The following is a 60,948-nucleotide window of genomic DNA, read 5'->3' on the forward strand; positions in this document are numbered from 1 at the left end:
TACGGTGGTCTTTTAACAAGGAACCAGAAGGCTGCTGGCTGAGGCAGTCCACCTTGACCTAGAAGATGAGAGGGTGTGCTTACAGGCAGGTCCCAGTGCTGTGGCGGATTGCTCTGTGCTGTATCCACCAGGTCGCGTGGCCCTGTATCATACTCTACACTCAGACTGGATTTTAAAGGGTATGCCCTGTGGGCGTGTGTATCCTACCATGTGTATATTGACACGTTGATTTTAAAAGTACTGACTCTTTCAACATAAACACTTCAGCTTGTTGAAAAGAAGGATCCCTGAGAGTAACTTGCTGCCATGATTGTCAGGTGCTGCGATGACGTTTGGTCTGTTTCATTCGTGTAGGTAGGTGCTCCTTTTCTGGAGGTCGTGGTGAGGACGTTTGATGACGTCTGTAAAAGGGGAAGCGAGGAAAACCAAGATGGCGACATAGGTAAACACCAGAGATTGCTGCCTCACACAACCACTTCAAGAATACAACTAAAAGACGGAACGGACATCATCCAGACCCACAGGAAGGCTGGCTGAGTGGAAACTGTACAACTAGAAGGAAAGGGAAAAGCATACCGAGACTCAGAGGAGGTGCAATGCGGAAGTAAATACAGAGGTACAGAGGCACAAGCGGAGAGGGCTGGCCACTGAGGACATGGTTCTCTTTTTCAATCTGGAGGGATTCTCAAGCTCTGAGCTCCAGTTCCGGGCGAGTCTCTGGGGACCCAGACTCATACGGGAGAAACTGGACTGTCTGGCATCAGTCGGAACTCGAGGGCAGCTTTCTCTTGGAGCTGCTTGCAAGGATTGCCGGGACTCTGAGAAGCGGGGCCTCTGAGGGGTGTCTCCAGCATAGAAGTTCTCCCACTGAAGACACAGCTGATTCTCACAGCCAATTGGCCTGGAGGTCAATCCCTCCCAGTATTACCTACAACAATCAAGGTTTAACTACAACAAGACTGCACACAAAGCCCACAAAGGGGTGGGCCAAAAGTGTCCACCTCAGGTAATTGGGGAGGGTGAGGCACTGGGCCCTATAGAACACCTAGCACAGAAAGCCACTCTATCAAACACAGGGAAGCAGCCAAAATGCAGAGACCAAGAAACAGGTCACAAATGACAGAAATGGAGGAAAGCAAACTACTGGATATATAGTTCAAAACCACGCTTTTAAGGTTTTTCAAGAACTTTCTAGAAACTGCTGATAAGTTTAGTAAGACCCTCAAAAAGTCGGGAAGCGAGGGCAAAGAGTATGACAACCTTGTTCACCATCATTGCCCATTTGTATGACTTTCATGTGGCACAGTCTCTCCTCATATTCCTCGTTTTGGAAAAAATTACTGGGAATTTCACTGAGAAAGATATGGAACTGATCCTGTTAATGCTGAGAAATGTGGGCTTTTCATTGAGAAAAAATGATGTTTTGTCCCTAGAAGTGATCAAAGAGACCCAGGCCAAAGCCATCGGGGCAGGCGGCAAGTTCCAGGGCAGGACCAGGTGCGATTGGTCACTCAATTTGCCTCCTAAAGTGCCTAAATCCGCAGAAGCTGACCAGCACATAGAAAGAAGTGATGTAAATGCTATGTTTCATTTGCTAGTAATCTGTTATCTTCTGCTTCTGTGATTTGATTTTTTAATCTTTAAAACTAGAGGCCTGGTGCACAGATTCGGCTCTACCGACCCCCCCGCCCCCGAGGGATCCCAGATTGTGAGAGGGACCCCACCGGTGCACGATCAGGGCCGGGGAGCGACCGTGGGAGGGCTCCAGAGCATGTTGGGCCTGTCTGCCCCAGCCCGGATCATCTGGACCCCAGCAGCTAGGTAACCTACCAGTCAGAGCTTCTGCCCTCTGGTGGGCAATGCGCGTCATAGCGACTGGAGGAACAGTTAGGGACAATTAGCATGTTAGGCTTTTTTTTTTTTCTTTTTCTGAAATTATAGTCTTCCTGAGGCATTTATTTATTTATTTTAATATATTTTTTTATTGATTAAGATATTACATATGTGTCCTTGTCCCCACATTACCCTCTCCCCCCCCCCCCCCCCCGTCATGCCCTCACCCCTCCGTTGTCTGTGTCCATTGGTTAGGCCTATATGCTTGCATATAAGTCCTTTGGTTGATCTTTCCCCCTTACCCCCACCCTCCCCTACCTTCCCTCCAAGGCCCGACAGTCCAATCAATGCCTCTCCGTCTCTGGATCAGTCTTTGTTCATCAGTTTATGTTGTTCATTATATTCCACAAATGAGTGAGATCATGTGGTATTTATCCGCTCTCCAGTTCCATCCTTGCTGTGCCAAATGGTAAGAGTTCCTTTTTCTTCTTCCTCTTCTTAAAGAATACCTTTTAGCATTTCATATAATGCTGGTTTGGTGGTGATGAACTCCTGTAGCGTTTTCTTATCTGTGAAGCCCTTTATCTGACCTTCAATTCTGAATGATAGCTTTGCTGGATAAAGTAATCTTGGTTGTAGGTTCTTGGCATTCATCACTTTGAATATTTCTTGCCACTCTCTTCTGGCTTGCATGGTTTCTGTTGAGCAATCAGCTGACAGTCGTATGGGTACTCCCTTGTAGGTAACTGACTGTCTTTCTCTTGCTGCTTTTAAGATTCTCTCTTTGTGTTTTGCTCTTGGCATTTTAATTATGATGTGTCTTGGTGTGGTCCTCTTTGGGTTCCTTTTGTTTGGGGTTCTCTGCGCTTCCTGGACTTGTAAGTCTATTTCTTTGACCAGGTAGGGGAAGTTTTCTGTCATTATTTCTTCAAATAGGTTTTCAATATCTTGCCCTCTCTCTTCTTCTGGTACCCCTATAATTCTGATGTTGGTTCGCTTGAAGTTGTCCCAGAGGCTCCTTACACTATCTTCATATTTTTGGAACCTTTTTCTTTTTGGGTTGGGTCTTTTTTGTTTCTTCTTATTTCAAATCTTTGACTTGATTCTTGGGATCCTCAAGTCTGCTGTTGGATCTCTGTATATTATTCTTTATTTCAGTCAGTGTATGCTTAATTTCTAGTTGATCCTTTTTCATATCCTCGAGAGTCTCACTAGATTTATCGAGGGCCTCACTAAATTTATCGGCGGCTTCCATAAAATTCTTGAAAAACCTTATAAACGTGGCCTTGAACTCTATATCCAGTCGTTTGCTTTCCTCCATTTCTGTCATTTGTGACCTGTTTTTTTGTCTCTGCATTTTTTATGCTTCCCTGTGTTGGTAGAGTGATTTTCTGTGCTAGGTGTCCTGTAGGGTCCAATGGCTCAGCCTCCCCAGTTACCTGAGGTGGACACTCTTGGTGCACCCCCTTGTGGGCTTTTTGCACAGTCTTATTGTAGTTATGCCTTGATTGTTGTAGGATCACTGGGAGGCATTGACCTCCAGGCCAATTGGCAGTGAGAATCAGCTGCGTCTGCAGTGGGAGAACTTCTGTGCTAAAGACACCCTTCTGGGGCAAGACTTGCTTCAGTGGGGCTTTGGTGCTCACTGAGTCTGCACCCTGAGTGGGTGTTTGGTGGTTCATGAATTATATCATTTAAAAGTCAACATTTGGAGAAATCTCAGAAAGGGGTATGTGGGAAGTCTCTGTACTATTCTTGCAACTTTTCTCTCAGTATGACATTATTTTAGATTAAAAGTTAAAGAAATGAAAAGGCCAGGAGTGGGGGAAGGAATGGCAACTGTCGTGGAGAGGAGGGGTGACTCAGAGCACAGGGTCAGGAGGGAGGAGCGCATGTGGGGGGATCAGTGGGAGGAGTTGGGGAGGGGGAGCAGGAGAGGGAACCAGAGATCTGTGGGTAGTGGTCAAGGCCCTGGTGGAGGTCCGATGCCAGATTGATGTTAAATCACTGCAGAGGCTGGAGTGGGGATGGTCTGCCCGCGACCATCAGGTTTACCAGCAGTGATGGCCACGGGCAGAGTTGGTTTATTTCTTCCCACATTGAAGGTCGGTTATATAGACAATTTGAAATGATGGCTTTCTCTTTCTTTTGTTTATATTTTTAGGATTCGCTTTATGCTGGAAATGATGTTGGTCCTGAAGAGCGATGACATGCAGAGGACTCTGGGCTTTGACCCTGAGCCTGTAGAGAAACTGAGGAAATTGCAAAGAGCTTTGGTGAGTCACTTTTACTCCTAGTGCTTTGAGTTCCCTGTGGACGTGAACCCACCGTGGAAGTCTGGGAGGTAGTTGGGGCTGTGAGTCAGGTGCCCAGCCTGGTCAGCAAGAGTTCCGAGGGATCGAATGGCGACTGCGTTTCTGTGGTGAGACCCTGTGAGTGGCCCGTGTGCAGGGGAGTCCCTGTGAGTTAAGCATCCCCCACGCTTAGCCTGTGGTGCTGGACTCGGCTGTGCAGCAGAATCATCAGAGAACTGTTTGATCACTTTGGAAGAAGGCCCACCAGGACCAGAGGCATTAGCCTAGGAGGAGAGGGGATTTGTCTCTTTAACCTCCACAGGTTTTCTACGTGGGGCCACAGCTGAGACCCACTGCCTCTCCAGTCAGGGCGAGGACTCTGTAACTTCCTTTTTATTTTTTAAGAGAATCATTTCATATATATATAAATTTAATTATTTATGTTTGTTTTTCAACATCATTTTTTTTTAAATCCTCATTCGAGGGTATTTTCCATTGAATTTTAGAGAGAGTGGAAGAGAGAGGGAAAGATAGAGAGAAATATCGATGTGAGAGAAACATCGATTGGTTGCCTCCTGCACTCGCCCTGGAGCCCGCCACGGAGGTATGTACCCTTGACCGGAATCGAACACAGACCCTTCAGTCTATAGCAGCGGTTCTCAACCTGTGGGTCTTGACCCCTTGGGTGGTCAAACGACCTTTTTACAGGGGTCGCCTAAGACCATCCTGCATATCAGATATTTACATTACGATTCATAACAGTAGCAACATTACAGTTGTGAAAATAATTTTATGGTTGAGTCACAGCATGAGGAACTGTATTTCAAGGGCCAGAGGTTGAGAACCACTGGTCTACAGGATGACGCTCTATCCACTGAGCCAAACCGGGTAGGGCTTTAATATATATTTTTATTGGTTTCAGAGAGGAAGGGAGAAGGGGCGGGGGAGAGAAACATCAATAAGAGAATCATTGATTGGCTGCCTCCTGCATACTCTACACTGGGGATTAAAGCCCACAACTGGGGCATGTGCCCTGACCTGGAATCAAACCATGACCACCTGGCTCATAGGTTGATGCTCAACCACTGAGCCAGGCCAACTAGGGTCAGGTGCCAGTAAAAATGCTTGTATAAATTAAAAAAAAAATGTATTGCTGGTTTAGTACTCTTCAAGGTATTCTTTGAATCTATTGGGAAATTTGGTAAGAATTTAGAAGTTAAAATTTGAAAATTACCTTCTAATATCTAATGGAACCCACTATTTCTTTAAATCCTATCCCAGGGATATGCTTACTGATTTGAGAGAGAGAGAGAATCGTTGATGTTAGAGAAAAGCATCAGTTGGTTGCCTCTCATATGCACCTCCACTGGGGGCTGAACGCCCAACCTAGGTGTGTGCCCTGACTGGGAATTGAACCCACAGCCTTTCCATGTACACAATGATGACCAAACCAACTGAGCCACCCCAGCCTGGTCATGGAACCAATTTTTAGAAAAGAAAACCTTGTATTACTCCTAGATTTCTGCATATCCAAGGTCCAAAATACAGCTAAGTCAATGGGTCTTCATGGAACACCTTGATGACTTTGAGTGGGTTAAATGAGATATAATGTATGCAACATGCTCATCTCTGTGCCAGGCGGGCACTCACTCTTTTGTAGTTTCAGTCGGCCTCATTCTGTTTTCTGTGTCATTGTTACGTATTTTCCTTAAAATAGCTCTGGGTTCATAAATTTTGCATCATTTCTCTGAAATGTTGGCCCTAAAAATTGGTAGCAGAGAGTTTAAAACTTTAGCATACACTTAATATCTCATCGGCCTAAGCTCTTAATTTCAACCATTATTGGAATCTTGATTTGCATAATGATGATAAAAGAAGTAATTTTTAATATATCAAGATTCTTTTTTTTTTTTTAATCCTACTGGAGGATATTTTTCCATTGATTTTTAGAGAGAGTGGAAGAGAGACAGAAAGACAGAGAGAAACATTGATGTCAGAGAAACATATCGATTGGTTGCCTCCAGCAGGTCCCGGGCTGGGGAGGAGTCTGCAACCAAAGTACATGCCCTTGACTGGAACTGAGTCCGCTGGTCAACACTCTATCAACTGTGCCAAACCTGCGAGGAGAAGATTCTTTAAATTTATCTGTTATTTGCTGTGTTCTCCGTTCCGCTAACTACATCCACAAATTAGTTTCCAGTTTAGATTACATTTTGTTTGACATCATTTTAAATCTCATTATGCTTCCCACAAATGAAGACTATTTTATGAGATAGGTTCTAGAAGAGAAATTGATGGAGGTAGTTATGAAATAATAACACCTTTAGGTGGGATTTTTTGCCCATTTTTCTTTTGTTAGGGGCAGGAATAGAATATTAGGGACTAGCTATAATTATAAGAAATATTACTAGGAATGGTGCTCTATTAACCATGATTGCTCTGTTTTGATTAGAGAAAGCACGTTCTCATCTGTTTGAGAGTTGTACACCCTGAGGCATGGGAGCTAACATGGGAATGCAGCTCCCAACGGCCTAGATTAACAACCTTGTTGCCTGTAAGCTGGTCACTGAGTCATGCAACCCCCAGCCCGAATTGCATGTAACCTGTAAGCACTGTACCTTGCCTACTTTCCCATGGGTGTAATTTCTACTTTCCCATGGAATCTGTGTCTTTCTACCCAAGAGAAGCAGCTGGCTTATGGAGAGAGTAGAGCAGATGTTTGTGGATGACCTGCTGCTCTCCCATTCTGCCCACATTAATGGAATAAACACCATATATGAGTCAACCCATGTTTCTGCTACATTGGCTCAAGTAGTAACCAGCAGCCTGGACCCATTGGTTGTCTGGTTTCACTTTACGTAATTTTATAACAGTTATTGGAACTGGATAATTAATAAAAATGCCAATCAGTACTTTTTTTCTTCTAACATACGTCCACATATTGCATTTACTTAAAATTTTTAAAATTTCTTTTAAATTAAGAATGAGTTTTTTATTTAACCCAAGTAAAACCATTACTAGTTTAGAAAATAATTAAAACACTCTTAGTGCATTGATTGACAGCCTAAACGTTTAAATTCTGTTTCGAGGACACCTGCATATTCGTTCTCTAAATGTCTTTCTTGATTGTGTTAATTTAATACTCCTTGCACAGAAAGTTATGTGCAATATCTTTGTGATAAAATCTTTTCCAGTCCGGCCGGCGTAGCTCAATGATTGAGCTTCAAACTATGAAGTAGGAGGTCATGGTTCCATACCCTGTCAGGGCACATATGTGGGTTGGGGGCTCGATTCCCATTATGGGGCATGCAGGAGGCAGCCGATTGATGATTCTCTCATCATTGGTGCTTCTATCTCTCCCTCCATCTCCTTTCCCTTCTGAACTCAATAAAGATATATTTTTAAAAGTAAGTAAATAAAGTATTTTCCAAATATACAACTTTACTTTCTTCATTTTTCTTATAAACTACACATTAGTGAATGGTCTGTCAAATTGTGTTTTAGGCAGTTGACTGGTGGAGTTCAGGTGTTCTAATGTATGAACTATTCACAGTCAATGGGGAGAAGAATTTCGGAGGTGAGCTCTCTAGGTAAGACTCCACAAAATAAAATGAATGTGTTGTTACCAAATTAGAATTAAGCGGTTAATTTGAATTGATATAGGATGTATATAGTTATACCTTTATGTTTCTTTATGTTTTATATGCCCAGATAGATGTTAAGGTTCATAGGGAGAGTGTCCTAATTTTTGTGTGTTCCAAAGCGGTTAGCATGGGGCATGAGCTGCTGGCAGAGCCATTTAGAATGCAGGCCATGGAGCTGTTTGGGATGGGTGGCATAGAAACAGTGGAATGTTTGGTGCAGAGTCGGTGGGCGTGGAGTCGGTGGGTGAGGAGTCGGTTGTGTGTGGAGTCGGTGGGTGCGGAGTCGGTGTGTGAAGAGTCGGTGGACGTAGAGTCGGTGAACTTAGAGTCGGTGAACTTACAGTCGGTGAACGTAGAGTCAGTGAGCGCGGAGTCGGTGAGTGCAGAGCCTTTTCATGTGTAGGAAGGGACTGTGCCTGCCTCCCCCTCGGGGCTGTTGTGAAGAGTGAATGTGCAAGGACAGAGGGCACCTAGTGCAGGGCTGGGGATGGGCAGAGAGACGGTGCCCAGGTGACTCCAGAGTCTGAGCAAACCCTTTCCGCTGCCAGACTTTGATCAGAACTGAGTCCACTGATGGGAGGTCCACGGCTTCCCTCCTACCAAGAACCTTGGGTTCTGGGCCCTGTGGGGAAAATGAACACGAGATGGAAAAGCAGCAGCTACCGCCCACTCCCAGTCGTTAGAACCCATGAGTGGGGCCAGGCTTGGGAAACTGCCCACCGAGAAAATCGGTCACATCCCGTTATGTGTGTTCCCAGACTGAAGGCACTTGGGGGAGACTCAGCCCCCTAATACACCGAGTGGTTCTGGGAGGCTCCTGGGACAGGAGCAGAGATGAGGGGAAAGAGCTGAACGGCTCCCCCGTGTGTGCTGGGCCCTGGGACAGGAGTAAGTCCAGCAGACTCCTCCCATGAGGGGGCCTTGAGGGCCCAGCCATGGCGTCTCACACCCAGATTGTGCCTGACACCCAGAGGGCCATAGTATTGTTTGTTGTGCCTTAGCCCTCATTTCCAGGAAACTGCCAAGAGCTGCCGAGAGCTGTTGGTTTTCCAAGAGGACGTGTGTAAACTGTTCAGATAGGAACTGTGTGTTGAACAAAAGCTCACCCACAGCCATTTATTTCCAGGACCCAGATCAGTGAAGTGACTGTGGAATTGAGAGGCCTGGACAGAGCCCTCTAACCTGGAATAGACTCTTAGCCTCACCCCTTCCTTGTTAAGGAAACAGCTCAGCGAAGTCCCATACCTGTCAGCCGGTGCATTCATCCTATAGACAAGGCTGTACATGTCAGACACTCTCGCACCACGTGTACAACGGATTGGGGCACTTTTAGGTTTCTGTTGTGCCCTTCTCTGACTTTGTGCTACTGGGTTGGGGCTGCTGCCCACGCAGTGACCTGCTGTTGGTGAAGAGTTGCTTGCTAAGCTCAGTGGCTTGAGTGGGCAACACTTAAGGTCCTCAAAACAGACAGGGCCTTCCTGGCCAGGGCCAATGCTCCGGTTGCGGGCTCCACGCCCAGGGGCGGCCTGTGGGAGGCAGCTGATCAGTGATTCTCTCTCATCATTGTTGTTTCTATCTTTCCCTCTTCCTTCCTCTCTGAGATCAGTCTATATATATATATATATATATAAAAGCCAAACGACCAGCTGACTGGCCAGTAGCTATGACACGCACTGACCCCCAGAGGGCAGATGCTCAACACAGGAGCTGCTGAGCTGCTGTCCCTTGGCAGTTGGGGTTCTTAGGTGATGCACCCAAAACCCGAGAGGAGGAAGCCCAATTCTGGGGTGTGTCACGCGTGAACCACCCTCTAGCAATCTGGGACCCCTCAGGGGATGTCGGAGAGCCGGTTTCAACCCGATCCCCACAGACCAGGCCAAGGGACCCCACCGGTGCATGAATGCGTGCACTCGGCCTCTAGTAAAAATATATTTATGTCCTATAAAATAAAAGCCTAATATGCTAAGTGTCCGGTCATCCCTTCAACCAGTCAAAGCAATATGCTAATGATATGCTAAAGCCGCTCAACTGCTCACAATGACGTGCACTGACCACGAGAGGGAAGACGCTCCAATTGGTAGGTGAGCTTGCTGCCGGGGTCTGGCCGATAGGGACTGAGCGAGATGGGCGGGACACATCCTGGAGCCCTCCCGCCGTCCGTCCCCAGTTGGCCAACCTCACACATCTCTCAACTGCCCTGATCATGCACCAGTGGGGTTCCTCAGTGTGGCCTATGCCCTCTCGAAATGCAGGACCCCTCAGGGGATATCGGAGAGCCGGTTTCGGCCCAATCCCACAGGCCAGGTCGAGGGACCCCACTGGTGTACAAATTCGGACCCCAGGCCTCTAATATATCTACACTAATAAAAGACAAACATGCAAATTGACCATACCTTCACTATGGCTTAAGCCATGCCCACCAGCCAATCAGAGCGCCTATATGCAAATTAACCCAACCAAGATGGCAGCCGGCAGCCACGGAGCTGGTGCAAGCAGGAGGCTTGGTTACCCCAGTGATAGAGGAAGCCAGGCTTCCCGCCCTCCCTGGCCAGCTTGAGCTCCACTCAAGGCAACACAGTTTCAATTATAGAAGATAAATAAACCCCAGATACCTGCTTTCAGCCAGCCATGGCCACAGAGCTGGAGTGAGCAGGAGGCTTGGGTTGCCCCTGGCGATGGAGGAAGCCAAGCTTCCCGCCCTCCCTGGCTGGCTCTGAGCTCCACTCAAGGTTACAAAGTTTCAATTATAGAAGGTAAATAAATCCCAGGAAAAAAAAGAAAAAAAGGAGAGGCTGGGAGCTTCCGTCGCCAGAGGCTTGGCCAGCCTTAAACGGCCCTCAGCCCCTCACCCAGACTGGCCAGGCACCCCAGTGGGGAACCCCCACCCTAAAGGGGGTGTGGCCAGCCTGAAAACAGCCATCAGCTCCTCACCCAGGCTGGCCAAACCTCCATGGGGTGAGGGTTCCCACGGGAGGGGGCTTGACCAGCCTGCAAACAGCCATCAGCCCCTCACCCAGGCTTGCCAGGCATCCCAGCGGGACCCCCACCCTGATCCAGGACACCCTTCATGGCAAACCAGCCGGCCTCCACCCGTGCACCAAGCCGCTATCCTATATAATAAAAGGGTAATATGCAAATTGACCCTAACAGCAGAACGACTGTGAATGACTGGTCACTATGACACACACTGACCACCAGGGGGCAGATTCTCAATGCAAGAGCTGTCCCCTGGTAGTCAGTGCGCTCCCACAGGGAGAGCTCTGCTCAGCCACAAGCCAGGCTGATGGCTGCCAGCACAGTGGTGGTGGCGGGAGCCTCTCCCGCCTCCTCAGCAGCACTAAGGATGTCTGACTTCAGCTTAGGTCTGCTCCCTGCTGGTAAGTGGACATCCCCTGAGGGCGGCCGGGCTGCCAGAGGGATGTCTGACTGACAGCTTGGGCCCAATCCCCCAGGGAGCGTGCCTAAGCCAGCAGGTCGTTATCTCCTGAGGGGTCCCAGACTGCGAGAGGGCACAGGCCGGGCTGAGAGACTCCCCCCCACCCCCCCGCCAAGTGCACAAATTTTTGTGCACCGGGCCTCTAGTGTGTGAGTGTGTGTGTGGGTATCTACACTAATAAAAGAGAAAAATGGTAATTGGCGTACGACGATACCCTTTTCATTGGCTAATCAGGGCTATATGCAAATTAACTGCCAACTAAGATTGGCAGTTAACTGCCAACTAAGATTGGCAGTTAACTTCCAACAAGATGGTGGTTAATTTGCATATGTAGGCACAATGCAGGGAGGCGAAAGAGAAAGCAGGAAGAAGCCCCCTGCCACTGACAGTGATTGGAAACCCTGGGGCCGCCATTGCCCTGCCCCCCAGCCATGATCGGAGAATCAGGTGCCTTTTCCGCCCTGGCCAGTGATAGCAGGAAGTGGGGGTGGAGCCAGCGATGGGAGCTGGGCACGGTCGAAGCTGGCAGTCCCAGGAGCTAGGGGACCCTTGCCTGGGCCTAAAGCGAAACCCACGATCGCAGGGCTGCTGCAGCTGTGGGTCCCCGCTGCCCGGGCCGAACGCCTAGGCCAGAGGCATCAGGCCTGGGCAAGGGGCAGATCCTGTGATTGGAGGGTGATGGGGGTCAACGCCTGAGGGCTCCCAGTATGTGAGAGTGGGCAGGCTGGGCTGAGGGACACTCCCCCCCCCCCCCCCCGCCCCACACCCAGTGCACGAATTTCGTGCACCGGGCCCCTAGTATATAAATAAAGGGTAGGGCCTGACTGCTCTGTTGCTTTTCTCTAATAATGGATGTATGTGAGTGACTGTTGCAAAAAGGGTCTCTACTGGTGTTTAGGATGTGGGTTGAGCTGTGATTTGGGAGTCCCTACGGCCTTTCAAGACATGTTAAATCTGCTAAGGGGCCGCAGAGCAGCCTGTCATCACATTACTTGCTTTAAAGCCTGTGTTGTACGCCACTTTGTTCAGACACCACTCGGAGACGTTAGGTGTCTTCATCACCTAGGCCACTGGGTCAGCATTTCTTTTAGTGGCTGTAGGTCTTCCATCCAGGCCCTGTGTTGGTGTCACTTCTGTGCAGCTGTGTTTTTGGAAGTGAGCAGGTGCATGGAGGCCCTTCATCCTGAGGGAATGAGGGAGGATGCATGGGGCCTGTCCAGAGGGTGGCATGGGGGCATCCTCACCACTCCCCTTTTCCTGCACTAGGATCGTGGACATATCCCCCAGCAGCTCCTCGAGGAGCTGTTGGGGGACAGCATGGCCCTCGAGGCTGAACAGGTCCAGAGGATGAACCAGCCCGCCCACCTGAGCTGGGAGATGGAGCAGCAGTCAGAAGGTGGGTAGCAGCCCCTGCTGCCTGGGAGCCAGGCTGCTGCGGTTTCTCCCTCATCCAGGGAGCTGAGCCCTTGGCTCTGAATCTCATGTGTCAGCCCATCCTCACCCCAAGTGAATAGGACTTTATTCAAGGGCCATTTGGAACTGTTTCATTGCAATTCTCCCCAAGAAGAACATGCAGGGTCTGGCAGCCTTGAAGTCAGGACATGAACTACAAAGTAAGTGTTGCTAGATTTCTCAGCCCCCATGCAGACAGTCCCAGGAGCTTCCAGATGACAGCACGCTGACGCCCAGAGGATGCCTTAGATCTGTCCGTGGGGGATTGAAAGCTCTGGATGGCAGGAGCCTTCCCCAGTGGTCACTAACCTGCATTAGAACAGGCCTGGGCTGATTTCCTCCGTCCATGTCATCATCGGGCAGATGGGTGCAGTCTGTCCTCTGTCTCCCTGGGCAGGGCCTGCTAAGTGTCTGCTTCTCAGGGGAGCCAGGCCTCTTCTCCTCTCTCTTGTGTTTGCCCCCTCACAGCCCCCAGAGGAGGTGTGGGGTTGGCCAGGGGCAGGCAGTGCACCCGGCAAACAAGTAGCCAGTCTCTGTGCTCAACAACATCACGTGCACCTGAGGGTGCAGGCGAAGGTGCGCTTAGATCTCTGCAGCGCACAGGAGGGCCTTGGGCTGGTTTGGGGGGTGGGGGAGGTGCTGCTTTTCCAATTCTGATCCACATTCCTAAGCATCATGGAGAGGCTGTTGAGAGCAGCTGGATAGTCCTTCTCTTCAAGGGTCCCCATCAGTTCCAAACTTAAAATCAGTTCATTCAACTCTGAATCTGTGTGAGGAGTCGGTTCTCTCTGTGGTTTGGAGTCTCAGCACTCCTGGGACCAAGGGCGGGCACAACAGGGATCTCTGCTCTGGGAGCTCAGGTTCATGGGGAGGACACTGCCCCCTGGTGGAACGCAGGAGTGGTGCCGGCTGGCAGGGACCTCTCAGACCTAATGCTTCTGTTAGAGACCAGGGCGGCTGGTGGGTTGGGAAGCCTCCCTGACTCAGGCCCTCTGTGTAGTGTGTGAGCCCTTTCAGGTCAGTGCCCATGACAACTTCTTGGTGTTCCCACTCCTGCTGCTTAGCTGCAGCTCATGAACAAAGCGTGAATGGACTTTTGCGTGGATGGTGTGGTGGCTTCTTGAGTCAGAAAGGCCTGGCTTCAAGTCTTGGCTCCTCCACCTGTTGGCCAGGTGACCTCTTTTAAACCTCTGTTTTCTTATCTGCAAAATGGGGGTAATGAAGCTGCCTCGCAGGATTGCTATGCGTGTCTCCTGAGAAGAGACGGTGAAGCCTCACGCTGTGCCTGGCCCCCGGGGCACCAACAAAGGATGGCTGTCCTCATCGCCCTTGTTGGATGAAAAGATCCCCATTGCTCTGGTTCTGGGGGTGCTCGTGAGCGCAGCACCCAATAGAGAACCATCGCTTGTTTTCCCAATAAACTGTTGTGTCCTCTCAAGAGACTTTGAGGCGCTGGCCTTTAGGGAAGAGGAAATGAGGCTGGTCGTCAGCTCCACTGCTGCACTTGGAGATCCTTCACCATCATTTCCCAGGAGCACAGAGCCGGGTGTGAGGCACTGAGAGAGACAGGAGGTGGGTGGGGTGAGTTGCAGGACAGTGGGGACGCATCTAATGCCACAGAACCATACACTGAAAAATAGTTAAAACGGTGAACCCAGTGTTGTAGATATTTCACCCCAATCTTCTTACCATATATTTTTTTTTTATTGATTTCAGAGAGAAAGGGAGAGGGAGAGAGAGATAGAAATATCGAAGATGAAAGAGAAGGGTTGATCGGCTGCTTCCTGCGCACCCAATACTACGCATGGAGCCTGTAACCTGGGCATATGTCCTGACCTGGAATTGAACCATGACCTCCTGGTTCATAGGTTGGCACTCTACCACTGAGCCACGCTGACTGGGCTCACCCCAATTTTTAAAACTGTTATTTTTAAAGCGAAATCTGAATGAGCACAGGTTGTGACTTAGTGGAGTTTTTTGGCTGTTAGTGTCATTGGTAGCCTTGGCAGGATGAAGCCCTTGGCGAGTTTCCATGTGTTGACAGCAGGCGTGTTTGTCTGTGGTGTGCGCTGAGCTGGAGTTGGACCACGAAGGTTCATTTGCTCCACTGCTGAGCTGCCTGCTGCTTCGCGTCTTCAGTCTGTTCTGGCTTCTTGGGTCTGTGCTGCTGTCCTTGGTGGGCGATGGGAACGTCCAGCTTCAGGTGCTGCGGTGACAACCGGCGTCCCCTCTAGGTCCTTCCAGCCCCGAGGGGGTGAACAGGAAGCGGGTGGGGTGCAGCCCTAGGAGCAGTGCAGTGTGATAAGGCTCCGGGTGAGGATGTGGCCCTGGAGGGCCTGGTGAGGGAGCACCCTGACCGCTCATACGTTCATTTACCTAAATTCACGCACCTGCTTGTGGCAGGAAGGGGCCGAGAACTCAGGTTCTTCTTGGGTCCGTGCTCCCTTTTCTGTTCTGCATTCAAGCTGTTTAAAAGCAAAGGAGGAAATCTGCCTTCGTCTGTCTTTACCTTATGTTGATCTCGCTTAGACTTTCTCAAGCAATTTAAATATACTGTCTCATTCCTTTTTCAATGCAATTGTGAAAACACAAAATGAAATCTCTGTCCAAAGGCCCTGTCCAGGGATGGTAAGTACTGGACATACTTGCCGCAGAGCCTCTACCACCTGCAGACACACTGGTCAATTTTCACCCCCCCCACACACACACCCTCAGCTGAGCCACCCAGACCCCCACCACTCTGAGGACTGGCACAGAAAACGCCATCTCTTTGCCATCTCTGTTAGTCGCTGAAATCCCTGACTTGGTGGCCAGGTTAGAACTTGGTAAAAAGTGGTTCCATCAGTTCTACTATCTTGAGGTTTTTCCATTGGCCTCTCCACCGTCACCTTCTTTCTTCTTAGCTCTGGGTTGCTTCCCTACCAGGCACCAGCTGAGGCAGCAGAGGGGCCGTCACCCCCTGAGGAGCCCTCAGGTACCGACAGCAATAGCACCCTGTGGACAACGGAGGGCACCCAGCCGACTACCCAAGGCCCCTGGTCCTAGGGCTCGGGGTGACGGTTGTCTCGGGGCCGGGGGCAGAGAGTGGAAGCCCAGGCCCTAGAGTCTGGGCTCTGACTCGACGTTGCTCTTCAGCCTCCAGCCGGATTCTAGAGGTGAGAAGAGAGAACAAGGGCGCGGCACAGGAGCTGCAGGGGGGCCCCATCGCCCTGCAGGAAAGCAGCACTAAGTACAGGGAGCTGAAAGAGGAGAACCAGCAGCTCCGGAAGGAGGTAATGGTGGGTGGTGTCCTGAACATCCAGGCCAGCAGGTGGCGCACCCAGGTGTCGGTGAGGATGCGCAGCTGGGAGAAATGCGGGGTGCAGGGCAGCCACAGTGATGGGAGCGGGACACGAGGCCTCATGCAGCAGAGTCCCGAGGCAGCATGACCTGTCCCTGCGGCAGAGTGAGCGGGCCCTGTGGGCGTCTCTGTGCCCCATGGCCTTCACCTTCCTCTGTGAGATGGGAGTGACGCTGTGCCCTGTAGGTGTTGTGAGGATCGTATGAGTTAGTGCAGGTCAAGGGTCCAAGCACACAGTGAGTGCTTCCTGAAAGGAGAGCAGCGCCCTGTTAGAAAGCGCAGGGCGGGCTGGGAGGGAAGCAGTCATGGAAGCCACGCTCGTGTGTGTGGGACCACGGCTGGGCCGCTTCACGGCCGGGGCTTTGGCTCTGCAGATGGAAGAGTTGCGGTTGCAGCTATTGCAGGAAAAGGACAACAACCGGGAGTGGGAGACCTTCGCTGAGGAGCTCGTGAAAGAACTAGAGCAGCTGTGCCGTGAAGTGGACACCCTGAAGGCAGACAGAGCCCTGCAGGTAGGCCCCCCAGAGCGCATGCCTCCCCTGGCAGCCCTGCCTGCAAGGGGGAGCATCCAGGGTCACAGCCGTGTCCTGGTCATTGATCAGTGATTCCTGGATGACCAGTTTCCTCACCCAGCTGTAGCTCAGACCAGCAATCCTCAGCTGCAGCAGAGGGATGGGGACAGGTATTGCCTCCCAGGGACACTGGCCATCTTGTTTTTGATTGACAAGACCTGGGGGAGGAGAGCGAAGCTGCCCCTGGCTGTGGTGCGGTGAGGCCAGGGATGCTGCTCAGTGTCCTGCAGCCCCTGGGACAGCCCCGCAGGACAAAGAACGATCCTGCTCCAAATGTCCAGCGTCACCCTGAGAACCCTGGGTGGATTCGCCTGGCACTACAACAAGTGCCAGGGAAGGCAGCCCAACGCTAGGGCAGCGGCTCAGTGATGCCATCCAGGGGCCAGGCTTCCCTCTTCCCGCTCTGCCAGCGTTGTCAGTGGCTGTTGTATCTACCCAGGAAGTGGGCAGTAAGGTTTTTCCTTGAGAAAAGGCCTGTCAAAGTGTCCCATGGGCTGACACGTTTGGGGGTTGCTTTAAAGTAAAGTTCACTCCGTGAAACGGACTTTCACACGGGCTGAGTCTTTGGCTCTGCAGATGTTGGAGTTGGAGAGGCAACTGCAAATAGAAAAGGACAACAGCCAGAAGTTAGAGAACATCAGTAAGGAGCTATTGAAAGACCTAAATCGGGTGCTCGACACAGTAGACACCCTACAGGCGAAGGCCCCACAGGTAGGCCCCCAGAGTGCATGCCTCCCCTAGCACCCCTGCCTGCAAGGGGGAGCGACCAGGGTCATAGCCGTGTCCTGGTCATTGATCAGTGATTCCTGCGTGACCAGTTTCCTCACCCAGCTGGAGCTCAGACCACCAATTCTCAGCTCTGCAGGGGGATGGGGACAGGTATTACCTCCCAGGGACACTGGCCATCTTGTTTTTGATTGACAGGACTTGGGGGAGGAGAGGGAAGGTGCCCCTGGCTGTGGTGCGGTGAGGCCAGGGATGCTGCTCAGTGTCCTGCGGCCCCTGGGACAGCCCCGCAGGACAAAGAACGATCCTGCTCCAAATGTCCAGCGTCACCCTGAGAACCCTGGGTGGATTCGCCTGGCACTACAACAAGTGCCAGGGAAGGCAGCCCAGCGCTGGGGCAGCGGCTCAGTGATGCCACCCAGGGGCCAGGTTTCCCTCTTCCCGCTCTGCCACCTTTGGCAGTGGCTGTTGTGCCTCCCCAGGAAGTGGGCAGTAAGGTTGTTCCTTGAGAAAAGGCCTGTCAAAGTGTCCCATGGGCTGACACGTTTGGGCTTTGCTTTAAAGTAAAGTTCACTCTGTGAAACGGACTTTCACACGGGCTGGGTCTTTCGCTCTGCAGATGTTGCTGTTGGAGTGGCAACTGCAAATAGAAAAGGACAACAGCCAGAACTTAGAGAACATCAATAAGGAGCTATTGAAAGACCTAAAACAGGTGCTCGACGCAGTAGACACCCTACAGGCAAAGGCCCCACAGGTAGGCCCCTGAGCGCATGCCTCCCCTAGCACCCCTGCCTGCAAGGGGGAGCGTCCAGGGTCACAGCCGTGTCCTGGTCATTGATCAGTGATTTCTGGGTGACCAGTTTCCTGGCTCAGCTGCAGCTCAGACCAGCATTTCTCACTGTGGCAAGGGGATAGGGAGAGGTGTTGCCTCCCAGGGACACTGGCCATCGTGTTTTTGATTGACAGGACTTGAGGGAGGAGAGGGGAGGTGCTCCTGGCTGTGTTGGGTGGATGGTTGATCTGTAAATATCAGGGTAAATTGGTTGGTAATGTTGTTCAGATATTCTACGTCCTTACTAATTTTCTATTACTCTTTTCTTCAATAGGCTTTTCAAAGTAGTCAAAGAGGGCACCCAATGAGCTTATGCAGAGAAAGGGCATAATTTGCCCAAAAAGGTCACATGTGTAGCACCTTGTGATAGTCCGTCTATGCTGTGGGCTTTCCCAGTGCAGTTCCTTAAGTGCTGGTAGAACTGCCCTCAGCACAGCTGGGGTTCTCCTCCCCTGAGGGCCCCTGCTATTTTGGTGCCTTGCTCTTGGCCCCTCACTGCATGTGGGGGTGCGGGGATGCAGAGTCTGTGACTCCCGGGACCGGCACCGGTGAGGCATCATCACCTTTTCCCTCCCGGCAGCTGGACCCCTCCCTCCTGGCCTCCAAGAACCGGCAGGCGGCCAAGGAGAGGGAGTGTGAGGAGCTGTACGAGCTGCTGGAGCAGCTGATTCAAGTCCACGAGGCCCTGCGGCAGGACCACGCAAGCCTGGGGGCGCTCCATGACCAGCTGTCTGGGCAGTACCAGGCCCTCGTGGAGGAGCACAGCCGCCACAAGACCCTGCTGCGCCGTTCCCTGGAAATGGCGAGCAAGGCGTTCGGGCGTAGGTGGGTGCCGGCAACGGTCCGGGTGACTGGCGAGCTCTCCAGGCTCCCGTCCCCCTTTGCTCTGGCCCCTCGTGGTTCCCCTGGATCTGCTGCTTCACAGGAAGAGAAGTGAATGGAACGTCCCCCTCAGCGATGTGGGGTGGGTGCAGCTGGAGGCTGAGGGGCAGGAGGGTCCCTGAGGGGAGATGGGTGTGCCCAGCCGATCGCGGCTCAGGGAAACCATGTGTCAGCATTGGGGTCCCTGCACCCCTGGGGATTCCTGCCCCCTCTTCCTCTTCCTCTTTCTCTTCCCTCCAACCAAGAACAAGGAGGGCCGTTCACCACAGCTGCCGATTTACAGGGACGTGCCTTGCCAGCTTCCAGGCCTTTTCTTCCCTGTCAAAGTCTCAGAGTCTGTGCTTCTGTGTGTGTGTGTGTGTGTGTGTGTGTGTGTGTGTGTGTGTGTTTAACTTTTAATTTTGGAAACTTTTGAATGTATGGAAATGTACAGAATTGTGTAGTGAGAGCCCCATGTACTCATCCCTGACGTCAGTACTTGAATAGCCTGCCAATCTCATGTCATCTTTACCTCTGACTCTCCACCTCCATACTCCTTTTTTAAGGTAAAATCGATGTACATTGAAATGGACAAATCTCAACTTTACGCTTCTGCCCGATCAGGGCTTTGTGTGTGTGTAGTCAGCCAAGGTCGCCCAAGCTCCTGCTCCGGCAGATCCCGATGGCTCCAGGTCCGGGGCAGGTGCAGCGGCATCCAGAGCCTGGGGGAGGTGTGATGTGCCCGGGATTCCAGCTCAGGGGAGACGGCAGAGATGTGGCTACAGAGAGGCTCCACACTTGGAGCAGCCTATCGTCCGCTCCCTGAGCTTGTGAGACATCCCCGCTCACAGTATTTCCCTCGATTCCTCCTCAACAAGACGCTGAGCAAATGGGGGATCTTCAGTAGTGGAAGCAGCTGAGGTGCGGGGAGTTTCCATCACAGGGTCCCGGGAGGACACTGAGCCAGCAGAGCCTGCTGAGGGCGCCTGCTGCTGCCGTGAGCGTGGGGGCCATGACATTCGTTTAAACGCTCACCCAGTGCTTCCTGTCCACTCTCCGGGGCCTCCCACCCCCTTTATCCTCTCAGGTCCCCATCCTTCAGGGGTGCCGAGACGTCTGCTCCTATCAGACTCTGTTCCTTCCAGCCAGAATGAGCATCTCCTGCCTCTTGGCATCCCCCTCTCTGCCTCCTCCTGCACCCATCCCACATTCACGTGATGCTTAGTGAGCATCTAGGGGGCGCATGGTGCTGTGTGTAGATGTGGTGGGAATGCACCCAGCTGACTAATGATGGGAAACTCCTGAGGTGCCCACCCCTCACTGAGCACCTACCAGCTTTATCCTTCAGGCCCTATCTATACTAATAAACGGGTAATATGCTAATTAGTCTGACCAGACATGTCCTTCCTGACAAAGCCGGGACTTGGACAAAGCTGCCAGGGGTCCCAGGTGAGGGTTCAGGGCACCCGCGGCTGGCCTAGGCGAAGCTGCTGGAGGTCCTGGGCACCTATGGGTGGCCAGAGGGAGGGAAACCCGGATCCCGGGTGCAGGGACTGAGGCAGAGGCAGTTAGGGAAGATCAGGCAAGCAGGCAGAGGTGGTTAGGGATGATCGGGCAAGCAGGCAGAGGTGGTTAGGGGTGATCAGGCAGGCAGGCAGGCAGAGGTGGTTAGGGGTGATCAGGCAGGCAGGCAGGCAGAAGAGTTAGGAGCCAGTGGTCCCAGATTGTGAGAGGAATGCCCGGATTGGAGAGGGTGCAGGCTGGGCTGAGGGACCCATCCTCCCGTGCACAAATTTCGTGCACCAGGCCTTTAGTGATTTATTATAACAGTGACGTGATATTCTTAATGTCTGCTCACACGGGGAAGGTTTGTGCAAGTGGCATCTGACTGGCTCTGAAGGAGGAGTTCATTGTCGCTCTGCTGGTAGCTCCTCGCTTGATAGACCTCCTGTGTCACTCAGTGATTTTGCTGGTTGCAGGGGGAGCTGGAGCCCTTGGTCTGTCTGCAGCAGGGCTGCAGGGTGGGAGGTGGAGGTGCCTGGAGCACGATTCATTTCACTTGACACCTGACTGGGACCCTCACTCCTTCGCTCCCTGGCACACGTTTCCTGGGTGTCAAGCCTCGTCCCGGAGCTTCAGGGGAGTGAGGCTCGCAGTCTCTGCCCTGCAGGAGGGTGGTTACCCACGGTTGGAGTGTGCTTGATCCGTGTGCTTTTCCAAGACACAACAGGGAAGCAGGAGTTGGGAACGCTAATGGTCCATGGCCACTTGGCAAAGCTGTATGGCTTTTCCCAGAATCATTTACCTGGAGGAGAACCATCACCACCCTGAAAGCCAGGCAGGTCCTCCACCCCCACTGGCCACTTCCCACGTCGGGGCAGCCTCCGCCCGTGGCTAATGGCCACAGGAGGCTTGTCTTTCAGCAGCCGCCACAGCAGGTTTCTGAGTCTGAGTCCCCCCGAGTCTTGGCTCCTGCAGATGGTACAAGGACAGCTGATGGGGGTGGTAGAGTGGAGGTGGAGGGCTGCAGACAGAGGCTGCAAACCCTGGAACCCTGGGTGGTCTCTGTCAGCCTGTCTCTGGGTGTGGAGACGTCAGGAAGGGGGTCTGGACAGGGATTTGCCTGCGTGGGGAAGAGCGAAAGGGGATGAGTCACGAGGAGCTGCCGAGTCACCTGACCGGGAGGTTCCAGCAGGCCGGAGGGACAGCCAGGGGCTGGTCAGGGGCTCCCCCTTGTTCTCTGCAGCCTCCAGAGAGGCTGTGCCGGACCCTGTAAGCACTGAGAGGGGAAGAAAATAATAGCCGTGAGTGAGGAGGAGGGTAAGGGCTGGACTGGGGGTGCCTAGAGGAGCAGGGCATGTGGGTGTGCACGTGCCTGTGTGCCACTGGCCCCTGGCAGCTGCTTGGGCCCCAGCAGACAGGCCTCTGGCCCCATCGGCCTGGCTCAGCCCAGGGAGACTCTGTTCCTGAGCTGGGCGGAGGGCTCCCCTGGCCCCGGGGAGGGAGTCAGCTGTCCCGTGGGTGGAATTCCCTGAATCTGTGCTGGTCTCTGTGAGAAGGGCAGGGAGTTCAGAAAACAGTGTTGGTGTTCCCAGCAGGCTAATGGAGAGAGGCTGCTTACCCAGGGACTGGAAGGGACCCTGGAGAAGGGTCGGGTGGGAGGAGGGACTCGGCTCCGGGCTGGAGGGGACCCGTGTCCATCCCCGCCGCGCTCAGCTCTGCAGAGAGAAGCCGCTCCCGGAGGCTGTGCAGTCTCCTGTGTGTGGGTGCCTAGCGGGTGTTTCCCTCCTCAGGGAGCAGGACCAGCGCCAGCACGAGGAATCCCTGCAGGAGCTGGGGAAGCTCCTGCACACCCAGAGGGAGGCTCTGAAACAGGAGCAGGAGGTGAACGCCCTGGCTGCCCAGGAGTGGGAGAGGCTGCGGCAGGAGCTGGACAGGTAACCGCCTCCGCCCCCTGCAGCGCCTCTGCCAGGTTTCATTCCGAGCAACTCACTCAGCACCCACTGAGCTGAGCTCAAGCGAGTCCCCTGGTGATGGTGTATTTTTACCAGCCCTGTCATGGTCACAGCTGGACGGTCACAGGTAAAGGCACGCCAGCTGGTGGCCGGGAGGGGAGGGCTAGCGACACTGGGATGCTGCATTGTCTAGGCCTGGTGACCTCCCCTGCACCTTGATGATGGTGATGATTGTATCGGGCGAGGGCCCCTTCATCCTCCACCACCAGCCACCCCGTCAGGGAGAGGCGCTCGGTCCCCGGCATTCACGCATTCCCTCTTGGTGAATTCACCTCCTCCCTGAAATGCACGTGAACCCCCAAATCGGTAGCGGTAGCCTTTCATGGGCCTGTCCAGAGTGGGAGATACTGGAGTCGCCGATGGGCACATTGCAGGGGAGGCTGAACAAGACCTTTGGCTCCTGCCTTGTTTCAGCTCTCACACTGCAAACCAGTGTCCCTTCTGTGGCCCATTGAGTGCCATGGAGTTCTATTTTCGTGCTTTTTGGTGGCGATGTCGCTGTTTGAAATGGCCCCTAAGTGGAGTGCTGCAGTGCTGTCCAGTGTCCCCAAGTGCAAGTCTGCGCTGAGCCTCATGGTGAATAAAGGAGCGGCATTTGAGACTCACAGGAACCGGGGGGGACAGTTTCAGTGTCCACTAAATGAGTGTTCTCGGTGGCTTGATAGGACATTATACTGTGAACCATGAGAATTAACTGCATTATTGTTATTCCTCTTTAAAAAAAAAAAAAGATGAGGAAAGAGGCTCAGAGGGACTCAATAACTTGCTCAAGTTCATGCTCCTAGTTAGTGGCCCAGTCAGGATTCAAATCCAGGTCTTGTCTCAACCCAGAGGCACGGCCACATGAAGCCTTCCTTCCCACAGCCTTGTTCTAATATGTATTGGGGGCTACAGACTCAGGTGCCTCCAGGGCCGGGCGGGTCCAGCCGGTGGGGAAGGAGTGTCAGCGTCAGAGCAGACCCTGGTGGGGAACACACACCCTCTGAGGGCTGTCAGCTGGGGGGCAGGCCCGGGCTGCCAGGTCATTCCTTTTTTAATCTTTTTTTTTAATCCTTACCCCAGGACAATGTTTCCATCTACCTCGGTAGCTTCATGACTGACAGTCTGAGCAGCTGCCTCAACCCAGGGGACTCATTTTCCAGCAAGGAAAGCAGGGTCTGAGCTGTCAAGGCCCACGGGTTTCCGACCCTGAGTTCCACATAGTTTGGGGCTTGCTCTCCTGAGATGATGCTCAGCCTGATCCTCGGTGCTTCAGCAGGTCTCCTCCACGTGTTAGGGTTCCCGGACCCACATCACGAGCTTTCATCCCCATGTTCCTGACTCAGCAATCACAAGGCCATGAGCACCGTGATGTCTGATTCCCAGGAAAATGCCGGCCCTTCTGGACCAGGTCCCAGGCTGGGCTGAGTCAATTTACGTGTTTTATTTTAAAAACCAGATTGCTTCTCTTTCTCCTCGATTTACAGAGAGGAGGAGGACACAGTCCTGGACGCCTACGAACCCAAGGATCCTGCTCCCAGGAAGTGAGTTGATTTAATGGCAGTAACTTTGGCACAGAACAGAACGCTTGCTCTCTCATGAGCGGGGAAAGCCGTAGCATCTAGAGCAGTGACCAGTTTGTTGGGCCCTCATCTTCCCCTCTATGGCAGGTCCAGAGTGGGGTCTGTGTGAATTCACTGCAAATTGTGTTCTACCCCCTGAGCCCGGCATACAAAGATCATGGTGCTGGCGAAGAGCTCCATCCTTCTGAACCCCAGATTTACAGCCACTTGCCCGGATGGAGGGACAGTGAGGGTTGGCAGAGTCCTAAGCCTCTACTTCTAATAGGAAAAAGCGCTGGATCGGAGCCAGAGCCGTTATCAGACTATTCAAACACAAAAGCACAAGAGAACCAGCGGAGCTGACCCCAGACCGCCCTCCCGGGCCCCTGGAGGCCACGCCATCATGCTCATACCGGATGGAAGAGCGAGACACCCCCAGTGTGCCTGTGGGCAAAGGTAGGAGGAGTGCCTTGGCTCCAGGTGGGAAATGAAGGGGAGGACCTCAGGTCTCCCTCGTGGACGGGGCAGCACCAACGAGATGGCGTGCTGGGTGTGCACACGTGTGCAGGCGCCTGAAGGGGGTGTGCTCCCCACTTAGGTATGTGAACAGCCAAATAGAAAATATAAACCCACGTCAGTGCTGTGGGAGTTTCGTCCCAGAACAATTTAGTTCCTTTAGCACGAGAAGCCTCGCCCATCACATACAGGTGGTGGGTCCTGGAATGTCCAGAGCGGATCTCCATACAGTTACCGCAGAGAGAGCCCAAGAGGGTAAGTTTTGGGGTTTCCTTGTATCTGCCAGGCCTGGGATGAGCCATTTCTGGAGGGAGATCCCGGTGCATTTAACACGTAATGGACACGTGCAAGGTCTTCAGGGGGGCCTCGGGGGCTGAGCTCTCTGTCCCTCTGAAAAGCAGGTGCGGTTCTCTTCTCCCACCTCCTGGCCTTGAGTCCTCCCACCAAGGGGCGCTGTACCTGGTCATTTAGGGCTGGGGTGGGAGTGAGCCAGAGGTTCCGAAATGGGTTTCTAGTTGATGTGCTGCATATGTTTCATCGGATCTAAGAGGCTGGCAGTTGTAAGCTATATGACTATGTGATCATAGAAAGGAAATGAATGGGTGGTGGCAGTGATGATTTTGTCTGAGTTGCCACCTCGCCGACCGAGATGGGAGAGATGCTCGAAGCTGCATCCTGATTTCAGAGATGTAAGGTTTGGGGGTGAAATGTGCATTTTACAATCGATTAAACAAAGCCATCGTCTTAAACGTGGTTTCGTCTTCAAATTCACGTTTAAATATCATTGTGTACATTATTTACCTACAAACCTGCCCAACAAGCCCCCTGAGAAAGCAAATTTTATGAAGGACACGGGCTTTCTGAGGACCAGGGCCGTGCCTGAGACTCGTGTGCTCTCAGCGGCTGGCGTTCCAGTAGCTGACAGGGCCCAGGGCCTGTGCCAAGCCGCCTTCTGAGTGTGATGTGTGCACAAGCCTCTCCAGGTGGCAGTCACCACTTCAAGTCCGGGTGTGTCACTGGAGATGCTAAAATGAGGTGTGCACACGCATGCCCACTGTTTGGGGACTAGTGCTTGCATGCCCAGTCTTTACAACAGGTGAATTAGGTCAAAAGCTCCCGTGCAGGGAAATGATCATGAAGCTCTCATACTGGCTCCTTAAATGTTGTGGCATTTACCACCTCAACTTGTGTTATTGTCTGAGTTGACTTAATGACTACAATCAGCCTAATGGAGTTGGCAAACCTTTCAGAGAAAAAAATGCTCCACTGATCCAAACTGTCGTTGAGGTCCATGAATGAGCAGGTCATTGTTAAATGTGGGTAACGGCAGCCGTGCAATGGTGCTTCCTGGGCTCAGCACCCTTTAGGCAGTTGACCCGCTCTATCTATCGCCTTTGGTTCTAACTTCCGGGTGAGGTAGGCACCATTCCTGTCCCCTGTTCAGAGCTGGGAAAGTGCGGTTTGCCAGGATTAAGCACTGGCCCAGAGAGTAAGTGTTGGAACTGGGATCCGAACCCGGGTCTGACAGATACGGGGCCGGAACTTTAACCCCTGTGAGCACTGCCTGCACTTCAAGCTGCTTTGGTCCCTGAAGATGCTGAACCCACCTGGGGCCCCAGCATTGAGTAGTGGGTCCTTATCCTGTGGTGGGAGCTGTGGTCAGCAGATGGCGCTGTGGGGAAAGAAGTAACCAAGGTGCCTCTATGGCTGTGGTTCTCAACCTTCCTAATGCCGCGACCCTTTCATACAGTTCCTCATGTTGTGGTGACCCCCACCCATAAAATTATTTTCGTTGCTACTTCATAACTGTAATTTTCCTACTGTTATGAATCGTCATGTAAATATCTGATATGCACGATATATTTTCATTGTTACAAATGGAACATGATTAAAGCATAGTGATTAATCACAAAAACAATATGTAATGATGTATGTGTTTTCCGATGGTCTTAGGCGACCCCTGTGAAAGGGTCGTTCGACCCCCAAAGGGGTCGCGACCCACAGGTTGAGAACCGCTGCTCTATGGACTTGAATCCTTAATCAGAAATCGGGTGAATCAGTTATGTTCATGTACATGACATGCTCAGAAAGTTAGACCAATTGTCTGCTCTGGTCAGACTATGATTTAAAGGCCATGAGGGTAGGTTTAGAGTCGAGGATATGTAGGAATCTAAACAGGAATATTACTTCAAAATATATTTTTTATTGATTTCAGAGAGGAAGGATAAGGTAGATAGAAACGTCAATAATGAGAATCATTGATTGGCTGCCTCCTGCACGCCCCCTACTGGGGATTGAGCCGCATCCTGGGCATGTGCCCTTGGCCGAAATCAAACCTGAGACCCTTGAGTCCGCAGGCCTATGCTCTGCCCACGGAGCGAAACCAGCTAGGACTAAACAGGAATAATTTCTGATGTTGAGGGTGTTTTGGCATCCAAAAGAGGTAGAGCTCTAGCTATTTTGGCGGAGGTAGGTACTCTCATTATTTTCAAACTTATCCTCTCTCTCTCTCTCTCTCTCTCTCTCTCTCTGTCTCCTCCCCCATTTCCACATTCTCTCTAAAGATCAATGGAAAAAATATCCTCCAGTGAGGATTTAAGAAAAAAAAGTATTAGTGAAGAGTTGAGGTCGACAGTTTTACTACAGAAACATACCGTTACGTGTTCCAAGGTCTTTGAACAGGAGCAGGAGTTAGTGTGTGTCACCAAGGTGTCAGGAAGCCTGTCATGAAAAGGGTTGAGTAAGCCCAGCTGGTGCAGCTCAGTTGGTTGAGCATCGTCCCATGAACCTGGAGGTCACGGTTTGATTCCTGGTCAGGGCACGTGCCTGGGTTGTGGGCTTGATTCCCAGGAGGGGACCTTCAGGAGGCAGCCAATCCATGATAGAAACCTCATTGATCTTTCTATTTCTCTCTCCCTTCCTCTCTCTGAAATCAATAAAAACACTTTTAAAAAGGATGAGTATGAAAAGGCAGGTCCTAAATTAATAAACATCTTTTTTAATAATTTAACACATTGAAACTGAAAAATGGTTTAACACATCAGCTCCTAGAGCAATATAGACTTCTCACGTGCTAAGTAAAGCATTGGCACAAGGGTGCCACTGAATTAACTAAATGGAGTCGGAGCCTAAATGATTCACCGAGTCCTGATTCTGGTTGTGCCGTGGGTATTGTTTCCATCTCTCCTGGGCTGGACAGGATTCTGGTTTCCCGAGTATGGTTAGCGAATGTAGCATCATTTGTTATTATTCAGTTCATTTATTTCGTGTTTTCTGTTGTTTTCTTTTTTCCTTCATCTCTTGGGTTATCTCCAGATAACAACGTAGCCGCTCGGCACAAAAAGAAAAAAAGGAAGAAGACAGACAAGTCACCAGCGGCCCGCCCGTCTATGTGGAAGCGCCTTCAGTGCTGGTCATCCTCGGACATCCCACCCCCTTCTAAATAGGCTCTCCCTTTCCCAGACACTCAGATTCCTTTCCCTTTACCAGCTCCTCACCAAATACCCTCCCTCATTTATGAAGAAAAAAAAAAAAGGAAAACCACCAATGACCCGTACAGAAAGGCCAGAGGACCTATAGTGGCCCCTCCTCCTGACCCCAAAGCAGCTCCCGAGCCTTCAAACTACCAACGTGCCTCTGAGGACAACGGCCTCCTCTCCCATCCGCCTGCGGTGCCCGGAGCGGCTGTAGAACGAGGAAAGGGGTTCCCGTGCTGCTTCCACTTGTCCCGTTAGTGAGGATGCTGTGACAGCCCTAAGGGTCACACCCCCATATGTGGAACTCCTGTCTGACCCTCCAGCCACTGGAATCTTGTGAACAAATGCACTTTGGCCTGGGGATGCTCACACTGCAATGACAGACCGACATCCCCGAGGCCGCCACTCTGTGAGCGTGCCCCTTAGGACACGTGTTAGCTACTTCACCTCCATTTAAGCGTGCGTGTGCGAGTGCGTGTGCGGGTGAGCAGATACACGCACGCACGCACTCTCTCAGGCTGGGCCTCGTGGCCCGGACTCCCGCCTCCCTCTCCCAGAAGCCTGGTGGTCCCAGGAGACGCCCAGACCAGCCAAACGACAAGACCTTGAGGTCCTGGTGGACCCTGGTGTCAGGCTCACTGTTAACCCAGAGCGTTGCCAAGCCAGGCCTGGGCCCCATGTCCTTCAGGCCAGGGCGGTCTTCCAGGCAGGTGGCCTCAGGCTTTGCCTCTCTCCAGCTGGCTCCTGGGCCACCTGCTCACTTTTCTGTAAACACGGGGTCTGCCCGGCCTGGGCGATGGGGCAAGAAAAGCCCGGCCCGCCCCCTCCCAGCAAGTGTCCACAGTGTGCAGAGGGGAGCGTGTGCGAGAGGCAGGTGCAGCCTGATTTGAAAGTGGCTGCACCGCCCCAGTGTCCCCATCGAGCATGAGACTTTATTATTCCTTGAGTGACTTCCTGGGGTAGAAACCAAATTTAATCTATTACATACATGTGTTCACCCTCGTGAAATAGATGTGCTTTGAGGTGTCCCCCCAAATATATATATACTACAGGGTGTCCCCCCAAATGTAAATACACTTTCACAGCTGATAACTCAGTTTTCACTCCATTTCAGGGTTAACGGATTTGACGTAATGGGTGAAGCCAGACTCAGCTTTGAACAAAGGAGATGTATCCTCTGGACTTGCTTCTGGGGACACACAAAGGATGAGGTGTCTGGTACAGAACGGGCCACAGTGCAGGCACCGAGGCCTCTGTGGAGAGGATGCGCACACACAGAGCAGCGGCTCTCGGTGTTTGCGATTCCATTGCTTCCTCAGCAGCAGCGCCAGAACTGAGGCGAGCGATGGAGGCGCCAACACCAAGAACCGTTCCTGCGGTGGGTGTGTGTGCGTCTCTCTCTCCATAGCTGCCCTGGACTCCTCACCGTTGTCTGTTGTCTGCCGTCGACTTTTATCTTTTATGTGTCCCCATAAAAGGCCTAGTGCAGAAATTTTCTTTGTTCAAAGCTCAGTCTGGCTTCACCCATTTCTTCAAATGAGTTAAACATGAAAAGGTGAAAATTCAGTGAATTGTCAGCTGTTAAAAGTGTGTGCACATTTTTTTGGAACTCTACAATCCGTTCCATTGGGGGTCATTCTCTTCCACCAGAGTCTCACCTGTATGTACATGGGGGGGGCGGGGGTGCGCCCTATATGTTCAAAAGGCAGCCATTCTATTCCTTCGGGAGTTGATTTATTATTTCTTTTCACGGTGTGCACATTTTTTGGACCACCCTAGATGTACATTCCATAGGGAGTCATTCATGTTTGTTGGGAGTCTAACCTCTGTGTACCATTCTTGGGGGATACTCCATGTTTATGTTCCATAGGGAGTCATGTTTATCGGGAGTCTGACCTGTGTACCATTCTTGGGAGACATTCCATGTTTATATTCCATAGGGAGTCATGTTTATCGGGAGTCTGACCTGTGTACCATTCTTGGGGGACATTTCATGTTTATGTTCCATAGGGAGTCATGTTTATCGGGAGTCTGACCTGTGTACCATTCTTGGGGGACACTCCATGTTTATGTTCCATAGGGAGTCATGTTTATCGGGAGTCTGACCTGTGTACCATTCTTGGGGGAAATTCCATGTTTATGTTCCATAGGGAGTCATGTTTATCGGGAGTCTGACCTGTGTACCATTCTTGGGGGACATTCCATGTTTATGTTCCATAGGGAGTCATGTTTATCGGGAGTCTGACCTGTGTACCATTCTTGGGGGATACTCCATGTTTATATTCCATAGGGAGTCATGTTTATCGGGAGTCTGACCTGTGTACCATTCTTGGGGGACAGTCCATGTTTATGTTCCATAGGGAGTCATGTTTATTGGGAGTCTGACCTGTGTACCATTCTTGGGGACATTCCATGTTTATGTTCCATAGGGACTCATGTTTATCGGGAGTCTGACCTGTGTACCATTCTTGGGGGACATTCCATGTTTATATTCCATAGGGAGTCATGTTTATCGGGAGTCTGACCTGTGTACCATTCTTGGGGGACAGTCCATGTTTATGTTCCATAGGGAGTCATGTTTATCGGGAGTCTGACCTGTGTACCATTCTTGGGGGACATTCCATGTTTATGTTCCATAGGGAGTCATGTTTATCGGGAGTCTGACCTGTGTACCATTCTTGGGGGACATTCCATGTTTATATTCCATAGGGAGTCATGTTTATCGGGAGTCTGACCTGTGTACCATTCTTGGGGGACAGTCCATGTTTATGTTCCATAGGGAGTCATGTTTATTGGGAGTCTGACCTATGTACCATTCTTGGGGACATTCCATGTTTATGTTCCATAGGGACTCATGTTTATCGGGAGTCTGACCTGTGTACCATTCTTGGGGTACATTCCATGTTTATGTTCCATAGGGAGTCATGTTTATCGGGAGTCTGACCTGTGTACCATTCTTGGGGGACACTCCATGTTTATATTCCATAGGGAGTCATGTTTGTCGGGAGTCTGACCTGTGTACCATTCTTGGGGGACACTCCGTGTTTATGTTCCATAGGGAGTCATGTTTATCGGGAGTCTGACCTGTGTACCATTCTTGGGGGACCCTCCATGTTTATATTACATAAGGAGTCAGTTGTTTGCGTCAGGAGTCTCACCTGCTGCTGTGTGTTTGGCCGGATTCCTGACACATTTTGTTTCCTCTTGCTACTAAAGGTGCTCATCGTGGGAGGTACTGAACCTGGTGATTGGGGGTTTATAAAGATTTTCTCCGTTAGAGCTAAAGTACTGAGAAATGTTAACATGGTCAATTGTCAAAGTGGTTTGGGTTGTACATTAAATAGCCATTGATTCTGGAACACAAGGACGGGTTTGTAATAAAATGAGATGTTGTAGAATTGAGTTCTAGTTTTTCTCACCACTTCGTCACTGGCAGCGTTTTGGGGGTGTAGGGTCTCTGGGCTCCCTGCTCAGCCCCCCAGTCTCCCCAGCCCCTGGAATCCACCAGCTCCCTTTGCCACAAGGTCAGAGCATGGGAAAGCGAGGTTTCCTGTTTACCATGCAAGTGTTTATTTTACACTGTTAGTTGAATCCCATTTTGATATGGGATTTGTATCACAACAGGAGCTCAGCTTAAAGTGATCCATTGGCTTTTTCCAAGGCCACTCAACCAGGAAGTGTCAGAAGGAGGAGGGACAGAGGGATGCATGTAGCCATCCCCTCCCCTGATCTAATGGTGTTCTGTCCAGCTGCCACCTGGGTGCCCCCTCCCTTTGTCACCAAAACTCTCCTGGAAGGTGCCGCCTCTCGCCTCCTTCCTATTCTTTCTGGATTCCTGCAGCTGTGGGAGCCGCCCACTCAGCGAGCTGCCCTCCCCAATGCCTGGAGCCAAACTGAGCAGTGGCACCTGCAGGCCGCCTCCCCTGCGCCTTTGGCTTTTGCAGGGTCTGACACTGGCCAGTCACCCCTCAGAACTCTCAGCCTCTGTCCCCTGATTCTCTCCCATCTGGGACAGCTCTTCAGGGCTCACACTTGCCAGTCGCTCTGTCACTCCCTCATTCCTTCCACAACCACTCACTGAACGCTCCTGTGTGCTCACTCCCAGGTTCCACCGTGGAGGCAGCTCCCTCCAGGCCCCCTCTGCCGGGCTGACCCACACGCTCCCCCAGCACTGACCACTGCTGAGCTCCAGGCCTGAGGTCGGCTGCCTTAGACCTTCTGCCCGGGCTGCAGGCTTCCTCCACTCTCCCTGGCTCCTCTGGGCTCCCTACTTACCCAAGGACACCAGCTGTCAGTCACAGAAGCCAAAAGCCTGTGGTGCTGGCTGGACCCCTCTCACCACTTCCCACAGGTGATGGCGCCCCTGAACCTGGGAATGGGTCTGGAATCTGCCCGCCCATCTTAGCTGACTGTTCTCATCCCAGGTCCCCCGACACCCCTGTCCCTGGGTCTTGGCAGGGGCTTGCCAACTGGTCTGCCTGCCTCCTATACCTCGGCCCCCTGGCACCTCTGGGCATCCACCCTGGGTGGCCTTCCTTTCTGACCCTCCCCTCCCTCAGCCTCCACACCAGCTACAGCATTTCTTCGCGGTCTAGCTTCTCCATGGGCCACTTCAGGGTGCACCCAGCCCTCTATCACCCCCACCCCTCCAGCCTGAGACAAGCTCGTACACATCCACAGCTTTCACTGCAATCTTCCCGAGGCTCCAAACACCTCCAGCCCCAGCCACTCCTGGGAACCTCCAGGTCTGTTTCCAGCTTGGATGTCCCCAGACACCTCCAACTCAAAGTGCTCAGCACACGGTTCACCATCCTCCCCCACCAAAGCCTCTGTGCACCTCCTCTCATCACCTCTGTCCCCTTCCCCCAGACCATGTTGGGCCTCCCCTCTCTCTTCCCCGTGTCCTATCCCTCACTCCCTCAGCTGCTTCCAACTCTGATGTCTCGCTCACATACCCAGCCATCCCAGGTGGTGGCCCCCCCTGGGCAGTACCATGGGGTCCCGTTGCTGAGGGGGCACCCAAACCATGCCCCGGGGAGCTCCAGGGCCCCACCTCTACCCTGGCCTGGGAGCTGTGTGATCTGGGGGGTGGGAAACATCCAAGTGACAGCTCAGGGCGGAGGTCTGCCTGCAGAGAGGGTGGGATTGCCTGTGGCACCAGAGGGGTTCTCCCCTCGGACAAACCTTGGGAAGGAAGCATCCAGCCAAATGTTTATCAACCAACCAGAGGGAGAGGAGGGACTATGTTTATCTGTATGCACAACACACATACATACACATGTATATACACATGTATGCACACAGCCCATCGATTCCCTTAGAAAGCTCTCATTGATTTTGCCAAACAGGTGTATTGATCGCCCACCTATGCTTGCCCTTGACTAACGGATGAATGTGTTTCCAACGTGAATATTGGAGGATGTTTTCTTTTATGTTGGCAAGTAAAGCGAGCTGATGGTGTCTGTGAGAACCTCACTCAATCAGGTAGTCCTTTTCTGAATGGCAGCCCAAGTCCCTCAGATTCTTATACTGTATTTGTATTGTAATGCCTACAGACATTTTTTTAAAAACCAGAGATACAATGTACAAACACAATATTCACCCAAGACATACTTTTAAGTTTAATCTCGACTTTTAACATTTTGTCCATCACTCTTATGTCTAGACACTGAAGAAAACAAATCAAGCCCTGATTTGGTAACATTTGCCAATTTCCTCAGTGTAAATACTTTCACTACAGCTGATTTCAAGCTGCCAACCTGGAGTCCCTCCGCACCAAGATGGGACTAGAGGTGCGGTGCCGCCTGTTCTATAATATCACCTCCACACAGGGACAATAGGTATGAATAACCCAAGAGCATAGGTAACAGGAAAACAATTACAAGGGGCAAGTTCGGAGTATTTATTAAGTTTATTTTTAAATATGTTTTTCTTATTTTAGAAAGAGGAATGGGGAAAGAGATCAATGTGAGAGAGAAATTGATCGGTTGCCTCCAGAACACACCTCTACCAGGGACCAAACCCACAACCTGAGCTTGTGCCCTGACTGGGAATGGAACTGGTGACCTTTTGGTGCACAAGACAATGCCCAACCCACTGAGCGACACTGGCCAGGGTATTACCTTTGTTTTTAATATAAATTATGTAATCACAGGCTCACATAAGTTAACTTATAGCCATGGCTGAGTTTAACACCTGGCTTGTCAAGTCCCTGGAGACACTGCTCAATGGGCTCTCACAAGCCAGCACAGGCTGCCTCCAGCACAGCAAGGGCACTGCCTGGTAGGCTGGGCTGAACGGAAGGGGCCTGTGTGGGTTACAGTGAGCCCATGCCTGCGCCTGCACTGGACCCACGGGAGGGGCTGCACGGGACCACGGTCAGAAGGATGGAAGTAGAGGCCGGGCACTCAGAAACAAACTGATCAAGGTCCGGAGAGGTCAGGTGATGGGCTTGGGGTCATGCAAGCCAGTCCCAGGGCCAGGACCTGCTGCGCAATAGAGTAGCCACCAGGCCACCGGCAGCAACTCCGCCCCCAATGGCGATGGCAGATGCTGACATGGTCTTGGCCATTAAGGAGGCTCTGGCTGAGATCTTCGAAGACACTTGGTCCATGTCCCCATCTGAAGAGCAGCTAACTGAGGCTCAGAGGGGAGACCTGAGCTGCTCAGGCTCACAAGTGAGTGACAGTACTGACCTGGCTTCCAGTGGCGGAGGTATCGTGCTCATTCCTACAGAGTTCCCCCTAGCTCGCCCCACCCTGTCCACGAAATGCAGCACGGGCACCAGGGGAAGGTCACAGCATCTCCTCTTTATTTCCCATCCTTATCTGAACCATTCTCGGAGGAAGAGGGTTCCTCTATTTTAGACCCCAGCCAGGCCCCAATAGATGACCCAGTCAATCCCAGGAGGATGTTGGATGACATGGAGAGTCCAGCTGCCCCTGGGGAAGAAGAGAGGGTGAAACCACAGGGACACAGGGTGCCCTAGCAGCCAGGGAGGAGGGTCAGAGATTCTAGGGAACCTCGGGTGGCCAGAGGCCCCAGCATCCCACTCCTGCTCCCTCCTCTACTTCCTAAAACCTTAGGATGTCTGCTCTGGGGAGCGGCTGCCCCAAGAGGAGGCATGAACTCTCGTGGCGAGTCCACCAGTGACAGACAGGGAAGACCTTGTGAGAAACGGCAGGCACCACACCTTCTAGACGAGGCTGGAGTCTAGAAGTGGGTGGGCGGGAGGGGGGACCTGCCCAGGTTTTGTAGGGTTGGGTGGGAATGCATATCTGCTGGGTTGTACCCCTGGACCCACCCACCCCAAACCAAAAGAGGGGACAGCAGAGGGGAGACAAAGGACCAGGGACTGAGGACCAGGTGACTGGAGGGAGAGGACAGGCCCTCCCTCAGGCTTAGGCCTGGGATGAATCCCATCCTGGCCCCGATCCTCCCCTTTATCCCTCACTCTTGCTCAGGACACCTACCCGCTGACTGTAGAGTGGCCACCAGGCCACCGGCAGCAACTCCGCCCCCATTGGCAATGGCAGCTGCTGACATCATCTTGGCAGCTATGGAGGAGGCGGCGATGCCTGCGCTGGTGAACCCCATGGCGCCCAGCACCACGGGCGCAGCCCCCACGGCCAACACTGCGGGAAGAAGCGTTTGAGGTTGGCCCCATGGGACAGGCTCCTTCAGGTCTCCCTGTCATCTTCCCGGGGCATGACCTTGGGGTCTGCTCTGCTCTTGTGGGAGTCACAGGGCAGGGACAGGCACTAAACACAAGGGAAGGCTGTAGGTGTGACACAGCTAGTGGCCTGGATCCCAGGACTCTTCAGGCTTCTGTTTCGCTGACACCTGGGAGGCTCACTGCCCTCCTGGGCCTGAGTTGTCCTTGTGGAAACTAAATTAAGTCAAAATAAGCAGTGGCCTTCAAGCTTCCCCTTTGGCAGGAAAAAGTGACCCCACCCCCACCCCCGCCCCCGCCTCCCCCAGCACAGGGTCAGCAGAACATGACATCAGAGCTGCTCTTCTGAAGAGGTGATGGGGTGGGGGCTCCTGCCCTCTGCCCCTCAGGGCCCTGCAGCAGTGTGGGGTGTGCCCCTCCTCTTATATCTCCAGAGCAGTGCAGTCACAGAACATTCAACAATGAACATGTTCTGTATCTGCTCCATCTAGTACTGTAGCCACATGGCTATTGAGCATCGAGGTATGGCAAGTGTGACAAACGTTTCTATTTAATTCTGGCCACTGTATTGGAGGACGCTGCTCTACAGCATAGCTAACCCCTGGGCTCATTGGAGGAGCTACCAGGGTGCCCAAAGCAGCTCCTGGGAACCAGACACAGCTCCACTCCCACATTCCCGACACCCCTGCCTTCTGGGAGGAAGCCTGGGCTCAGACAGATGGAGTGGCTCGCCCAGGACCACAGGTTTACACCTGGGAGACGCTGAGCTGGGACTTGGGTGTGTTCATGGCTTCCCTTTGGTTCCTGCATTCTAAGGTTCACCTCTGGTACTCCACCTCTGTCCCCTGCCCACTCACCCTTGCCCACCCACACTACGGGGCTCCAGGGCATCCTGGGCTGGGTCACAGGAGGTGGCTCCCAGAGGCCCAGGGCCAGATGGGGGCTTGGCCTCCTTCCCAGACAGACTCACCTCCTCCTGTCACGGCTGTACCAACCTTGACTGGAAACAAAAAGAATGCATATAAGTGCAGCACGCTGGCCTCCCCTTGCCCTTCCTGCTGCCGCCCACAGTGGCAAGGGGGCTCTGGAGCCGGGATCAGAGGAGAGAGCAGCCCCTACTTGTGCTCCCACAGGTCGGAGTTACTGAGCATGCGGAGTGGGGAGGATGCCCAGAGCTCTGAGGGGCTCCAGACCAGGAAGGGCAACACCTTGAAAAGACTCCACCCGCTTTTGGGAGGGACACAATATAACCCCCATCGCTGTCCCTCATTCATCCCATGTCTTCCGTGCCCTCCTCACCCATGTAGATTCCACACGTACCCACCACACGTGCCCCTTGCAAACCCTTAACTCTCTCCCCTCCTCTTCCTCTCTTGGGCTGCACTCCACCACGTTTCCTGTTCTCTTCACTCGCCCCACTCTGAGAACACCCAGAATTTACAACTTCTCCCCAATCTTCAAACCTGTAGATGGCCCGGTTCCCTACTTCCTATTGAACTCAGAAAACGCAGGCACCAGAAGAGAGCTTCTGTAGCCTCCCTTCCTTCACCAAGTCTGCCCCTCATCCCTCTCCCTCCTGCTTCTGTGCTGAGCAGCGCAGGCTCCCGGCCACCTGGGCCCTGGGCCCTGCTCTCTCCAACTCTAGGACGTGCTCCTCCTACACTGTTCTCCCGTGCTCCTGCACTATCAACGTCTCCCTCTGTCCAGGACCATTCCCAAGAGCATCCAACCAGGCTCTACCACCCACCACCTGAGAAACAAAGGCATCCTCTCCCTTTGTACCACATCTTCTAGTTGCCCCCTCACTTGGAGGCACTTCCTATAGCAAAGCTGCTTGAAATCATGTTCTACATTGAGAGGGAGGCAGCTGCACAGTGTTAGGCACCTGGACATAAGGCCATGTGAAGATGGAGACAAACTGGGGCGATGCATCCAGGATGTCTGGCAGCCACCAGAAGCGAGAAGAGGCATGGGACAGGTCCTCCCCTCGAGTCTTCAGAAGAAGCATGACCCTGTGGACACCCTGATTTGGGACTTCTAGCCTCCAGGACTGTGGGAGAGTCCATTTCTGTTGTTTTAAGCCACTTGGTGTGTTTATGATGGGCTAGGAGCATTTCCTCACCTGGCCTTCAGGAACCATCCTCACTTCTCTTCCTACCACACCTGCCTCCCCTTCCTTCCCCTACCCTCTCCTCTCCCTCATCTCTGATGGTGGCATGTCCAGGACTCAGTCCCGAGACCTCTTCTCTGCTTTGGCTCCAGCCCTTGGGTGCCTCACCCAGCCCATGCCTTTCAGGACCACCTGCATTCTGATGGCATACACATTTATATGTCCAGCCCAGACCTACTCCCAGAGCCCTCATGGTTGGGAAGTTACAGCAAAATCTGAGCTAGTAATGGTTTTAGGAAGTTGGTTGTCTAGGAAGTGGGCTCTCCCCAGACACTCATCTGCCGGTGCCTTGATCTTGGGCGTCCCACCCTCCAGAACTGTGAGAACTAAGTTTGTGTTGTTTATGAGCCAACAGTCTGGGGCATTTTGTTATAGCAGCCCTAAGTGACTATGACAGCACACAACGAACAGAGTGGAAAGGCAATCTACAGAATGGGAGGAAATATTCCCAAACCATATATCTGATAAGGAGTTCATATTCAGAATATATAATGAATTCCTATGAAAACAAAATACACAAATAACCCAATTTAAAAAATGGGCAAAGAGTCCAGCTGGGTGGCTCAGCTGGTTGAGTGTCCTCCTGTACACCATCCTGCAGATTCGATTCCAGGTCAGGGCATGTACCTAGATGTTGGGTTCGATCCCCAGTTGGGGCATATATGGGAGGCCTATAGGGAGTGGCTAGAGGGTTAAGCCTCAGATTGACCTGTGGCAGAGCCACAAACAAGTCCCAGCTTAGAGGGCAGAGCTATCCTAGCATAATTAAGCTTGACCTTATAGCGCTCCCTAGATCAGTGATGGCGAACCCATGACACGCGTGTCGAGATAACACGCGAATTCATTTTTTTGGTTGATTTTTTTTGTTAAATGGCATTTAAATATATAAAATAAATATCAAAAATATAAGTCCTTGTTTTACTATGTTTGCAAATATCAAAAAATTTCTATATGTGACACGGCACCAGAGTTAAGTTAGGGTTTTTCAAAATGCTGATACGCTGAGCTCAAAAGGTTTGCCATCACTGCCCTAGATCCTTCCTAGGTAGTTAGTGGGTTGAGAGAGATGCAGCAAGTGCTGCCAAAACAAGTGAAACTCACAAGAACATTGTAACTATGTTGACCACTACCTTGTTTATCCCTGACTATAAAATAAAGCCTCAGCTTGCCAGCTGGATCTTTTCTGTGTCCTCATCCAGGCATGGGAGATCTCCCAAACCCCGGCTATATTCTCTTTGTCTGTCTTCTTTAATCCTTCACCGCCCTCCTCAGGTTCACCCTTGGCCATGCTGACACTGCACAGAGGCCGCCAATTGATGTTTCCCTCACCTATGGAAAACAGTATGGAGGCCCCTCAAACAACTAAAATAGAGTTCCATATGATCCAGCAGTCCCACTTCTGGGTATTTGCCTAAGGACCTGAAAACAGGGTCTAGAAGAGATACGTGCACCCCATGTTCATAGCAGCGTTATTTACAATATCCACAAGGTAAAAGCAATCCAAATATCCAAAGGTTGATGAATGGATAAACAAAATGTGGTATCTACATACCATGGAATATTGTTTAGTCTTAGAAAAGAAGGAAATTCTGACACATGGATGAACCTTGGGACATTATGCTAAGGGAAATAAGTGAATCACAAAAAGACAAATACTGTATGATTCCACTGTGGACAAATAAAAGGGGTTCTATGGCAAGTAACCTCACAGGGTGATCTGAACATACATTTCTAACTGGGCAGGTCATGGTGGATAGTCGCATCCCAGGCCTATAACTTCTTTAGTGAAAGGTTTTATGCCAGTCCTGTCCAGTGTTGTGGTACATCTAGGTTAACACACCGTTGAAATACCAGAATACCCCCAGAAGGAGTTTTAATCCTTAAGAGAGCACATAATCCTATTAACTTTCCTATAATCCAATCCCCGTCCAGCTTTCTTCCATCTTCCTTATGTCCCCTCCTTAATTTCAAATGCATGAAAGAACCTGAAAAACTGTTATCCTCAGGGAGGAGCACAGAGGAGAAATGAAACTTACCCAGGCCCTGGTGTTGTGGGACCAATAGGTCCACTGGCAGTGGACTTTAACCGGCAAAGAGCCAGGCCTGAGCATGTACCAGGCTGATTAGAAGCTGGGCAGCAGACCTTTGTGACGAGCCAATGACAAAATCCTACCCCCTCACTTAGAAACAAACTGACCAAGGTTTACAGAGGGCACGTATATGGCCTGGGGTCAAGGAACAAGTCAGTCACAGAGCCAGGACCTGCAGTGCAGTCCTCCTGACTCCAGAGCATCGCTGGCTTCATTGCCCACGTACACTGTGACCCTTTTCTGGCGATCTGGGTATAGTAGAGCTTCCCACCAGGGACGTGGGCCTCAATGCTGACAGCTGAGGTGGGGTGAGGCCTCAGTGCCCAGGGACCAGTTACCTGCCATAGAGAAATTCTTTTCTTTGGTTTTGGGCTGGTCTGTGGAATCAGTTCTGGGCCACATTGGGGGTCCTGATGGGGGTCCGGGTGGTGGTCCCCAGGAGTACAACCAGCAGAGGATGGCTGAGAGGGTTCTTCCTCTTCCTCCTCTGGAAAAGGAGCAGAAAAAGAGCAAACTGAAGGCGGCAGATGTGGGACCAAAGGCTGCTGCCCCAGGTCCCTGAGGAGGGCATGAGGCCCAGACACCCCACACGGCACCCTCTGCCATTTCCCAACAACTCCGATGTGGGGAGGGGTTCTCTGTTGCAGCTGTGCTGACAGGTGATGGGAATGCTTGGAGATGAGCCCAAGCAGGAGCCAGAGTGAAGCATCCATCTTATATAAAAACTGCTGTGTGGCCCTAACAGGTTTGGTTCAGTGGATAGAGCATCGGCCTGCGGACTCAAGGGTCCCAGGTTTGATTCCAGTCAAGGGCATGTACCTTGGTTGCAGGCGCATACCCAGTAGGGAGTGTGCAGGAGGCAGCTGATCGATGTTTCTCTCTCATTGATGTTTCTAACTCTCTATCCCTCTCCCATCCTCTCTGTAAAAAAAATCAATAAAATATATTAAAAAATAAAAATAAAAATAAAAACTGCTGTGTGAAATTTTAACCCTGCATTTTGGCTTCTGTAAATGCTTGCTGGCTTAAATAATAAGGAAAATAAGACTACTCCCATTTCAGAGAGGCCATTAAACCTTCCCCAGACGAAGTTATCAGTGCTGGCACCAGGCCAAGCCTTTGGTTGAGGTCTCAAAGCCCCAGCATGTAGGGGCTCTTTAAGAACTTGCAAAGGGGACCGGAAAACCCCATATTTGGGAGACAAAGAGAGTAAAATGGTATAAATATAGGAAACTTCCTGTGTGATTTCACCCAGAATTTGAGAGACATTTTCCTCTGGGCCCGCGCATAATAATAATAATAATAATAATAATAATAATAATAAATGTAACTCCATCTCTCTAAGCGTTGCTTGGTTCTTCTCCGGTTTTCTGTAACAAGAGGGAGACCTGGTGACCAACTGAGAGCTGGCAGGTCTCTCACTTCACAGAGGGGCAGGCTGGGGCCCAGGAGGGAAGAGACTTGCTCACACCCCTTCTGCTCTGGGCCATGCACCCCAAGCCCTGGGTCACCTCATCCTCCAGAGCCTCCCCAGGGCACTCACCATCCCACTGAGACTCCTGCAGGAGGGCATCAGCCACAAACGCTTCTCCGTTCTCTATGGCTTTATCTGACATCTTGGTTGCAGTGTGGGAACACAAGGTGCACAACCTACTGTCGCACAGAAACAGAGTGTGAGACCCCGAGTGCTGTGCCTGACTTGTAATGGACTGGGATTTGGATGTGGGCACCTCTCTATTGCCCTGAGCCCTGCCCTCTGTTCTACAGCAGTCTATGGGCCACTTCTAGCACATCCCTCAAATCTGCACAGACATCAGCTTTTTAAGTTAATGACTTTGCCTGGCTCCCTGATGGCTAGGGTTCTATTCATCATTGTCCACTAACCACTGCCCCCTACCCAGTCTAACTCTTAGGGCTTGAGAATAACCTGGATTGGAACAAGACCGGTTGCTCCCAAAGTCTCAGGGTAAATGTGGGCTCAAACCCCTTCCCAGCACAGTCACCTTTGAGCACAGCCACAGCAGCCCTGGATGGCAGCAAAGAGCCTGTTGCTCCCTCCCCTTCCCCACTTCCCAGACCCTGCCTACCGTGGGAAGTAATTGCCTGAGAAGGCAGAGCAGAGGTGGAAGTCCTGTGTGATCTGAGGCTTTTGAGGACTCTCACAGGCTAAATATAGTCACCTTCCTGGATGATTTAAAACCTCGCGAGACAAATGAACCAGATGACTCATTCTTATCTTAGAGCCAGGTAGACCTGACCTTTGCCTTGCTAATGAGAAGATGGTGGGGAGTGTAGGCTGGTCCTCAGGATAATCTAATTCCAACACATCACAATGTCCCAGGCCTGATACTCAGCTTCTCTAATCACCTGGTGGTGGCTGCCTGGTTTGCAGGGCAACAGGGGAAAGTTTGTCTTAAATCAGAAGCAATGTCCACATAAACCAAAGCAGATCTGGAACCTCCCTGGGAGGGAGGGAGGCAATATAATCAATTTGCTAATCTTTCACTGGTTGGGAATGGTGGTGGTGGCCCCCGATCCTTGGTAGTTGTAGAATACACAGGACATGCTGCTGCTGCATTAATCCCCGCTTTCCACGCTCACACTGCACGTGCGGTAGCGAATCAAACGGCGGCGTCCTCCATGGGGGCGGGACTTCCTGCCGCAGAGGCCCCACATGCGTGAGTGTAAGCTCCGCCCCGGAACTGCGGACGGCGCCACAGCTTCCCGCGGCGTCTTCGGAGGCGGAGGGCCGGTGGCGTCTGAGGGAGCTGCGCGGCGTGTCCACAGGGTGCGTGCGGGCGGGAGAGGAGCTGGGGGTGCGCTCCCGGGCGCCCCGCGATTCTTGGGTGCAGAGAGGGCGGCCGCCGGCCCCCAAGCAGCTTGCGGGTCTCGTGGGTGCCCCTCTGTGGGCGTCAGGGCCGGCGGCCTCGGCGTCTCCGCTTCGTGCCCCGGTTCGTGCGTGAGACGAGGCGCGAGCGCGGATGAGGGGGCCGGCGCCGCGAGGAGGGGCCCCGTCTGCTCTGCCGGCCGCGGTCTGCGCGCCCGTGTGTGTGCGTGAGCGTCGCCCGCGCCTGGGGGTCCTGGGGCTCCGTGCTCGTGGGCCCGGAGGGCAGCGTCGGTGGGCGGGCCGTCCTGCGGCAGGTGCGCGCCCCTCGGAGGCGCCATGCCGGGCGGCTTTTGACGTGCGTCACCGTTTTGTGTTGGGGGTCTGAGGACCCAGTAGAACGAATAGCCACAGCACCCCTGTTTTCCTGACGAGGAAACGGAGGCCCCCAAAGGCCACCCGTACGTCCAGCCCGGACTCAGCTGCGGGTGGTGGTCCGGCTTGGCACCGGGGTTCGCGTCTGTCTTTCTGACAGGGTGTTTTTCTGAGCCCTTCTGGAAAGGGAAAGCGTGGAGCGAGTTCCGCTCAGACGATACGTGTTTGTTGGTTCTTAAACCACCTCACAGGCAGGGAAAACCTGGATGCTTTGGAGCATTGGGCCAAGGCCAGCACGGGGAACGGGCATTTATTTGCCCTCTTGGGCAAGACTTGAAAAGGAAGAAAGCTGTGCACTTTTTAAAAAATGTATCTTTATTGATTTCAGAGAGGAAGGGAGAGGGAAAGAGAGAAGCATCAGTGATGAGAGAGAATCATTGACCGGCTGCCTCCTGCACGCCCCCTACTGGGGATCCAGCCCGCAACCCGGGCACGTGCCCCCGACCGGAATCGGACCCGGGACCCTTCAGTCTGCAGCCAATGCGCTGTCCACTGAGCAGGGCAAAGCTGTGCATTTTTATTGAAGCCGGCCCCTTCAGCTGTCTCCCCCTCCGCCCCCCCCCCCCCCCCAAAACCCACCATTTTATTCTGCCTTCAAAATGGCTTGGGTGTGGCTGGCTTCGTCCTCCATTTTGCGACTTGAACATGATTAGGCCCTTCTTCTTGTAAAAAGGTGAGAGCACAGGTTGGGAGAGGATTGAGCAGGGCTTTCTTTCCAGGGCTCACGAGCAGTAAGTACTGGGTCTGGAGTACTTGGCTCCTGCTCCGTGGCAGCCAGGCTGCCTCCGTCGTGGGTGCATTTCCTTCCCTCCGTGGGGTTCTCTGGCTGGGAGTGTCCGTGTTGGAGACACCTCTGCGTCCTCACTTCTTTGCAGGGCCTGGCATTCTGTCGGCTGCTTAGAAAATGTTTGTTGCCTCAGAAGCCATGCTTCTCAGCTGCCAACGTAATGGAACGTTTCTCTCTCCCTTTCAGCCACCATGAAGTTGAAGGACACAAACTCAAGGCCAAAGTCACCAAGCCATGGCAAGTTTCAGAGGAAGGGAATCAAGGTGGTGGGAAAATGGAAGCAGGTGAAGATTGACCCAAACATGTTTGCAGGTGGACAGATGGATGACCTGGTATGCTTTGAGGAACTGACGGATTACCGGCTGGTCTCCCCTGCCAAGAATCCCTCCAGTCTCTTCTCAAAGGGGGAGCCCAAGAAGAGAAAGGCCCACGCTGTCCCAGAAGGCGAGGGGGAAGGAGAGTGTAGCTCTGCAAAGAAGAAGATGAAGTTGAAGAAGAGCAAAGATGTGGAGTCTGAAGGATCCAGTGCCCAGACAGAGTGTGAGGTCAAAGAGGCCGAGCCAGAGCCCCAGGGAGATGGCGCAGTCCGTCCTGAGCCAGAGGGAGGGGAGATGGCACCAGGAGGCCCGGCCCTAACTGTTCCAAAAAAGAAGAAAAAGAAAGAGAAAAGAAAATCGGAGCCTTCCCAGGGAGCTACTCCACAAGTGCCCAAAAAAGCCAAGACATGGCTGCCTGAAGTGCGTGACCAGAAGGCAGATGTGTCCGCTTGGAAGGATCTGTTTGTACCCAGGCCAGTTCTCCGCGCACTCAGCGCTCTCGGCTTCTCTGCGCCCACGCCAATCCAAGCTCTGACCTTGGCTCCTGCCATCCGCGACAAACTGGACATCCTCGGGGCAGCCGAGACAGGTAGGGCATCTCATCTGGACGGAGCCGTTGGCTGCCAAGGCTGGGTGGCTGGGTGGCTGGGAGGGAGGGGGTGTTGGGAACAGAACCATGAAAGCACTGTTAGTGAAGGTGTTTAGAAGTCCGCCAGCTCGGAGTCGTACTCTGCCTGTTCCTGATCAGTACCCTCGGCAAGTCGCCTGATCTCCTGAGCAGTATATGCCCATTATAAAATGGGGACAACAGCAGCCTATTTCTTTTGTGTGTGGGTGAAATGTAAATGCCACAGTAAAGTAAAATTGAAGTCATTCTAAGTGATGTGCAAGTGGTAGTTTTTTCCTGTTCTTGAGCCTTTTCTAAGTGGCTCAGAGGAGTAGAGCAGGGCTAGGATCAGCTCTCTGGAGAGGTGGATCTTCATCCCTGGAAGGAAGAAGTGTCCGGTTCTCAATTGTCCAAAGATAAAAAGTGCTGCTTTGGGAGTTGGTGGTTTATTGTCGCTGGAAGGATCTGAGTGTGGTGGATGTTTATTAGGTGGATTTTGTAGGCAGATTTGGCATGAGCTGCCTGTTGGGACTAGGCATTGTTTAAAGTTCCCGCATTCCCCAAGTCACCTATGACTTTGTGAAGCAATGACAGGTTGACTTTTCCTGGGTGGACTAAACTACTGAGTGCGGGGAGGAGCTTATACTGCCTGGAACTGTTAGTCCAACTAGACCATTGGTTGTGTGTGTGTGTGTGTGTGTGTGTTTCAAAATTGAACTATCAGCTATTAAAGTGTGAATATATTCTTTTGGGGACACCCTCTACACACACACACGCACACACACGCACACACACACAATCTATAATAATAAAAGCATAATACGCTAATTAGACCCGACGCCCTTCTGGAAGACCTTCCAGAGAAAGCCGTGGTGGTGGGGGCCGAGCCCCTTGCATGAAATTCGTGCATTGGGCCTCCTGTATATATGCCCCTTGCACAAATTTTGTGCATCGGGCCTCTAGTCTATATGAGAACACAGGTTCAGAGAGGATGAAGTAGGGCTTTCTTTCCAGGGGCTCACGAGCAGTAAGTATTGGATCTGGGATACTTGGCTCCGTCTTCTGTGTCCCCTCCGTTGCAGCCAGACTGCCTGCTTTGTGGGTGTCTTTCTTTCCTTCCTTGGTGTTCTCTAGCTGGGAGCATCAGTGTTAGAGACACCTTTGTGTCCTCACTTCTTTGCCAGGCCTAGTATTCTATAGGCTGCTTAGCAAATATTTGTTGCCTCAGAATCCATGCTTCTCAATTGCCTCTAGGCCGGAGCACGGAATTCGTGCAAGGGGTTCAGCCCTCGCCACTGTGGCGGCTTGCCTTGGACCCGAAGCCCCGGCTTTGTCCCGAAGGTTGTCCGGAAGGACATCCAGTCTAATTAGCATATCACCCCTTTTTTTTATTACACACGTAAATAAAATGTGAGCCACATATATAATTTCAAGTTTCCAAGGAGCCATGTTAAAAATGTAAGAAAGAAGAGGTGAAATTAATTTTAATATATTTAACCAATTTTATAAAAAAACATTTCAGTATGTAATATATGTAGAATTGTTAATGAGCTACTTTGCATTCCTTTTTATACTAACTTTTAAAAATCTGTGTGTATTTTGCGCTTGCAGCACATCTCAATTTAGAGTAACCACATTTTAAGTGCTCAGTAGCCTTAGTGAGTACTCTGTGGTACGGATAGGACTAGACCATGTAGACACTTAGTGCCTTCTGAAAGTGGTCAGGAAACTTGGGATGAGTTCCTGATGGAAGAGCGAGGAGACCTCAAGCAAGGGGAATGAAGGTAATAATGAGTTAGAACATTTACTTAGCATTTAAAATGTGTCTTGCCCTGTTAAGCTCTCACAACCACCCTGAGGTAAGTTCCATTGTTCCCACCTTACTGATGTGGCAAGTTGGCACCACAGAGGATAGACAGAGTCCCTAAACCTGCACAGCTGAAGTCTGTGCTGCCTGATTTCTAGGCTGGCTCTTTGTGCTATTACGCATTTGGCAACACTGCTTTGGTATGTGCAGAGGCGTGGAAATGGGTTTCTGGAAGGCAGGTAGGCAAGGTTCTGTGAGCCACTGTGGCTAAAGCCTGACATTGGGAGTTATACCTCAGCTCCTATCAGGCCATCGCATGGAAGGTTGTGAATCTGCAGGTCCAAGATTCAAAAAGCTTGGGGCAGTGGACACCTGTTGCCCATGTAGATAATGAATATACCCACCACCCCACAAGATACTTTGGACCCCTTTGTGATCTCTCCTTCCCTGGCCTCCCTCCTTTTCATCCCCAGGCAGCCTCTTATATTTCCATTTTTCCTTTTCTTTGTGCTTTTCATTTTATACTTTGCAATGCGTTAGGAATCCCCAAATACATTTATGTTGTTTTTGCTTTAGATGGTCAGTTATTTTTAAGAGAAGTTTAAATAAGAAAAAAGGCATCTTTTCTATTGATTCATGTTACCATTTCTGGTGCTCATCATTCCTTTTGTTGATCCAGATTTTCTTCTGCATGAAAGACTTCTTTTAATATTTTTTTTTAGTTCAGCTCTACTGATGATAAATTGTTTCAACTTCTGTATGCCTAAAGTCTTTATCTTGTATTTGCTTTGAAAGAAATTTTTGCTGAGTGTAGAGTTCTAGATTCTCAGTTATTTTTTCAGATCTTCAAATACAAATATTGTTACACTGTCTTCTAGCTTTCATTGGTTCTGCTGGAAAGTGCTGTTTTTCTTCTCTGAAGTTTTGTGGGTCTGTTTTTGCTCTTTTATTCTTCTTGTTTCTGCTATAGCACCTCGTTCTTTGTGCGTTTTTAATACTGAGAGCTGTTCGTTTTCCTCTGAAAATTATTTGGGGGTGTTCTTGAGGCTGTGATAAAGGTTTCTTCGTCTAGAGCTCATGTACTTGTTTCTGCTTGGGCTTTATGACTTTGGAACTACTTTAAGTTCTCAACTCCAGGTGTTTTGGTTGTTTTGACCATCCGCATGATAGGAATTGCGACTCCATATACATTCAGAGGCCATTCATTCTTGTCTAAGCATAGACCAAAGTATGCCAATTTAAAATTTTCTCAAAAACGAAGATTTTATTTTTCTTACTTCCTCCTTCCTCACCAAAGAAAGGTTTTGGGAAAGAACTATTACAGATGTCCATTTCTCCCTCCCCACACCCCATGTGTTCCTTAGCAACAACAACAACAAAACACACATGCAACTTGCCCATCTCTTTAGGGTTTCATTGCTTGGACATTTGTCCTTAGTTCATCATTGGTGACGTATTTCAATGTCAGTTTGCCAGATTTTCCTCAGGCTCCTAATTATAGGTGCAGTGCTGTAGGGGAGCCTATGCGGGGCAGGGTGGGGGGCGGGGGAGGTTTGGGTTGGTCTGGGTGGTACTTTGCTATTTCAAGGGTTCCTTATTCTGTGTAAAGAAAGAACCTCAGAGAAAAATATGTGCATCTGTTGATTTACACTGTTTTTGCTTGTTTTGTTTGCTTGTTTTACTTCTAAGGCAGTGGGAAAACGCTGGCCTTTGCCATTCCAATGATTCATTCAGTGCTGCAGTGGCAGGTGAAGAAGCCCACCCCAGCTCTGAGTAACACAGCAGCGCCACCTGGTGAGACTGGAGCTGAGGCTGGGCCACCAAGTAAGGCTGGAACTGAGTCTGGATCCATGTGTGATGAGATGGGGATAGAGGGTGAAGCACTGCCCAGTGAGACTGGAGCTGCCATCTCAGACCAGGTGCTGCCCTTCTGGGATGATGATGCTGGCGAAGGACCTTCTTCCCTAATCAGGGAGAAGTCCATCCCCAAACAGGATGAGGACAAAGAGGAAAAGCTTGATGAACAGACTGGAACGCTACAACAGGAGTTCGATGTCAAATCCGTCACCTGTAAATCACATCCAAAGCGTCCTCTACTTGGCCTGGTTCTGACTCCCACCCGAGAGCTAGCTGTCCAGGTCAAACAGCACATCGATGCAGTGGCCAAGTTCACAGGTGAGGTTTAGTTCCATGTAGTAAGTGTTTCCTGAGACGGTCCTAGGTGCTGGCATGGCAGAGGTGAGCGAGCTGTGGCTATTGCCCTCCAGGGAAACTTCTCATCTGCCAGAGAATTAAGCTCTACAGAAAATTGAGTGCCACTTTCTCAGTTGTCCTAAGAAAGACACATAGCTAATGCCATTCTAGATGCACAGGAAATTAATTTGTTGGATATAGTGGATACTTAGGGCAGGATTTGACAAACTACCTGATTTTGTAAATAAAGTTCAGCCCACCAAGGCAGAGTGAAGTAGATTTAGTAGTTTTTATTTTAAAAACGTTTTTATTGATTTTTATAGAGAGAGAAGGGAGAGGGATAGAAACATTGATGAGAGAGAAACATAGATCACCTGCCTCCTGCATGCCCCCTACTGGGGATTGAGCCCACAACCTGGGCATGTGCCCTGACTGGAAATCGAACCCATGACCTCTTGGTTCATGGGTCAGTGCTCAATCTCTGAGCCATACTGGCTGGGCAGTAGTTGTGCCAGATCATTTAGCCCATGAAGCCAAAAATGTTTATGATTGCCTCTTTAGGGAAAACTTTGCCGACCTCTGCCTTATGGCATTAGAACTTAATTCTCTCATGGAATTCCTTTTGGGGAGAACTGCACAGTGGGAGTGTGTATTTTATAGTAAAAGCAACAGTTACTTACCAACTCTCACTACATGTGAGGTACTTCGCTAAGCGCTTTGACTGAATGCTTCTGTGTGTTTCTTTCACACTGGATACCTTGAGAAGTCCTCCACGAGGGAGGAGAGAATACCAGGCACTGGAGGAGATTCAGATGAATTCTAATTGAGGGGAATGGGTAGGCTTCCCAGGGGAGGTGTGTCACAGCCACAGTTAACATTATTCCCAGTTGTGGTGCAGCATTGCTCAGTTTTTCTGGAGCTGTTGTGGTTGGAGAGAAGGGAGTAGAAAGGAAGGAGGTTGGGGAAGTAGGCAAGGCCCAGATCCCAGACTTGGAAAGTCCTCTAGGAGTGGCACCAGCAGTTAGGCCCTGCCAGCTCTTTCAGCACCCCCTGCAGAGAGGAGCTGTGCTGGTAACTGCCTCTGCTAATCTGGGGTGCCTGTGTCAGCTGTGGAAGAAAAGCAACTAGACTGAATAACGGTGTCCCTTATGTTTATGTACCATAGGAATTAAAACGGCTATTTTGGTTGGTGGGATGTCCACGCAGAAACAGCAGAGAATGCTGAACCGCCAGCCTGAGATTGTGGTCGCCACTCCGGGCCGACTGTGGGAGCTCGTTAAAGAAAAGCACCCTCATTTGAGCAACCTTCGGCAGCTCAGGTGAGAGACAGGAGCTCCCTCACCCCCTGTTCTGAAGTGGGCCTGAGGTGACCTGGTAGTGTGTGCAGTGCCTTCTCTCTGTCACAAAGTGTCCTGATGTGGTACCAGCTAAACCTTGGCCTTCAGAAAACCAAACATGCATGAGGGAGATTAGATGAGGCCCTCACGGGGTGTGTGTGTGTGGGTGTGTGTGTGTGGGTGGGTGTGTGTTTTGAGGGTGGGGTGGTGGTAGGATGTTCTAGATGATTCCTCTTACCCGCTATTAACCAGCGAATGTGGGGCTGTCTGGATCTGCAGGTGCCTGGTGATTGATGAGGCTGACCGTATGGTTGAGAAAGGCCACTTTGCTGAGCTCTCACAGCTGCTGGAGATGCTCAGTGACTCCCAATACAACCCAAAGAGACAGACACTTGTTTTTTCTGCCACACTGACCCTGGTACATCAAGCTCCTGCTCGAGTCCTTCACAAGAAACATACCAAGAAAATTGACAAAACTGCCAAACTTGACATCCTTGTGCAGAAGATTGGCATGAGGGGCAAGCCCAAGGTCATTGACCTCACTAGAAATGAGGCCACAGTGGAGACACTGACCGAGACCAAGATCCATTGTGAGAATGATGAGAAAGACTTATATCTGTACTACTTCCTGATGCAGTATCCAGGCCGCACCTTAGTGTTTGCCAACAGTATCTCCTGCATCAAACGCCTCTCTGGGCTCCTCAAAGTCTTAGACATCATGCCGCTGACCCTCCACGCCTGCATGCACCAGAAGCAGAGGCTCAGAAACCTGGAGCAGTTTGCTCGCCTGCAAGAGTAAGTCAGGCCTGTCCCCAGAGCCCGGCCTCTAGCCATTGGGTCAAGGTTGCAGGATGGTGGGGAGATGGTGGGAAGCTACCTTCTGTTATGGGGCCTTATCAGTGTAAAGTGCTCTTGTTTTGAACAGTATGAGGCAGGCTTACCCTGTCTAGTACATTTGGTTGCTGGTAATGCCCAACAGAAACTTCCTTAATAATGAACAGTGGTGACAGTAGTACCTACCATAAGAATAGAGTAAGTACTATGATGCATTTTAGATACATTACTACATTCATTCACTTCTAACATTCTTGAGAAGAAGCAGAATAGACTGATGGTAAGAGAACAGATTGGAACAGATGGCCTGAGATCAAATCCTGGCTGTACCCTTCTAGCTGGTCAAATTCTGTTTCAGTTGTCTCATAATTAGTGTAATAATAGAAGCCACCTCAGAGGGCTGTTAAGATTAAGTGGATTTGTGCATATAAAGTGTTTAGAACAATGCCTGGCATGTAGTATATACTTGCTAAACGTTAGCTTTACTATCATTTGTTATCATTACTCTCGTTTTATAGGTGAGAAACAGTAAGGGCTAGAAAAGCTAGTTAGCTTGCCCGAGGTTTCTCAGCCTGACAGAGCTGGGCCTCCGACCAGCCTGTCAGCCCCCAGAGCTCATGTCGTGCCTTACGTGTTATGTTGTCATTGACCATCTGCTTCAGGGCCAGACGGATGCTCAGGCAGCAGGGTGAGATATCAAGCTGAGGGCCTGGGCTGGTTGAGGCTGACTCTGAATTGGCATTTGCCCACAGTGTTTTTTGTCAGGTTACAGGGTGATTAGTTTCTAGAGCAAGTGTCTGGTTTAACTCCCTTTGAATGTTGGTAGGTAGAGTTACTGCTTTATTGGATCAGGAATTGGCAAACTGGCCCACAGGCCAAATCTGGCTCACTGCCTGCTTTTTTGTTTTGTTTTTTAAATTTATTTTCTTAGAAATATCAGTTTGTTGTTTCACGTTTTTATGCATTCATTTATGTATTCATTGCTTGATTCTTTTATGTGACCTGACCGGGTATTGAACTCACAACCTTGACATATGGGGACAGTGCTCTAACCAACTGAGCTATCCAGTCAGGGCTCACTGCCAGTTTTTATTTTAACTTTTTAAAATATGTTTTCATTGCTTTTTAAAATATATATATATTTTTATTGATTTCAAGAGTAAGGGAGAGGGAGAGAGAGAGAGAAACATTGATGAGAGAGAATCATTGATTGGCTGCCTCATACACGCCCCCTACTGGGGATCAAGCCCACAACCCAGGCATGTGCCCTGACCAGGAATTGAACTGGTGACCTCCTGGTTCATAGGTCATTACTCAGCCACTGAGCCACACTGGCCAGGGCTGCCTGTTTTTATTAGTAGCTTTTTATTGGAATACAGCAAGGCTTATTCATGTTTCTCTGTGCCTGCTTTTGCACCATAACAGCGGAGTTGAGTAGTTTCAACAGAGACTATCACCCACAAAACCAAAAATAATTTACTACCTGGCCTTTTATAGAAAAAGTTTGTTGACCTTGACTTAGAGCAGTGATGGCGAACCTATGACACGCGTGTCAGAGGTGACATGCGAACTCATTTTTTTGGTTGATTTTTCTTTGTTAAATGGCATTTAAATATATAAAATAAATATCAAAAAATATAAGTCTTTGTTTTACTATGGTTGCAAATATCAAAAAATTTCTATATGTGACACGGCACCAGAGTTAAGTTTGGGTTTTTCAAAATGCTGACACACCAAGCTCAAAAGGTTTGCCATCACTGACTTAGAGCAATGGTTTAATGTTTGACAGCCTTTAATTTGCATCATATTCCTCATCCCTACCTCAGAGATACAGGGAGTTTGGACCCTGAAGGGCCCAGAATCTTGTTTTTAAGACCTCAAGTGTTTTCGACTTTCCTCGAACTGTGCAGATATTAAGAAACATCACTCCACACATATTATCAAGTGCTTACTATGAACCAGGTGCTGTTCTAGGGGCTGGTAATAGCACAGTGAACAATGCAGTCTCCTGGAGTTTACATTACAGTGGAAGGAAATAATAAGTTGAAAAGTAAGTATATAAATAAAAGAAGAAAAGTAAGTATATGGTTTGTCAGGTGGTACTAAGTGCTAAACAGTCAAGTTGTGCGGGGAGTTGTCCAGACTGTGTGAGTGTGTGGCCAGGGAGGCTTCTCTGATAAGGTGAGGTTTGAGCAGAGCAGAAGTAAGGAAATGTATCTGAGGAAGACCTTTTAGGACCTTAGTTATAGCTAGTGCAAAGGCTTGACAGTAAGCGCATGTTTGAGGAAGAGTAAGGACATCTATGTGACTGGAGGGAGGTAAGTGGGAGGGTGATAGGGGATGAGGTCACCGACCTGGAATATGTGTGGCTGCGCGGAAGTCACTTGAGGTGGTCTTCAGTATTGCAGAGTGTGGCTTGTTGATTACGGCCATGTATGTACCTCGGGAAGTTAATCTCTCTGAGCCTAAGTTTCTGAATCTGTGAAAAGGAGATACGTACATAACATCTCATAGGGTGTTTGTAAGGGTTTATATAGTATTTGGAGTACTCAGCAGGTGGTAACAATTGGATTAGTGGTAGCTATTAGGTATCATTAATGAGCTTCCTTTTTCTACCACAGTTGTGTTCTCCTGGCAACAGATGTAGCAGCTCGGGGCCTGGATATTCCTAAAGTCCAGCATGTCATCCATTACCAGGTAGGGGCATCAGGGAACTTGTAGTTCCAGTATCAGATGGGGAACTTTTAAAGCAGAGGTTGGGAGAGAAGGAGAGGGAGGAGGAATTGTTGGTCCCAAGGCCTCATGCCACAGAGAATACCACTGGCACCTAGCGAACAACCAGCTGTTGCCAGTGTGGGAACACTGTGGTGAGCTTTATTCTCAAACCTCTTGGCTTTGTCTGATACAAAGAGCCCCTCTCTTTTACGTGGGCAAGCTCCATGAGATTGCTTCTTCCACGAGGTGGGGATAATCCGTTTAGCATATAGAGTGGTTACTTTGGTGTAGAGCAGTGGTTCTCAACCTTCCTAATGCCGCGACCCTATAATACAGTTCCTCGTGCTGTGGTGGCCCCCAACCATAAAATTATTTTCGTTGCTACTTCATAACTGTAATTTTGCTACTGTTATGAATCGTAATGTAAATATCTGATATGCACAATGTATTTTCATTGTTACAGATTGAACATAATTAAAGCATAGTGATTAGTCACAAAAACAATATGTAATTATATATGTGTTTTCCGATGGTCTTAGGCGACCCCTGTGAAAGGATTGTTCGACCCCCAAAGGGGTCGTGACCCACGGGTTGGTGACCCAGAGGTTGAGAACCGCTGGTGTAGAGAAGTAGAAAGGTGTGAAAGTTAAGACCTGCTTGAGCTTAAATCCCAGCTTGAGCAAGCTGTTTAGTCTCCTGGTATGCAGTTTTTGCATTTGTTAAGTGGCAGTTATTATAGTATCTAATTCTTAAGTTCTTAAGGTAAAATAAGTTATTACATGTGAAGAGCTTAGAAAACCATGTAGCACAGCATAAGCACTTAAATTTTAGCAGCTCTTGATACTGATGTTAATATTTGTGTATACCCCTAGTGAATATCACGGTTTGATGTGTGTTGGCTGCCTCATAATTGGTTACTTTTGGGCATGTTACTTAGCATCTCTGGTTTCAATATCATTGTTTATAAACTGGGACTTAATGCTACTTACCCCATAGAGTTATTACTAAAATTAAATGAGCTAATGCTGATGAAGCACCCAGCACAGGGAAAGCGCTCAAATAAAAGATAGCTATTCTGACATCATTTCTCCTTTTTAGTCCTTCATGCTTTAAAAAACAAATTTAGGGAGCCAGTTCAATTCAGCAAATCTTCTTTTTGGGGAAGAGGCTGGGTCGGTCTTTGTAAAAGGTATCCGGTGAACATTATACAGTTTTAGCCCCTAAGAAGTAGCAGATCCACTAGAGATGAAGTGACTGCAGCCATAATTTAAGGCAGAAGATATTAGAAAGTTTCAAAATATAATGGGAGAGAGCCCTGGCTGGGTGGCCCAGTTGGTTGGAGCGTTGTCCCGATATGCCGTTTTACATATATATACACATACACATATGTATGTATGTATATATAGATATATAATGGGAGGGAGAGGTAGCTTCTAGTTTGGGAGGTTGGAAAGTGCTTTCTAAAAGATGCTTGGCATGTAAAGGTAGAAAGGATGTGAGCATGTAGAGGTAGGAAAGGAAGGAGGAAAGAACACGGGGAAGTGGGCAGTTAGCTGAGTGAGAAGAGGCGGGAATGCTGGGAAAGGAAAGTGAAGAGTGACTGCCATTTCCCACTTGATAGTCTGACTGCCTGAACCAGGGCAGGGGCGTGGGAGGGCAGAGCCCGCGCAGGGAACGGGGAGTAAACCTGGGGACAGTTTGAATGTGGGGCTGGGAAGGGCTGGATCAGTCCACGGTGCTGGAGAGGTGTCTAGCTGCCTGGCTGAGAGGGAGGAGGCTCCAGCATTGGGCTGCTGGTCCTGAGGGGAGGAGCAGTGCTTGGTGCTGGCCACATGGTGACCTCCCAGTTCCTCCCTTGGCAGGTCCCTCACACCTCGGAAATTTATGTCCACCGAAGTGGTCGAACTGCTCGTGCCACCAGCGAAGGCCTCAGCCTGATGCTGATTGGGCCTGAGGATGTGATCAATTTTAAGAAAATTTACAAAACCCTCAAGAAAGATGAGGACATCCCATTGTTCCCTGTGGAGACAAAGTACATGGACGCAGTCAAGGTAAAAAGTGAAAAGCCAGCGCTAGTGAGGGGGGAGGGTCATGCTCCCTTACCTTGGAAGTATAACCCTTGGAAACTAAGTAATGCTTCTTCCAAGAGCTAAACAAAGGGATTCATTAAAAAAATGGAACGAGGCTCTAGCCAGTTTGGCTCAGTGGATAGAGCTGCGGACTGAAGGGTCCCGGGTTTGATCCTGGTCAGTGGCATGTACCTCGGTTGCAGGCTCCTCCCCGGCCCTGACCCCAGTCAGGGCTCTTGCAGGAGGCAACCAATTGATGTGTTCCTCTCACATTGATGTTTCTGTCTTTGCCTCTCCCTTTAAAAAAAAAAAAAAAAAAAAGGAATGAGGCACTGTGCCTGGCATAAGGGCGAAAGACCGAGTGGCCACAAATGAACCTTCACTGTCTGTCTCTGAAGCCTCCACTACCTCCTCTGGATGCAGTGAGCCCTGCTGCCTGGACATCCCGGAGTGGCTGCAGGGAAGGGAGGTCAGCGTGGCTTGCTGAGGCAGACACTCGGGCTTCGTCACAGTCCTGAAGCAGATGCCAGTAATTCCCACCTTTGGGGTTTTATTTTAACTTAGCAGGCATTCCCTGAGTGGGTACTGCTTACTATGGGCCAGAGTGCATCAAATAGCAAAGCGGGTGCATTCTCTGTGGAGGTTCTCTGGCTTGTGAGGCTGACCAAGTGCTAAAATTCAGGACAAATGGAGCACTGTGGTATCAGTGGGCATGTGGTCGAATTGGTAGGAGATGAGGTTTTCTCCAAGCCTCCTAAAGATAGAGATGTGAAGAGATGAAATTCCAGGAACTGAGGGAGCAGAGCAGTTGGCTCCTTTGGCTCAAACGGCATGTTAGCCATGTGGGGAAGTCTGATGGGAGACGCAGATGGAACGATGGACACGCAGGTTGAAGGTGGAGATGCAGATGGAACGATGGAGGCGCAGGTGGAAAGGTGGAGATGTAGAGGGAAAGGTGGAGGCGCAGAGGATAACCTTGAGTAAGGGGGACTGAGCCACCCTGACTTTTCATGGCTCCTTTCCGTCACACGCGAGATCTCTCCGTCTTCCGCTGTCACTGCAGTCTGACCCCAACACCCATGAGAGGGAGACTTGAAATGCTTTTCTCAAAGGACAGCTTGAAAGAGAGGGAAGGCAGTCTGTGAGTTAGTTTCGCTGTGGTTGAGAGCTGGGCCCTAACTCGGGGCTGTTGGGGTGTTTCAGGGTCTCAGCTCAGCCGTGGAATCAGCTGTGGTTTCCGGGGAAGGGTGTCCTTTGGACACCTGTAGCTGGCAGTCCGCCTGAGGAGGCTCCAAGGGGGGCAGTTCAGGGTTGTTCGGATGCCGGCCCTTGTGATTTCTTGTGTGTGCCACGTGTCACACATGCTCTCTGCCTTTTCATCAGGAACCACTGATTGCAAGAGCATTTTAAAAATATATTTTTATTGATTTCAGAGAGGCAGGGAGAGGGAAAGAGAGCTAGAAACATCAATGATGAGAGAGAATCATTGATCAGCTACCCCTGCACATCCCACACTGGGGATCAAGTCTGCATCCTGGGCATGTGCCCTGACCGGGAATTGAACGTGACCGCCTGGTTCATAGGTCGACGCTCAACCACTGAGCCATGCCAGCTGGGCTCAAGAGCATTTTTAAACAAACTTAAACAGACTTTGCTTCCCAGAGGCCTGAACCCTTTGTCAGATGAGCACTTTTTGTTCCTTTCCCCCAGGAGCGAGTCCAGTTAGCTCGGCAGGTTGAGAAAGCCGAGTATCGGAACTTCCAGGCTTGTCTGCACAATTCCTGGATTGAGCAGGCGGCTGCTGCCCTTGAGATTGAGCTGGATGAGGATATGTACAAGGGTAAGTGGGCTGGATGGACCTTGAGCAAGGGCGAGTTCAGCTTGTTTTCCCTTCAACTTTGCTTTGTTGGAACCTCCCCACTACCACGGGTCCTGTCACTGTCAGCAAGATGCCTTTTCCTTCTTTGTGACAGGCTCTTGTCCCAGATGAGCCTAAAGCCCTCGGCCTTGCTTCCCTCTGTCTTCTTTGTCTGGGGCCTTCCATTACCACCCACATGTGGCCAGACTCCCCATGTTTGAGGGCTGCCCCATTCCCTTAAATGGATGTTACCAGGTCAGGTTTCTTAATCTCCCTGTGCCTGAGTGTCCACATTTATAAAATCCGGGTTACAAAGTACCTACCTCATGGGGTTGTTGGGAAGATGGCTTGATTTATGGATTTAGAGTGCTTTCAACAGTGACTGGCAAGTAGAAAGTATTTGATGCATTTTGAGTTATTGTCATCACTACTCTGCCTGTCTTCCAAGCTAACAAAGCACTTGGTCATCAGCTCACCCGATCTCTATGGTCTCCTGACATAAACCACAGGTTAGTTATCCTGTAAATAGGGAACTAGGCTCACAGAGGAGAAGTCATTTGTCCAGGAAAACAGCCCCACCACCAGGTGTTTCCTGAGCCCCTAACTCCGAACCTGGGCCCGAGGCTTAGGATTCAGAGATGTGTCTGTGTGGTCCCTGCTCTAGAAAGTTCCCATGTCTCAGGAGTGGCAGAACCACATCTGGAACTGACAACACCCAGTTAGGCCCATTGCTCTTTCCAGCCCACAAGTGAGTAGCTCAGCTGGGGTGTTGGCATCTCAGTGCCAAAACCAAGAGTCAGAGGCAGACATACTACGGTGTGCTCAGCATAGAAGCAGGAACCAAACCACTGGGCTTGATGACAGTGAGCTAGTCCTCCTGGTAGCTCGGGCTTGGGGCCTGGGCTGTAGGTACGTGAGGTTCTGCTTCCCTTCCCGAGGACAGGCTGGTGTGAGCCCTTGGGCTGTGCCCGCCCCTGCAGGGTAGTCACAGTGCTGCGGGGGAGACACAGGGGAGCTGGGCTGCAGAGACTGTCCTGTCTCCTGAGGGGTTTGTAGCTTTGAGTTGTCAAACTCCAGGCTGCAAGTGGGTGGGGGGTGTAGAAAGAAAACTGATAACACATCTGGAGATTTGGGTTCTAATCTGTTTGACAGCTAGCTCTGTGACTTTCAGCAAGTGACCTCTGAATTTCCTGGACTGTAAAGTTAAGATAATTCCTGTCTTAGAGGGTTTTTGTGACAGGTAAAGGACAGAGTGGCCCTGAGTGGCCCTCCTAAACTCTTAGAAGTCAGACAACACCAGCCTCTGCAGAGAACTTCTGAGCCTGCCTCTCCAGAAAACATTTCTCCTCACAACATCCCCATCAGGGGAAAGTCTTCAGGTAAATATGATCTTTTTCGTACTGTGTTTCAAGGAGGAAAAGCTGACCAGCAAGAAGAGCGTCGGAGACAGAAGCAGATGAAGATCCTGAAGAAGGAGCTGCGCCATTTGCTCTCGCAGCCGCTGTTTAAAGATGACCTGAAAACCAAGTATCCCACTCAGTCTGGCCAGCCGCCCGTGCTCAGGCCTGCTCCGAGGATCGGTGAGTCCGCTTTGAGCTGCCTCTCCAAACAGAAGAAGAGGAAGCCAAAGCCCAAAACAAAAGAGCAGCAGCAGCAGGAGCCCCAGCCGAGTACAAGTGCAAATTAACTGCCCTGAGGCAGCCCGCTGTGACCACACATGGTCCGTGCTCTCTGGTTATGCGGGACACTTCCACCTTTCCTTTCACTCCACTGTCAGCCGGTTACAGAAATCTCTCTCCCACACCGCCCCGTAGCGGGAGGGACCTCATGCAGATTGTGTTGTTTTAAAGTAAGAATTCTGTGCAGCAGCTTACATGTTTCTGTATTTCAGTGTTTACAGGCTTGTATGTTCAACTTTATTTCCTTAATTAAAAACAACAGAACCAGCATGTCATCTTGTATTTTTAGCCAGAATATGGGGGATTCTGTCCTAGTCCTCGGCTGTAGGATGCACATGGGGGGTGTCTCACCCCGCAGGGCAGTGTGGATGGAGCAGGAGGCCAGTGCTCTGCAGATCAATGTGAAATCATTTCTGTCTGGGTCCTCGGCACGTGCTCCCGCTTTTCCCCACAGCAGAACCCTTAGCTCGGGCTCTACCACTCGCTTCGCTCACCGCTGTAGTTTTGTCTGAGCCAGCCCAGGTGTAGGTAGGAAGAGGTCGCCGTCCTCGGGCTCCAGGACAACACAGGCTTCCTGAACATCAGATCACTTGTGGGGAAGCCAAGACTAGTATGCTGACTGGTGTGTGAGCACCCAGACCTGCCCTAGCAAATTCTCTCGTCTCTCTCTCCAGCCCCTTTGTGACAGAACTGGTTGCTTCCCACGATTCCATGCGTCCCTTCTCTTGTCCTGAGCCTTTGCATATGCTTTTCCCTTGGCCTGATTGCTTTCTCCATCCTTGAGCCCTGCTTCCTGTCTGTAGGTCCCTGAGCCCCCAAGAGGGTGAAGTGCTCCTGCTGTGGGCCCCCGAGTACCCATGCCCGCCCTCTGCACAGTGCTTGCCACTCCCATCACCTTTGCTGAGCTCCTCAGAGCAGAGGCTGCTGCTTACGGCCGCTGCAGCTGCGGATGGTGTGTAAATGTGCTGAGGGAACCAGCGACCTCCCTGTGCCACCTGGCTTTCTCCGGTCAGTCTGGATGAGGAGCCAATATTGCTGTAGTTGTAGGAGACGCACTGATTTCTGTACAGCTAAGTCTGGGCTTCTAAACAAGTTTCCCTCGGACTCATGGTTGGCAAGGTTGGCAGGATGGCAGCAGTATTCCCTCAGCCCCTTTGGATAACTACAACAGGATAGTTGGTCTAAACTCAGACTCAGGTGTCATTGTGTGTGGACCAAGTACCAGGACCGGTAGGCACTGCTAACTACTCCATTATTTGTCAGGTCCCTGAGACATTCTTACGTCCTTCTTGCAGTGGAGAAGACTGGTTAAGCCTTGCTCAGGCTCACACAGCAGCAGGTGGTGGAGCTGGGTTTGGAACCCTGGGTATTTCCTTGTGGGCTCAGAGCAGGTTAAACATAGTGCATTAAAGACGGCAGTGTTGCCAAAGAGTGTTTCCCCAGTGTCACCGGAGAGAACGCAGAAGAGAACGGCTGTAGTCCGTGAGGTCAGCGCCTGAGTGACAGCTGTCAGGAC

General features: G+C 50.9%; 4 protein-coding genes across 4 annotated transcripts; 3 read left to right on the forward strand and 1 right to left on the reverse strand.

Annotated features, from left to right (window-relative positions):
• The first annotated feature begins 12,484 nt into the window (after positions 1-12,484).
• LOC132214803 (protein Daple-like) lies at positions 12,485-19,496 on the forward strand. The gene is made up of 6 exons (XM_059662339.1): positions 12,485-12,603; positions 15,795-15,931; positions 16,374-16,511; positions 17,148-17,282; positions 17,917-18,051; positions 18,710-19,496. Exons 1-6 carry the CDS (start codon positions 12,525-12,527, stop codon positions 19,064-19,066), a joined length of 981 nt encoding a protein of 326 aa, XP_059518322.1. The 5' UTR covers positions 12,485-12,524; the 3' UTR covers positions 19,067-19,496.
• A 2,596-nt stretch (positions 19,497-22,092) lies between these two features.
• LOC132222876 (protein Daple-like) lies at positions 22,093-31,373 on the forward strand. Its single transcript, XM_059678217.1, has 6 exons — positions 22,093-22,427; positions 23,972-24,028; positions 24,333-24,502; positions 27,878-29,916; positions 30,053-30,126; positions 30,961-31,373. Exons 1-4 carry the CDS (start codon positions 22,093-22,095, stop codon positions 28,006-28,008), a joined length of 693 nt encoding a protein of 230 aa, XP_059534200.1. The 3' UTR covers positions 28,009-29,916; positions 30,053-30,126; positions 30,961-31,373.
• Positions 31,374-34,827: 3,454 nt separating this feature from the next.
• Positions 34,828-42,176, reverse strand: LOC132230157 (interferon alpha-inducible protein 27-like protein 1). Its single transcript, XM_059687164.1, has 6 exons — positions 42,058-42,176; positions 41,514-41,623; positions 40,309-40,455; positions 36,681-36,710; positions 35,511-35,672; positions 34,828-34,979 (listed from the first exon to the last, which is right to left on the reverse strand). The coding sequence occupies exons 2-6, from the start codon at positions 41,584-41,586 to the stop codon at positions 34,849-34,851; spliced, it is 543 nt and encodes a 180-aa protein (XP_059543147.1). The 5' UTR covers positions 41,587-41,623; positions 42,058-42,176; the 3' UTR covers positions 34,828-34,848.
• A 458-nt stretch (positions 42,177-42,634) lies between these two features.
• DDX24 (DEAD-box helicase 24) lies at positions 42,635-59,700 on the forward strand. The gene is made up of 9 exons (XM_059687136.1): positions 42,635-42,758; positions 44,203-44,922; positions 48,437-48,922; positions 50,106-50,259; positions 50,557-51,072; positions 53,733-53,808; positions 55,689-55,877; positions 57,606-57,735; positions 59,166-59,700. Exons 2-9 carry the CDS (start codon positions 44,208-44,210, stop codon positions 59,438-59,440), a joined length of 2,541 nt encoding a protein of 846 aa, XP_059543119.1. The 5' UTR covers positions 42,635-42,758; positions 44,203-44,207; the 3' UTR covers positions 59,441-59,700.
• The last annotated feature ends 1,248 nt before the right edge of the window (positions 59,701-60,948 follow it).

The sequence above is a fragment of the Myotis daubentonii genome, chromosome 1 (genome assembly GCF_963259705.1).
Source record: "Myotis daubentonii chromosome 1, mMyoDau2.1, whole genome shotgun sequence".
NCBI lineage: Eukaryota > Metazoa > Chordata > Mammalia > Chiroptera > Vespertilionidae > Myotis > Myotis daubentonii.

What these genes read in the sequence shown, in the direction of transcription:
- LOC132222876 (XM_059678217.1), top strand. Translation starts at nt 22,093, where the DNA reads ATGGAGAGAGGCTGCTTACCCAGGGACTGGAAGGGACCCTGGAGAAGG. An exon ending in CTGCGGCAGGAGCTGGACAG is followed by an intron (nt 22,428 to 23,971) that starts GTAACCGCCTCC and finishes CTCGATTTACAG; the next exon opens with AGAGGAGGAGGACACAGTCC. An exon ending in CAGTGTGCCTGTGGGCAAAG is followed by an intron (nt 24,503 to 27,877) that starts GTAGGAGGAGTG and finishes GGTTATCTCCAG; the next exon opens with ATAACAACGTAGCCGCTCGG.
- LOC132214803 (XM_059662339.1), top strand. Translation starts at nt 12,525, where the DNA reads ATGGCCCTCGAGGCTGAACAGGTCCAGAGGATGAACCAGCCCGCCCAC. An exon ending in GATGGAGCAGCAGTCAGAAG is followed by an intron (nt 12,604 to 15,794) that starts GTGGGTAGCAGC and finishes GTTGCTCTTCAG; the next exon opens with CCTCCAGCCGGATTCTAGAG. An exon ending in ACCAGCAGCTCCGGAAGGAG is followed by an intron (nt 15,932 to 16,373) that starts GTAATGGTGGGT and finishes TTGGCTCTGCAG; the next exon opens with ATGGAAGAGTTGCGGTTGCA.
- LOC132230157 (XM_059687164.1), bottom strand. Translation starts at nt 41,586, where the DNA reads ATGTCAGATAAAGCCATAGAGAACGGAGAAGCGTTTGTGGCTGATGCC. An exon ending in GCAGGAGTCTCAGTGGGATG is followed by an intron (nt 40,456 to 41,513) that starts GTGAGTGCCCTG and finishes CCTTTTCCAGAG; the next exon opens with GAGGAAGAGGAAGAACCCTC. An exon ending in TACAGCCGTGACAGGAGGAG is followed by an intron (nt 35,673 to 36,680) that starts GTGAGTCTGTCT and finishes TTCTTCCCGCAG; the next exon opens with TGTTGGCCGTGGGGGCTGCG.
- DDX24 (XM_059687136.1), top strand. Translation starts at nt 44,208, where the DNA reads ATGAAGTTGAAGGACACAAACTCAAGGCCAAAGTCACCAAGCCATGGC. An exon ending in AGCAACCTTCGGCAGCTCAG is followed by an intron (nt 50,260 to 50,556) that starts GTGAGAGACAGG and finishes CTGGATCTGCAG; the next exon opens with GTGCCTGGTGATTGATGAGG. An exon ending in CAGTTTGCTCGCCTGCAAGA is followed by an intron (nt 51,073 to 53,732) that starts GTAAGTCAGGCC and finishes TTTCTACCACAG; the next exon opens with TTGTGTTCTCCTGGCAACAG.